Raw genomic sequence first — 71,034 nt, forward strand, 5'->3', positions numbered from 1 at the left:
CTGCTGGTCCAGGCTCTGAGGTTGAGGAGGCTGGCGGCAGGGAAGCGCAGCCCCACAGGGGGATCGCTGGCTGGTCTGGCCGTGGGGCTGAGTCTGGTCCAGGGTGTGATCGCAGGCGAGTGGCTGCTGCTGACGGTGGTACGCGAGGGTCACGCTGCCTGCGACTACCTGCCCCTGGACTTCACGCTGGCCTGCAGCTATGCACTGGGACTGCTTCTGATGGCTACAGGGATGTCTCTGGGCGTGGTGCTGTGTGGAGGGGGCCGGTCGGAGACGCTACGGCGCAGGTGGAGATGTAACGGAGTCTGGCTGTTCCTGTCCTGCCTGGCTTCTCTCATCCTCTGGGCGGCCTGGCTGGGCTTCTATCTCTACAGCGACCTGGTGGCCGAGTCAGCGCTGCACGACGGGCGACCCAACTGGGATGAGCCCGCACTGGCGGTTGCCTTAGTGACAGAAGGGTGGGCCCTGCTGCTGTTCCACGCCATCCCCGAGGCTCACCTGTGTCTGCGGCAGGAGGCTCAGTTTAGCATGGCGGCGCCGGACTTCTACGACCCCCCCAATCAGTCATCCTCTCAGCTCCAGGACCAAGGCTTTGAGGAGGATGAACGAGCCCAGGCACAAAGATCTACATTTGCAGACAACCAGGCCTTCACCATAGAGGAACACAGTGCAGGTACCTGTGGGTTGATTTCCACCCATTGAGTATCCTTGTGTAATCATAATACATTTAAATAATTTCTAATGTGTGTGTGTGTTCCCAGCTCTGAGATCCGGTGCTTACCATAATGGCCTGGCAGGGCCTCGGCAGGGCCTGCCGTTCCGTAGTCACGTGTACCAGCCCACAGAAATGGCTTTGCTGATGAACAGCGGAACCGTAAGGCCTGCACACTCCTGCACACGCATCCACTCTGTCACAACCACACAAACAAGCCCACCTACTGCAACATGCCCATAGACAGAGACACAAAAGTACATTTCAGGAGTTTATTATATAAATATACCTTTTATGGTCCTTTTATATTATGCCACATGCGTGGCACATTCCATTGACCATATGAGACGAGCCACGACGTGTGAGATAAAGTCGTTGTGTGAGATAAAGTCGTTGTGTGAGATAAAGTCGTTGTGTGAGATAAAGTCGTTGTGCGAGATAAAGTCATTGTGCAAGATAAAGTCGTTCTAATCCTCACCTTGTAATCCCTCTCTCCTTCTTGTCTCCCACATGCGCTGTGACAGATCCCAACCGCTCCTCCAAACTTCACAGGCAGGCAGCTATGGTGAGAGCAGAAGGAACTGGTTGGAGTGAAAAAGCCAGACACTCAGGATACTACTTTTCAGAAGGACAATCATTTTCAAAGGGACATATCAATATTGTTACTTCAGTGATGTAATGAATGGCTTTTTCTTTTTTTATGGGAGATTTTTTGTCATGTGTATTTGAATCTTGAAAAATTGCCCTCAGCAGCTACCTTTGTATCTACAACAGCAATTCAACATTCTTTTAAGTTTTACATAGATGTTGTGTAGAAGTGTTGTTTTTTAAAGCTTTTGTGATTTGAAGGTATTGCACAGATTTGAAAACTTTCCTATGAGGTATGTTGTGAATTGCACTTTATGATGAAACTGAACAATCCCCATGGCAACTCACACTGAATGTAAATAATGATTATTACTGAATGTATTTCTGCAACAGATTATAATGAATATATGAAATAACAAATCGACTTCAGGTGCATGATTTGTTCCATCAGTTTTGAATTTGGGTAAGTTCTCTTACCATGCAGTAGCCTACCAACACTCTCAGCAGAACTATAGGCTATATGAATTTCTTGGAGTCTAACATGGAGGGTTTCGGTTAATGGTGCACAGTGCAAGAGTAGGCTATTAGAAGACTATGTGTGTCCCACCCCTGACCCCAGCACAAAGGATACATACACAACGAACAGCTTGAAGTAAATAAACTTGAAATAAATTATGCTATATTAAACATTTTTGAAAGCCTATTATGTTCTGATAATAGACCAGGACATGCTCTGAAAAGTAAGCCATATCAGCACAGATTTAAACTACAGGTGTACACAGGGTCATGTTCATACCAACCTGAGCCTTTCCCTCAGAAATCAAATCAAAGATCTCAACCAAAAGTCAGTCTCCCCCCCAAAAAAAGACCATGCTCAACCTCTTACACCAGCATCCACACAGCGCTTAAACAGTGACGTCATGCTATCCATGAATACTACCATTGTATTTATTTTCTGTTTTATATAGGGCCTATGCTGCTACAGTGAACCTCCTACACTACTAGGCCTACTACTTTTTAATATTTAATAGGACCTACAGAGAAAAACTTTTTTGATTAGCTTATTGGGGGGACTTAATATGAAGCCTAATTGAGGTTGTGAACATGGTCATGGTCACTGTTTTTTCCCACAGTTCAGCAGCAAATAAGCCAAAGTTTAAATTTGTAGTGGAGTTGTAGGAGTTGTTAATGGGTGGGCACTCATCACAGTGACTTGAATACCAGTGCCAACGGGTCTGGTAAGTCCCTGAGAGCGGCGCTCCCATAGACATCATTTAGGTAGACGCCGCCTCCACTGCTTCTCGGCGAAACGCGTCGCCACCATATTGTTACAGGAGCTCTCTGACGTCAGAGGTCTGTCAAACGTGTCAAACAACCACAAGTTTCCAGGAGCTGCGGTTTATCTGGATACAAATCACGATAACCTTTTACATTTCGCAACCAATTTTATGGAGTATTCAAGGGTTTATGCTCTACGTGAAGTGTGTGAAAAAGATTTGCCTCTACATGAATTCCATACAAAAATTGAGGCTATCCACCAGCAATTGGAATGTTCAATTACTCAGCTGAAACAACCATGCTTGATGAACACTCTGGGATCTCACAACAATGAACTCTGTGAATTCAGTCTCCCTGCTGAAAGTACCATCTGTGGCCTCATAAAAAAGTGCAACTCCTCCACCTGTCAGCTGTACCCTCTTCCAACAAGCCTGGTTAAGAGCTGCCTGCCATCCATTGCTCCGTTGATTACATCAGTACTCACCACCTCTCTCCTCTCTGGCACTGTACCATCATCATTTAAAACTGCTATTGTCAGACCAATGCTGAAAAAACCTGGACTGGACTCTGACAACTTCAACAACTACAGGCCTATTTCCAACTTGCCTTTTCTCTCCAAAGTTCTTGAGAAGATAGTGGCAACTCAACTCCAGGATCACATGAAGGCCAATGATCTCTTTGAGCCATTCCAATCTGGATTCCGTCCTATGCATAGTACTGAAACGGCCATGATCAAGATTACTAATGATCTCCTCTGTGCAGCTGATGATGGACTTATCTCCATTCTGATTCTCCTTGATCTCAGTGCAGCCTTCGATACTATCTCTCACCATCTTCTGCTGGAACGTCTAGCTAATATCGGAGTGTGTGGCAGTGCTCACCAGTGGTTCACCTCCTATCTCTCTGGAAGGACACAGTACGTTCAAATGCTGAGTTGCAAGTCTGAGAGTACTGCTGTGACAAGAGGGGTGCCCCAGGGGTCTGTGTTAGGACCTCTGTTGTTCATCATCTACCTCCTCCCACTTGGCACTATCCTCAGGCAACATGGCGTTCAATTCCACTGTTATGCTGACGACACCCAGCTCTACCTTTCAACAAAGCCCACTGCTACTCTTCCGCCAGCTGTACTCACTGCCTGCCTCCATGACATCAAATTATGGATGACACAAAATTACCTGAAGCTTAATAGCAGTAAGACTGAGCTGCTAGTGGTTGGCTCCAAATCAGCTCTTGCTAAGATGGAACCTTTCACCATATGTGTAGATGGCAGCACCATCCCTTGCTCCAACCAGGTCAAGAGCCTTGGTGTCATACTGGACAATACACTTTCATTCAGTGCACACATAAACAGTATGTCAAGAAGTGCCTTTTACCATCTAAGGAACATTGCACGGCTTCGCCCAGCGCTCACCCAGCAGAGTGCAGAAGTCCTTGTGAATGCATATGTGACATCCCGCCTTGACTACTGTAATTCCATCTTGTCTGGAATCCCAAATAAGCTACTCCACCGGCTCCAACTCATCCAGAATTCTGGAGCAAGGATTGTAACACGCTCCAAATCCATCAGCCATGTAACACCATTGCTTATGCAACTGCACTGGCTTCCAGTATCCTACCGAATTGACTTTAAAGTCCTGCTCCTGGCCTACAAGTCCCTACACAACAGTACCCCCACCTACCTCTCTGACCTGAAGCTTACAATCCTGCCCGCTCACTGAGATCCTCCTCAGCAGGCCTACTGCATGTTCCTAAGGCGAACCTCAGCACCCTGGGAGAGAGGGCTTTCAGCTACATCGCCCCCAAGTTGTGGAATTCACTGCCAGACTACATCAGACACTGTGACTCAATTACTGACTTTAAAAGCAGACTTAAAACTCATTTCTTCAAGATAGCTTATGGACTGATTGACTGACTTTTATTTTTCTTATTTTTATTTATTTCTATGAGATGTTTTGTAATTCTCACAACCTGTTTGTGAAGTGACCTTGGGTGTCATGAAAGGCGCTTTAAATAAAATGTATTATTATTATTATTACATTACTTTGAATCTCGCTAGTTAAATCGCCAGTCATTCATGTGTATGGGTCTATGACAAACGCTCACCTTTCTTGCACAGCTTGTGCACTTTGAAAATACTGAGAAGATCTATAAACTATCGAAATAGTGCTTCTTTAGTTACTACGTATTGACCATCATTAAGAGAAAGAGCATACATCAAATAGTGAGAAACTGGCAGTCAGTGTGTTTTTCATAGTTTAATAGTTCCTTTTCAAGTATGTGCATTAAGAAACCTTGAACAGTGCAATTGGCAATACACAGTTATTTCACAAATCAACATTACAAAAAAAGCTATATATTTCTATATACACATCTCAATATATACATACACATCTCAATAGTTGAACTGTAATATAAATAACATAGCATATATATAATACAATATAATATAATGACTCAGTATAATGTGCAATGGAATAACATATGATATATAATAATATGTGATACAATATAATATAATGTAATATATTTTAAGTATAGGTATATATTCATATTATATAATATATATATATATATTTGTACATTTGTACAATTTGACATATACAATCATGCTCATAACATTTTCAGATCTATGCAGGGCAATTGACACAATATAGAATTTCACACAATATATGATATAATATAATAATTTAATCTAGGCTAGAACCCTTTAAAAAGTATCGTCTTGTTGAGCTTTTTTCGACTGTTGCCAGTCTGTAATTGCAGCGTGCTCAGTTTTGCAATGTGGTGCAGCCTGATTTTGTGGAATGTGAATATATACCTATACTTACTCACATTTTACTGAGTCATTCATTTCTTAATGCAGAGTCATTCATTTCTTAATGCACATACTTGAAAAGGAACTATTAAACTATGAAAAACACACTGACTGCCAGTATTTCACTATTTGATGTATGCTCTTTCTCTTAATGATGGTCAATACGTAGTAACTAAAGAAGCACTATTTCGATAGTTTATAGAGCTTCTCAGTATTTTCAAAGTGCACGAGTTGTACAAGAAAGGTGCGCGTTTATAGACCCATGCACATGAATGACTGGCGATTTAACTAGCGAGATTCAAAGTAATGTAGAGGCAAATCTTTTTCACACACTTCACGTAGAGCATAAACCCTTGAATACTCCATGAAATTGGCTGCGAAATGTAAAAGGTTATGTGATTTGTATCCAGATAAACCGCAGCTCCTGGCAACTTGCGGTTGTTTGACACGTTTGACAGACCTCTGGCGTCAGAGAGCTCCTGTAACAATATGGCGGCGACGCGTTTCGCCGAGGCAACGGGCTGAAGCAGTGGAGGCGGCGTCTACCTATACATGTCTATGGGCGCTCCGGTCTCGAGTAATTCACGAAGAGCGTCATCTGTCGTCAAGGAATATAGCACATTTCATTTCCGGGTTACAGAATCGTCCACGCGTGTTGTACTGCAAGAAGTCTTTCACGCGTGGTAACGAGGTTAGCTGATAATGTTATTTCTTACCAATCCATTCTGAAGTATAAAACAGACCTGACAGTTTCATAACATAACAATTATTTCGGAGTCGTCAGTGGTTAATAATAATATTTCCGTCACGTCATCGTAGTCATAGGATCTGTAAAGAATTAAGGTAAGTAGCCTGTGAGTAAAGTTTTGTAACGGCTGTTGTTTGTGCACATGATGTTAATAGCTTTGGACATTAAATAGTAGTTTATCACCATCAAAGTATGAGTTTGTGCATTTATTATTTGCAAATTACTGAAGTTAAGTCTAGGTCCGTCTTAAATCGTCTTTGTTGGAGTGAGTTACCACAGTCCATTAGTCCCCCTTCCCTCAGTTTACTGAAATCGCTTCCCTCGCACCTTTATGTTCCATGTGCTGGGAATGTTATGGTCTGTTTATGTCTGTTGTGCTGTTTTTCTTTGTTAAGGAGCTGCAAGATTGTATGGTGTTTATGACATAATAGTGTTGTATCAGTTATCTTGTGTATTGTTGTGATGTTACAGATGACAAAATCTAAGACTGCAGTCAAAGTCGAAGGCAAAAAACACAAGGACAAGGAAAAGGAGTGTAGCCTTGAAGAGGTGGCCATGGATGAGGTCACGAATAAGGAAGGGGGCCCCATTGTCACTAAAAGAAAGAAAAAGAAAAAAGAGGTAGTTGGAGAAGAAAATGAGAAAAGGCATATAGTTAAAGGCGAGTCAAAGATGGAAATGGGACAAAATAAGAAAAAGAAAAAAAAGAAAGGATCCAGTGACATTACTGTCTGTGATGATGACATTCTTGAAAAGGAGCAGCATGTAGTGAAGAAATTGGAAAAGAAAGTGGACATTAACTCTGAAGATGATGTACCACTAGGCCATAAAGGTGGAAAGAAAAACAAGACTGGGGAGTTATCATCAGAAAAAGATTGCATGGAAAAAACAAAAAAGAAGAAGAAAGGGAAAAAAGGAAAAGCCGATGAGAGTAACGGTGACAACAGAGAAAGTGGGGCTGAGGACACTGATGAAAAGATAGCAGACATGGAGGGAGGCGCCAGTGTTGAGAGAGAGGCCAAGAAGAGGAAGAGAAAGGAAGCTGCTTATTCTGAAAAGACATGTATGGAATTAGAAGACTCCACTCAAGAGAAGAAAGAAAAGAGGAAGAAAAAGAAACCAGATAGCATAGAGAAAGATGTAACAAGTAACATAAAACAAACAGAAAACAAAAAAGGGAAGAAGAAAAAGACAGGCTGCTATTATTCGAAGGATACGGCAAATACTGACACAGGATCCGACCTAGAAATAATAGAAGAGAAAACCGTGGACAGCATGACAAAAAAGGGCAAAAAGAAAACCAATATTTCTGTTAATACTGAAACGCCTGAGCTGAAAAGCCACGCGCATGGAGAAGAGAAAAAACAGAAAAAGAAAAAAGGAGTTTGTAAAGACGAACATGCACAACAACTTCTCGTTAAGGAGCTGGATGAAGGAGAAGCCAGTGAAACTGCTGTTGTAAATGGGAAGAAAAGAAAGAAGAGCAAAAAGGATTTAACTGAGACGAGTATAGTAGAGACGCCAACGCCGAAGAAGAAAAAGAAACTACCTGAAGAGAGCACTCCAGCAAAGGAAATCAAGAAGGAAAATGATATCAGGGCAGAGCCTCCCATGGAGGTGAGTGTGACCTCGTAGATTTCTGACCATGGCACATATTTAGACAACATGAGTGTCTCCATGTAAGGCCATCTCCCAACCATCCATGTTATTATTCAGTTTGACAAATGATAATGGTGACTTCACTGATGTAGGATTAGGCTGAACGCTGATCAGGAGGTCCATAGCCGTGGTGCTGGCTACTTTGTGGTCCGGTTTAGAGTGATTTTAGAATGGATTATTAGGTTACCGGTGACCTACAGACACCCTTGGTTTTTAAACAAACTGGGACATGAAATGGCATACTCATGTAAGCACTGAGGGAACTTTTACTGGGTTTAATCTATACATGTATTTTGTAATTTTCCCTGTGTTTACAGGTGACCGAAGTGGTCTTTTTGTCAGAGAGGCCTGGTAACAAGGATGAAATTTTGATTGACCAGGTATCTGCTAAGGGAGAGAATCTCGTTAGCCATTTGTGTCCATTCTGACTTGTTACACTCTGTGTGCTATTTTGAAAGTTCATTATATATATGTCGATTGGTCTGCATATTTATTTATTCTTATCATCGAACGAATGAATGAAACCACCCCAAACCAATGTAGGATAGAAACATAGACAAGTAATCCTATGTAGGATGTACTTTTGTCCCATTGTCAACAGTTCATAGTATGACGGTGGAACTTATTTGTATATCATCTTAGGAACGAAGATTGGCCCTTCAAAGAGACATTGACAAGGAATCACAGCCCAAACCGGTCAGTCCTTCAGTTAACTGCAACCATTAGTTTCTGATTTTCATTCACTGTTTCATTCAATGTTACTAATCCTACTCACTTTTCCCTTTTGTTAGGCTTTGGGGCAGTGGGGCACCGCCCAGTTTGACAGTTCCGACCAACAGCAGAAATTCTTGCGGCTGATGGGTGGCTTCAAGAAAGGCAATCAACTCGGCACATCAAGTGTTGGGGCGCAACCAAACATGGCACTCGGGAAAGAGGGGCAACAGAGCTTGCAGCAAAAACTCCTGGGACAATTTGAGTGTGCGCAAAATCGTAGAAAAGACTTTACAAACAGAGGGGCAGGACTTGGGTTCAGCGCACCAAGCACTAACAAGTTCTCTATTGATGTAAATGCCAGCCGCTCAATGAAATTTGACGACTGACCGTTCACATCCATTCAGTTGCATGGGACTTACGTGTAACACTAGGATGAACAGGCCTGATGTTTGCCTGGCCGATGGAAAAACAGGTCATCTCTCTTGAAGAGTAGGTTTTTGTATTGCCTGTCAACAAATAACGCCTTCCTGGCAGCCCAGTTGAGAAGGCCTTTACAAGCGTCTCAGGAATATATAATATTTCACCTAAATAAGCCTACTTTCTAATAGCCCTGCTACATTAAATGCACATTCCTGTTCGTGCAGTGGCAATAATGTCTGTGATGTTTATGTTAATTCTGTAATTTTCTGTGATGGATTATGTGAACTACAGTTCTATAAAATCAGTCAAATAACTAAGTTGAGAGGTTTACATGTTTCGCACAACATTTCATATAGTTTTTCCACACATCATCCAGGGAATAGACTCAACTTGGCTTTGTTGGGACATATCCATTTATTTGTTACCAAAGAGCTCATGACCTCTTAGGAAATACATAGAAAGGAGAAGCTCTGAAATAGTAAAAAAAAAAAGAGAGGAAAAAGTAAGAAGTGAAATGATAGAAAGAAATGTTCCCAATCTCTAGATCACGCTCAAGGCTTAAACAAGAAAACTTTGCCGCCATGTTGACCTTTCACTTGAAAAAGTCCTTTTTCCTTGTACTTCAAAATCCTGTTCTGGTTGCTGGTTCTGCCTTGGAAGTCTTCATGGTCTGTTTCATCATAGCAAAAGAACATTGTAGTCGTTTAGTTTCAAACGAGGTCTGATGCACAGAACCCTTTGGACGTGAGCCTCATGGTGTGCACTGTTGCGTTCCATTTGTGTTGTTTACGAGGGAAGCTGTGTGTTCCTGGCGAGCTGCAGGGCGTGCGGGCGGTGTTCACGCCTGGAGGTACTCGGGCTGCACCCGCGCCACCTTGCGGAACTCCTTTGCGTGGGTACGGGGACACTGCATCTCACACCAGCTGACTGGCACCATCTGGGCACCTGAGAAGAGGAGATCAGAGCACTGATGTGATATAAATAATTCATTTTCACTGGCCATAGACTAGCAGGATAGTACTTTTACACATGTGTAGCTGCACACTAAAGCAATGGAAGCATGTTATTGTTTTAATTTAGTTTCAAGGACAAGGATGTGGATTATAGACTAATGTAAATCCAGTTTTGTGGCTAGTCAAAATACGTGTCCATACACATTACCCAATGCTGCAGGCTTTAGTCTTTTCTGTGCCACACATACAGTGATTTAAAGTTGGTTGATAAGGCCTTAAAAGTAGTTCAACTCGTTATGACATAACTTGGCAGTGTGTTCTCACCTGCTTCACTGTGGGCCACCACAACACCGAGCTCATTTTCTGCCGTTGTCAAGAGATAATTGGACTGCACATCACCGAGGGAGATCTAATGCTATGGTCAAGGTTAAGAGCTGCAGCAAGATATGAGAATAGTATAATGGAGAAATGAATGTAATGCAAACTGCCTTAGTCCTCAGAGATCCTACTAAAACAGAAAAGCAGCACACACATTGATGTTATGCTGCAATAGAGCAACTTGTTTGAAGGATACCACTTTAGCAAGGACGATGTCACCAGGTCGAAAGGATTTATAGGTTTCAACCTGAAGCAGAATTAACTTGTTATTAAGAAAGTATTGTCATATATAATGCATTAAACCAAATATGCCAGCCCAGTATACATATGAAATGTATGTAGACATTCTTGCCTTGTCTTTTTCTGTTGCTCTTACATCTTCTTTCCTTAAAAGAAAAAGAAAAAGGTGTCTAAGTTACTGCATGAGGCGATAAAGCATCACAACAGAGCAGTGATTTGATGCATTTTGAGAGGGAAAACCAAAAGCCAACAATGCCTTTTACAACATTTGCAAAAGCATTATTTAAATATACACAGATACAAACATGTAAGAGAATCAAATCTGCAACCCCTCAGTACTAGCCCTCAATACATGTTCAAGTTACCTTATGGTTCCCCTGAACCGGTCCTTTAGTGGTGTGGAGCCAACATAGAGGATGTGAACCTTGGCAAACCTCGGGTTGATACTCGTCACCTATACAGAAAGCAGGAACGTCTTAAAAATAAACAATCTCCCAGTTTCTCCTATAGTTTTATAATATAGCGTTTGCAATCCAGTTTGACCTGAATTGACCAGGATTGCTGTATTCACAGCATAATGCGTCTTGAAAACAGGAGTAAAATAACACGCACAAACTAATTCATGTATTCTTACCTTGCAGGTTACTATAGCACCAACGTCAGGTAATAACTGCGTCTCCGTCTCCTTTACAACGGACATGACGGGTAGCTGAAAAGGGCAAATTCATTTTCAATGTCAACACAGTCATTCCATGCAGGTCAGACTCGTGCTACGACCTGAAAACTATGCAATCTTACTACTTTCCAAAGTATGCAAATGAAAACTTAATCCCTAACCTTTTCAGCTGAACCACTAATCCCTGTTTACGCAATATCTTAAAAAAAAATTCTCACACTGATTTAAGTAGTTCACACACCCACCTCCTCCCCTTCGTTTTTTCTCAGCACGTAGCCCGCAAGAGATGCGAAGATATAGCCATGTCGTAGGTACGTGCCCGTACCGGGTATGCAATCTTCAGTACTGCAAAGCCTTTCACCTGAAATATTAAATTATGTATTTCGATCAGAACAGCAGGATCAACAGCACGCAGGCAGAAAAATAAAGAAGGCATCTGCTTTTAGCTAACGAAAAGTAACCAGCATACAACTTTATGTTCACCTGATTGAATTGATCCATTATGCACCACTGTGTTAAATTACTATGAATTCGCTGCTTTCTCTGTTTACTGCAAAAATCGCCTGGAGTCCTTACCAAAAAGATTTGCCAAGGTGAATCAAAGCGTTCATGAAGGAATGTTTGGAACTATTTTGTTCACGCCCCAGGTGGTGGGCAGGACCCAACAAACTAGTTGGTTTGATACTAAGCTGAAAATGAGGAAAACACTATTTCCCGAAATCTCCTGTTAAATCATAAAATAACATCAAACAGAGAAAACTCCAGATACTCATAAAAAAAACTGTCAAATTTGTATCGTCATCATTGCCTACTCCATATTTCGAGAACGTGTGGTGCTACTGAAGCATGCTCAATTCACGTTCTGATACAAGGCAAAGCCGTATGCGCTGGAGGCCTTTCGACAACTCTAAAAACTTGCCAGGCACAAGTTAAAGCTATTACCGAGACATATTTGCGTTAACTTTCTCGAAATCACAGAAATTAATTCACGTTTGATTATTTTCAGCACACCTACCTGGAACACACAGCTTCATCGGCGACATGTTTTCAAGCAGAGACAAGTCATAGCCAATTGGATGAAAAAGGGGAACCGAGGTTTTCTGTAATTGGTCAGTCGATATGTGACGTTTCAGTAGTCCCTAACCGCCATATTTGTTGAGGCAAACTGTCAATTTGCATACCTCAGCACAAGAGTATAGTTATTTAGTACAGTCAACTATAAAAAAATGTATAAATGTATAAAGAATATATTTTGCAATTATTTCCTACATGATACATCGAAAACCTGCTTCAAACAACCACATTAGCAGAGGAGTAAATATTTACTGAAATATTGTAGATAATCAGTTAAATGGAAGTACATACACAACTTTTAAAGACAAAACAAGAATTGCAATATTCAAGGTAAAATCAAGTTTTTACTCATTTAAAATTGTACAGCATTTTGTCTTCTCATTAATGACAAATATTATGACACAAATCATAGTAACAGAATGGTATGCAGCATAGACTGGAATAAGATGACATTATAGACTGTATAATATTAATCTAGCTTTCTAGAATAATATAGAAGAGCTTACAAGAATATTCAAAGCAGAGTCCTTATTTCAGGACCCTTAAAATGCAGTCAGTCACATGAATACTTGGGATTGTATATGAAAGCAATATCAGAGAGGCCTGTATTATAGAATGAACAATTGTCAAAACATCAGTGCGAAAACCTCTAACATATGGATTTTTGGGAAGCATCATATCTATTTTAGCAGCAATTTATCCTGCCTGATTGAGTATTATGTTGACTAGCTATGGTTATTGTCACATAGAGATTTCCATGATACTGTTTCACATATTTGGGGTATCACTATTTCATTTTATTTCTCAACTTTACAAACTTTTATAGCTTTGGAACACATGGCAATTTGCAGCTATAAGCTTTTCTGGTTATAGGTTTACAATATATTATTTGAAATACCCACAAAATAATTTCATGCACCTCTTATCTAATTTGTATAGCTTCCGTGGTGAATTAAGTGACAGTGAATCAGCAGTATACAGACTATATTGGGATAATCTTGCATGAATAATTCAAGAGAGAATGTTGTTTCACCTTCACACTCCTAACATTATGCTACCCTCCATCGTGTTTCTTTGCCTCTATTTTTTGGCCTTGCCCTGCGCTGCCACAGCCTCCATGGCTTTGCGCACGGTCTCCTCATCCCCCAGGAACTGCATGGGTTTGACAGGCTTCAGGTTCTTGTCCAGTTCATACAGGATGGGGATACCCGTGGGCAAATTCAACTCCATAATTGCTTCATCTGACATACCTTGGAAAAGACACAGTAGATAGTATTAAATTCACATATTTTAAACAACACATACAGATTTGAATAAGTTTGATAAATCTTGTAATTGCACTAGTCCTGAGTGAGAAAACCTAACTGTCTGTGTAATTCTACATTACAGCTTCATCAGCAGTGTAGCGGTCCAGGAATCTTACCCTCAAGGTGCTTGACAATGCCCCTCAGACTGTTGCCATGGGCAGCAATCAGAACCCTTTTGCCCTCTTTGATCTGTGGGACAATTTCTTCATTCCAGAATGGCAATGCCCGTGCAATTGTGTCCTTCAGGCTCTCACAGGAAGGTAGTTGGTCCTCTGTTAGGTCGGCATAACGACGGTCCTGCAAGAACAGTGTTTACAGCTGTTATCACACAAATTGTGTTTCAAGGCAAGTTAAGACCATTTTGAACACAAAGTGTGTTTTAACACATTTTGTAACTTTAGGGTCCCTAAATTCATTGATGGACAACTGCTTACGAGCAAAGCCCACCGCTAAATTATTACCATAAAAGAGATCATAAGCACAAATATGGGTGGGTCAGCGCAATGCTCCCACACGCCACAAAACAGCATAACTTCACGTGTAACAGACTTTGCTTGTTGCCCGTCAATGAAATTGGGGCCCTAGGTCTATAGGCTTGTAATAAACCAGTACATATGGGGTAAGTTTAGCAGTAGGCCTATGTAAAGCTAAATTAATGCCCTCTGTTATGTGGTTCACCTTGCTGATGTTAGTGTAGAAGTCATGATCCTCTTCCATAGATGGTGGCGGGATGTCAAATGAACGTCTCCAGATCTTCACCTGGGCCTCCCCGTGCATAGCAGCCGTCTCAGCTTTGTTTAACCCAGTTAGACCACCATAGTGCCGTTCGTTCAGACGCCAGGTCCGGTGCACTGGGAGCCACATCTGGTCAATCTGTTCCAGAACTAACCACAGGGTTCTGATTGCTCGCTTGAGAACTGAAGTGTAGCATACATCAAATTCATAACCGGCGTCTATGGACACAGAGGATAAAAGGAATGTCACAGGTTATGGAATGTGTGTGCAGCACTTAGAAGTGCAGAACTGGTACAATGTACCCTTCTGCTGAGAATGACAGACTATGAGCGTGTCACTGGTCAGTATGAATGCTATAGACAAGCCTGCTCTTGCCAAAAAAACGAATCTAATGCAGTCCTCCCTAAACATCACCTTTCTGATCATGCTGCAACAATTACATTTAAAATGGCAATTCCTCCCAATGTAGTCGTTAGACCGTTTCATAATATAGGCCTATGAAACCGCAGTTGTACAGCTACCGGTTTTCCTCTTGCGTAACTAGATTCTCATCAAGACGGTGTGCTTAATCCAAAGCCATGGAATAGATCATGGATGCAGTTGTGAGAGAACATCACCTTGCAAGGCGACACCACCTCTCTTGGCCTCCTGGACTCCCGTGTCACTTAAGTCGGCATCGAACCAGCCGCAGAAGCGGTTTTCCTGATTCCAGCAGCTCTCACCATGACGAATCAACACCAGTTTGTAAGCGGCCATCCTTATAGGTTGTCTTGCTTCGCAATATTTCCGGAAACTGAAGGATACAACGTTCCTTTTTAAGTGTGCCGAAAATATGCGCAACGACCCCGTGCGAAACAGCCTTAACACGCTCGGATCAAGGTACAGGATGCTGACAGGGATATATTTGGGTTCGACAGAGATGTCCGAAGGCACGGCCTCAAACGGTCACGTTCGTAATGTCTGTCGCGAGAAGACGTTTCCTGCCTATGTAAACCAATCAGGATTCAAGTACAGGAAGAGGACAGTAGCAGCCATCGTGTATTTCTGCACGTCACAATCGATGACCATATGACCTTCGGTGACAAGAATCAGATCTAATGGCATTTTAGAAAAAAAATATATATACAGTACTGTGCAAAAGTTTTAGGCAGGTGTGAAAAAATGCTGTAAACTAAGAATGCTTTCAAAAATGGAAGTGTTAACAGTTTATTTTCATCAATTCTTCAAAAAATTAACAAAATGCAGTGAAGGAACAGAAGAAAATTCTAAATTAAATCAATATTTGGTGTGACCACCCTTTGCCTTCAAAATAGCATCAATTCTTCCAGATACACTTGCGCAGTTTTTGAAGGAACACGGCTGGTAAATTGTTCCAAACATCTTAGAGAACTAACCACAGATCTTCTGTGGATGTAGGCTTCCTAAAATTCTTCTGTCTCTTCATGTAAACCCAGACAGACTCGATGATGTAGAGATTAGGGCTCTGTGGGGGTCATACCATCACTTGCAGGACTTTCTGTTCTTCTTTAAGCTGAAGATAGTTGTTAATGACATTGGCTGTATGTTTGGGGTTATGTTCCTGCTGCAGAATACATTTGGTGCCAATCATACGCCTCCCTGATGGTATTGCATGATGGATTAGTATCTGCCTGTATTTCTCAGCATTGAGGACACCATTCATCCTGACCAAATCTCCAACTCCACTTGCAGAAATGCAGCCCCAAACTGGAAAGGAACCTCTACCATGCTTCACTGTTGCCTGCAGACTCTCATTATTTTACCTCTCTCCAGCCTCCAGCGAACAAACTGCCTTCTTCTACAGCCAAATATTTCTAATTTTGACTCATCAGTCCAGAGCACCTTCTGCCATGTTTCTGCACCCTAGTTTCTATGTTTACGTGCTTAGTTCAGTCACTTGGCCTTGTTTCCTTGTTGGGGTAGAGCTTTTTGGCTGCAACTCTTCCATGAAGACCACTTCTGGCCAGACTTCCCCGGACAGTAAATGTCTGTACCTGGGTACCACTGGTTTCTGCCAGTTCTGAGCTGATGCCACTGCTTGAAATCTTCCGATTTCGAAGGTAAATAAGCTTGATGTGTTTTTCATCAGCTGCATTAAGTTTCCTTGGCTGAACACTGCGTCTACGATCCTCAACGTCTTCTTCAAAAGAGCTGGAACTGCACATTTTGAAACCCCTGTCTGCTTTGAAATCTTTGTCTGGGAGAGACCCTGCTGATGCAGTATAACTACGTTGTGTCTTGTTGCTGTGCTCAGTCTTACCATGTAAATGGATAAAAAATAAACATTTATTGTTTACATTTTTCAAAGCATTCTTAGTTCATAGCATTTTTTCACACCTGCCTAAAACTTTTGCACAGTACTGTATATATATATATATATATATTATTGTTCTGATTTTATACTCTTTTCACATGGCACTTAAGAAAACACATGTTGACCATAAATGCTCTTTACATCCTTTATTTTGTGTCCACACTCAGGAACCTATTTAAAACTAACAAATGTTGGTTTAATCAGTCATTTATTTCAGGTGCTGTAGGTGCTTTCATGTGGCTTGAAGAGCAGTCTTTGACGTTGTCTAGCGGTTTTCCTCTTCTGTCTGAATCCTTTCAGTTGCTCCCTGAAGTCAAGATGACGCATTGGCACGTACCCCCTGGGCTCGCATAGGTCCTGTTGAATACAAAATAACTAGTCATTCTGTGGCCGCTGCTCATGATCAAACCCCCTGTTTGGGACATTAATAGCAGGAAATTACAGTGAGAACTGATGAAAGACAAAATAAGGAAATAAAGTGCTGTCTCAGTTGTGTGGTTATTCATCACGACATACCGGAAAGCCCAAGAAGAAGTGTTTGTAGCCCCCGTGTAGGAGATACACCTCGGGGTGGTAGAGATGGGGATAAACACCTGAATGGAGGTTCCGGTCCAGTCTTCTCAAGTATTTGCATCTAAGGCAGACGATAAACACTATGACCATTTACAATGGCCATGTTTTATAACATGTAATAAACAGATTTGAACTCAGTAGCAGAGACTGCTACTGAAAGCAATTGTATGTGTGTAGACATGCACAGGTGATGATGATGATGCTCTCACAGTCGTGGTCCCCTTTCTGAAGACAGTTCACAGTGAAATATCAGAAGCTTTCTTGCTGATTTGCTCTGCAGCGGTGGTAGAGGTACTGGCAGTGTCTGTGGAGAGCTGGAGCTCTGCTCCTCACTGGGTGACACACACAGCAAACCAAAGACAGAGCCCACGTGTGGGGACATGGACTCAGGCTCTCCTGAGGGGGAGAGGGGACCGAGGGCCAGACCGTGATGAAAAGCCTTTTGGACCTGAGCTTCTGTGTGGAGGTTCACCGCACCCTGCCAAACAGTGACAATGAAGATATGTTAGGATATATAAGATTCATGAAAAAAGAAATCAGTCTGTAGCGTTGTACTATTTGGAGTGACTACAGTTGGAATTCAAAATGTTTTGAGTCTGAATAACAATTGGCAATATTTGAAGCTGGTCACATTCAGCCGATAATTTTAAGACAAACTACTATACTTTACAATATATCTGTAATGGTGTTACTGAACATCATACAAATGGTAGGTCCTACATGTCGTGAGGTTGAATAACTTCACAAACTATGTCTACCTGCCCCTTGTGTATTTCAGATATACTACAGTACATTTGTACCTTAATGTGACCTCCAAGATATTCATAAGGGTAGCGGCAATCAATGACCAGGAAATCCTCCACTGTTGACCTAAACTCTCCATTCAACAATGAAGCCACCTAGTGGACAGAAAGACTTGTGAAAAACATTCATAGATGGGTGCAGAAATAAACATTGTATTGAAGCGTGCATTTTCCAGTAGTATAAGTATAATCTTCCCTTTTTATTTTAATCGACAACTTCAGACATTTCTGTTGTGTCTGCCAAAAGGAATAATCAAGATGTTCTGAACATTTTTAAGTGAATCCTTCTTCAATTTTTCAACTAAGTTGATTAGCTGCATTTATATCTTATAGTCTTTTAATGCTGTGAAGATACTGTAAGTACCATTTCATCTTAAATATTCCAAAAGAGGCTCACAAAAAGCTTCCTGATAATGTCCTGCAAACACAAATGAAGGTATACATATAAGCATGTCTGTGCTGCTCACCACAATACTAGATTGTCAACTCTGAAAATGGCAGGTAATTTACACTGTATATCTGATCATTCATACTGTATTGGCTGACACACAATAAAGATCTTGATCCACTTGTTTGATGGGAAGAACGTGCATCTGAGAAAAAAATACAGATCTTATTACTTCATGTGTAGAGAGACTGCATCATCATTTTTACTGAATCATTGTCATCATTTTGATCACATTTCTTGAATTCTGAGTTAACTACTCTGATGAATGGATCCCATTTTAAATATTCAAAACATTTAACTATGCCTTCGAGATTGATAGAAAGGAAATATTTATGTCTTTAAGATAAGATGAAGACCATTTGGGAAGCCTCCTGACCCACCTTGCTGAAGTCTCCTATGAGGTGGTTTTCTGCCCCTGGTTCTAGAATCTGAGTCTGGTTTGGATGGTATGTGGACCTGAGTCGGCTCAGGGAGAGCAAAGCCTGCAGGGTTCAAATTACCAGGTCATTAAGGACTGTTACCGCAAACCTGACTCAGTGTCAGAGAAAACAAAGCAACTTGATCCATAACGAGTACCTTCAGCTAATCAATGGGTCATCTCACCATGTCATCCTCTGTCGCCATCGTCTCTTCATTCTCTTGGGAGAGTGTGACCTCTGCTGGTGAAGTATGGCACTGTTCCTTGGCCAAAGAGACCCCTCGATTTACTGGGTTTGGAAAACGGGATGACAGCTTCACACGCACACACTTCTATTGGTACAAAGAGATGAATTAACTAGTTATGAAAAGGCATTTGAAATAAGTCATCCATCCAAAATGTCTGTATTTCATCATGAGATGAATTTAAAGGGCCTGAGTATAACTGCAACTAAGTCTTTGGACACAATTAAAGACACTGATTAATACAACGAGTATTCAGTCGGGTTGTTTAATTTAGGGTTTCAATCGAAGTCTGAATGATCTACTAAGGCACGAAAATATTGCTTACCAGTTTTGGAGCGAAGTATCTTGGTGACAACCTACCAGAGAGACAGAAATATAAACTCAAAGATTGTGGTAATGCTGTTGGAACATCCTTGGTTATAGATGGAGTCCATGTTCTTACCTCTCTCTGCTTGCTACATGTTTGATGGAATTCCTCACTGAAAAAAAAAGGCTTTTAAAAACTATACAGTATTTTTGAAAGGCACCATGTCTGAGAATCAAAAGGGTTCAACGTTTTAAAAGAATATCACTTATTATATACATGTCCATGACAGGGATAGCTCAGTGTGGGTTCTTCAAAGACTGCGGAATTCCACATGAAGATTCTCAAACTCAGTGACAGCCAAAGGCAACACACAGGAATACAGTGCAAAGCGGTCCTTTTGTCATTCTGTCAAGTTAATAATTGTAAGTCTCATTATTATTATTTTTGACAAAAAATGCATCTGGGATGGAAAGAGCTGAAATTGTATTTCATCTTTTTCTAAGGATCCGAATAGTTCTGTCAAACCTTTGCTGAACCTGTTTTTAAATGCACTTCTGTCATGTTTTAAGCCGAGTGCTTAATATAGCAGAGATGTGGTTAAATCCTCAGACGTGCCCAAACCTGTTGGCGTCTCTAACTGAGGCAGTCTTTTGTGTGTGCGCTGTGCTCCCGGGGGGGAATGTGACTCTGGCGTCTGCTTGAGATATCTCCATGGAGTATTCCTGGGAATGAAACAGATGACAGGATGTTTGTTAGGCTTCATTAGGCTAGTTTCTTCCTTCATTGACTTTATCAAAGTCCTATGCCGTCTCTGTATAGGTATCTAGCTTGGGTGCATGGTCTCTCACAAAGTAGCCCTGTTAACATCAACAATTATGACATAGGATATATTAAATGATATAATTATATAATACATAGGCTATATCACCAATTAATGACCTTGTTGTGGTAAAAGCTGTGAGAAGCATATTTTCCTCTTCTGTTTACATTGACTAAATAATGATGACTGGATTGGCATGAGATGAACACAGTGCAAATGTGCAGTCAAAATATTTAGAGGGCATGCAGGCTAAGGAGAATATCATAGAACAGGTACAACAGACAGAATGCTATTGACGAGACACCAGCCACTTTTCAAGGTGAAGTTGACACTGGTGCCATGGTCTCGTCCATTGTCAACGCTGACTCAACCTGGCGGCTCTTGCATATATCATATATGATAGTTGAGTTGATATGAGTTGTTCTGAAATGCAGAATAGGTCCACAACCTCATCATTGTCTCCAAGAAAAATGGTGACATCAGAATCTGATTAGACCCTACTTGATTGGGATCATCCCCTACAGGGCCTGGGAAGATGCTCAACACTTCTCAACACTAGATGCTAAGAGTGGATACTAGACCAAGATATTGAGCAAAGAGAGCCAGCTTCTCACAGCATTAACCACTCAATTCAAGAAGTACTGTTTGGTCAGTTTACCATTTGGGCTCCATATCGTCAGCGATATTTTGTAAACCAATGGATGGAGCCTTGGCTCACGGATGATGGTTAAAAAATTAGGGATAATGTAGTCCGCCGGGTAGTTTCGGAAAATAGGACTAACAGGTCTTGTTTCGTCCTGAGTGGATTTATTTTCCGATGGTGACCGACGAACTATTATATAGCCTACGAATACTTGCAAAAGGAATATATTCCGCCAAAATTCCACTTGTTAATGATTTTGTTCCGTTTCCTGACGTCCGCTCAGAATACAAACAATGTTCTTCACGCAAACAGTATTTTAAAGTGTCAGGTTTTGAACAGCAACCTACCACTTGCTAACTTCAAGTTATAGTGAAGTGAGCGGACTACTTGGAATGATATGAAATGCGTAATCAGACATGGTTGAAGTGCATCTAAACTAGCGAAATGCTAACTAACAGAGCAAAACTATGTTTAAATCCAGAAATATACCACCAAAATAAACCATGAGAGTACGATTTTGAAAGCGTATGTCTGCGAAGATTATAAACAAAACTCACGTTTCCTGGCAGTGAAGACTGTAGAACAGGAGAGTCAGATCAGAAACAGGTGAAGAGCATCCTGCAGGTGACAGGCTCAGTGGGGACATTTCACCATTCCAAACGTTTTTTTGCAGAGGGGTGTCCATCAATGCTCCTCAAACGCTGGAGAAGTTGAACTGAAAATGAATGTATTAGAGTACCAAATAGCAGCCAAATATCTGCTTTTCCTAAGTTTACTTCAGCAATATGGAACCAGCCCTGTGTTCACATCAATGGGCTAGTGAAAATCCCCTTCGTGTGAGAATACTTTCTACTCTCCCCATACTACTGTTGCTACAACAAACACGTGCAGCCACAACCTCCTCCCATTCCCCAGGGGCTCGGTCGACCCGCCTTTAGGACAGCTCTTGCCGCTTGTCACTATGGGTCTTTCTCACCTGGATACACCACGTTTACAATGTGGACACTGGAGGCCCAAAAATAATAACAGGTGTAAATCTAATCTGGTTAAAACATCTGGTAGGCGCTAGAGAACACTGTACACCAAAACCTCCAGACACAGGAACAGTTTCTTCCCCCATGCTTCTCACTAAAGAACAGTTGAGTTAACTACAAATTATTATATGTATTTATTTTATTCTAAACTGTTGTGTTATACTGTCTAATTCTGTGTAAGTATATTGAGAGCAACTAAACCTGGAGTCAAATACCTTGTATATGTAAACTCACTTGGCCAATAAACATGATTCTGATTCTGATTCTGATTAAAGCGACACTATGCAACAATTTGTCCCTTTTAGAGGAATGGTTTTATAGGCAACTAGTTTTAGTACAATCCTCAAACACATTTTGATAGCGTAGGACAAATTAACACCTGTGTCTTTCCCACTAACCATCCGGGATATGCCTTATGCAGTTCTGTGTTCCGGGCTGGAACACCCTGCAAAATGGAAGAGAAGCTTTCACAGCATGATATTACCAACTGTCCTGCCAAAAGACACCAGCTGCTGGTAAGCTTTTATCAGTGTCAACTGGGCTGTTGGTTAGGGGTGTGTTCAAAATATCGATACGGGGATACATCGTCGCGGGCCTCTTTACGATGCGTGTATCGATACGGAGGCGTCAGTATCGATACTTCACGTGCAAAAAAAAAAAAAAAAAAAAGCGTCTACTTGGTTCATGTGCCTGCCTGCATACTTTGCCCATCATCCAGTTGATGGTATAATTTGAAAGCAGAGTTTCTGTAGAATCCACATGAGGTGAGAAATATGTTATGATGTACTGTCAAGGAGTTACAGGCAATTTTTTTTTGTTATAAGCCTAAAATATCGGGATACGTATCGTATACGTACGTATCGCATGTATCGCGATACATATCGTATCGCGACCCCTGTATCGGGATGCGTATCGTATCGCGAGGTGGTTGGCGATACCCACCCCTACTGTTGGTGGTGTTTGCATGCCTTTTAGGTAGTTAGCTTGCTAGTTTTGGAACTGAAGTCCTTATTGCTGCTTTAAAATGACAAGAATAAACTGTTTATTGAAATGTGATTAAACTAAGATACCTGTATAAAATAAAGCAGACTATTCTTTATTGACCAAAGAAGCACAATTTTCTGTAATTTTACAAAAAAATACTTTTAAAATGCGTTGCATTGTCAAATGGTCCTGGGGTAGCTTACAAAATCATGCATCTACTTGTAGCTAATTTAAACATGCGTATCATGGTAGGCTACAGGCAAATGATGCAGCAAATAGCAAATCAGAGGTGTGAATATGCCCAGATCATGGGTCACCAGCATCAAGCTATACTATACATGACAGTGCAGGGGGGTGCTAAGTCAAAGACCAGAAGATCGAGAAAGAGAGGTAAAACACTAATTGTACAAACTGTCATTTCCTACAGCTTCTTTACTGTTAGTGACAATCAGACGCAGGTGTATCTCTGTTGGTATACTTTCAATGATGTCATACCCTTACAATAACACTTACAAGTCATTGGGTTGGCTTGGTTTGGTTGACTGTCTGTTTGTTTGTTTGTTTGTTTGTTTGTTTATCAGCAGGATTATGCAGGGCAGTGATATAGTGTTTGTAAAAGTTTTCATTTTTTCCTGTTTTTGGTTTGTTTGTTCTGAGGTTTTTTTTCCCCACCAATATTGGGTTGACAATCACTTCCACATTTTTTGGACGCAGACCAAATTTTGTGCATTTTGTCCAAATGTCAATATCTTATGGACAGCTTACGATAAATATTAGAGGGCACGGTGGCTCAGGTGCTTGCACTGCCGCCTCAAAGCAAGAAGGTCATGGTTTCAATTCCTGCATGTTCCTCCCCAGACCTTCTGTGCTCAGGTGGGCTATCTCCCAGGCCTTTCTGTGTGGAGTTTGCATGTTCACCCAGTGTTCACAAGGGGTTTCCTTCACTTAGAACCCCAACAGAAAAAACATGCAACAGATCACTCGTCGCGGTCCCTGACCAAGACAGTCTGGGATGGGATAAATGCAGTAGCTAAATTCACAAACGACCTCAGGCCTGCGTGTGCATGTGTGTGTGTCCTGGGTCGCCTCCATGTATTCACGTGTGCGGTGTATCGCTTGTGCGATTGAAGTCTGACAATTATTATAAAGTTTTGAAATTTGGTATGCAATTTGGCAACATTCTTGAATGCGTCTTTCTCTCTGCATCTTTCACATGCACATCCCATTAATATATATCAGGTAAAAACATAATTGGAAGGATAACACATTTGTATTCACACTCTGCCATAATGATAAAGTAACGGGTGTAGTGTATATAGTGTGGGAGTGACCGTCTTCATTTTGTATGAACATTTATCATGATTAGTTACAGTTTTGAAAAGAGAGAATGCATGGGTTTTTGGAAAATCTACAAGATAACACCCATGGCAGTTAAATAGCAGAGACCCCACCTTCGCACACCGATTATAGGAAACATGCCTTTCAACCCAAAAACCGTGGCAAAACGGTGCACACCGTTTTCACATTGAACGTGCCCCTGATGCTTCTGGCCAGAGGATCTGTTGATGTACACAAAAGTGTTGTGGTGTATCACGTGTACGAATAGGCGTTGCGACAACAGCCAATCCAAACATGTACATTCGGAATATATTCAGTAAACTATGCTGATTGGTCTAACCAGTAGGCAATCATTGTAGTTTCCGGAAACTGACTATCATGTGACTTGTTTGGTTAAGATTTGCTCTTGCACATAAAGCAGCATCATTGTGGGGTTAAAAAAAAGACCAGCTCTGCTTGCGTTCCCCTCTTCCCTTTCTGTCGATAGCTTTCCGTTTATCTTCCCTACTCTGCAATGGACGAGACTAGCCCACTGGTGTCCCCTTTACGGGACTCAACTGATTTTAGCTACTGTCCCATCGAGCCTACAAGTCCCCGGGGCGGATTTGGAGGAACACCAGGCTCAGTCGTGCGCATTCCGGCCGGGAGTCCGGGAAGGAGCCGTGAACGACAACCACTTTTGGATAGAGACCGAGGAGGTACTCCACGCGATCCGCATAGAAATGATTTCCCCGAAGATCCAGAATTCAGGGAGATAATTCGGAAAGCAGAGCGTGCTATTGAGGAGGGAATCTACCCGGAAAGGATCTATCAAGGATCCAGTGGCAGTTACTTCGTAAAAGATTCACATGGGGTAAGTAAGTCATTTCAGCGAAAAGAACACCTCCATTAGGTATTATACACCCCCAATGTTTCGTATTTGTGAATAGTTCAGTTAATTTCCATGGCGCAACATTGCACTTTTGTTGCAACTAACGTCCAGCTGTTTGCCAACATTAACCTTAGCTTACTTGGCTAAGCTAACGTTTGTTCGCCAGGGAAGTTTGACGTTACTGTTAAGTCACATGATGTTGGCCTTTCAACTAGTATCACCTGCACTCTTCAACATAATTGACGTAATACGTTATCAAACATTAACTTTAACGTGAAATATTATTATTTTGCAGTTCAATTGCATTGTACCTCTTCCAGCTTAAAACGCAGCAAGTTAACTCAGCTCGTCAAGCTGTGTCATCGCAGAAAATATTTCGTCTAGCATTTGAGATCCATTTTTCAAATTGTATTTGTTCATGCAACTTGCAAGTGAAATGTTTGATATAGATTTGAGTAAACCAACTCTTCACCGGCGTGTGTCAACTGTTAACGTTACTTACCGCTCTTTCCTTCTTTTAAAGGCACCCAGTGCAACTTTATGTAAACATTCAATGAAAAATAAACATTACATTTCCAGTCTTTTTTACACGTAGTAAGTTTCAATAACTCCATACCATTACATATCGACATTCAAGGAGCAAAGATGAGACGTCGTTGTGTGGTGAGAACTGATAGAAAATCGTAAACAACAACAATCGCCGGTGGGGAGAGGCCATTTTTCCATTGACTGGAATCCTGCTTTATTTATTGTAGGTAACAAAAAATAAAGAAAATGGCGGCGATTGTTGTTGTTATCGATTTTCTATCAGTTCTCACCACACAACGACGTCTCATCTTTGCTCCTTGAATGTCGATATGTAATGGTATGGAGTTATTGAAACTTACTACGTGTAAAAAAGACTAGAAATTGAATGTTTATTTTTAAGCCTCGAAAGTTGCACTGGGTGCCTTTTAATATTCTAATCAAGCATCAACATCAAACAAACTTGAAATATGATTGATCAAATGATGATTGATTGAGTGAGAGAGTCTGATAGACCCAAGGTAAAAAAGTGAAGCAAACTATTAGGCTATTTCAGAAACCTTGGGTGACATATTCTTGACTGAAATCCATGCAAATAAAGCTTCCCTTCCCCCAAAAAGGAAAAGAAGGAGAGATAGGCCTAGATCTTAACCATCGACAAAATCAACTGACAGGCCCCATTTGTTCTCCTCCCCTTTGCATCTTTTTATTTTTATTTTTTACCTATTATGCCTTTTCACCCCGACCTCTGCCCTGTGTTGCGGGTTGACTCTGTTTGTCCATGATTTACTCAAACTAAAGTATGTTTATTGATGAATGCAGACATTTCAGTATGTTTTTCTCTCTTAATTTATTTTTTTCTGGTATTGTTTGCTGAAATGAGTTGGCCAAAAAGTGAAAATATTTCCACAATAACATTAAAAAACGGGTTGGTTGAAAAGAGGATGAGTGTGTTTTTAGAAAGCAATTACTAATACATCCGACACCCTGTGTGTGCTTGATGTCTTCACTTTCTGCCCTTGTATTTCCAGTTCTTCATTGCTTCATTTTTTTTATCCAGATCTACATACAATTGTGGAGCAACAATCAAGCTGTTTTGATGCAAAAATGTGTGTGTATGTGTTTATTTGATAGTGAAGTGACTCATTTCTATTAAATCATTAAGTTTTAGGGTTAAGTTAATTTGAGTAGCTCAACATGAATGTGTGAGTATGAATTAAGCAACAGCACACTCATTCTTGTAGGAATAGGAATAGTCACTCACACAATAACGGAGTGGTCATGTGCCAGCTCACTGTGTTGTAATGGCACTTTAAGAAGTAGTTCAGCTGAGAAAGTAGGCCAAAGCCATTTGGACAAATAGAAACTGTACTGCAGCAAGTGGCTGTGAATACTTCCTCATGTACTGTCCCTTTTACACCTATTTGTCAAGGTAAATTGTAAGTGTTGCATTCTGTTTTAGCTCCTAGAATTGCGTAGCGAACAGCATAGCTCAGCTGTAAACTGCTCTCTTCTTTCCCCTATGTTTTACTAGTTTGCATCTAGGAATCAAATATTCTTTGGCATCCTTATGTAGCTACCTAAAGTAGAATTGATGCCTGTGTCAATGTTGCAGTTCCTTGTTTCCTTGTTTTCATATAAGATTGCTTTCCATGGCAATGTTTTAATCATGGTCGAATGCAAATTTTCCAAGCTTTGACCCTGTCTGAAAACCTAGCTGACAGTTAGTTTTGCATAGGCAAATTTCTGACTGTTGTTATCTTTAAAGACTCATCTTATATCTGCCTCTTTCCAACCTTTGTAGAAGATCATTGGAGTGTTCAAACCTAAGAATGAGGAGCCGTATGGCCAGCTCAACCCCAAATGGACCAAGTGGCTGCAGAAGCTGTGCTGTCCCTGCTGCTTTGGCCGAGACTGTCTGGTGCTCAACCAGGGCTACCTCTCAGAGGCCGGAGCCAGCCTCATGGACCAGAAACTGGAGCTTAACATCGTCCCCCGCACCAAAGTACGTGGAGCCAGGGATGTGGGAGGGTAGAATGAGCCAGGCAGTTAGATCTTGAAGGTTTCTATGGTATTCAGCTCCCTCAAAGGTAGCTATTTGTGGAAAGTAAGATCGGGGCTTTGATGGAATTGAATTTGTTTTGACAGCTAAGGATTAAATAGATGTGCAGGGCAGCGGGTTCTGCCCCAAAATAAGCTTCAAGCTAAAATTGAATTATGAAGCTGGCAGGCAAGCTTGTTTGTTAGAGCAGTATGCTGCTTATGATTCGATAAACCTGTCCCGTGTGTGCTTTGATGGTTAAAAGGGTTTGGATTATTGGTTATATGCTATTAATGGGAGCTGCCTAAGTGGGTACCTATTGCTTTGGAAACCTCTTCACTTACTGATGATCCTAGCATCCCCTGAAGCACAAGTGATGCACTAAAAACGCCCTTTAGCACATCAGAGCAAAAGTATGCTCAAGACAGTGCACGCTTAAAGATCTAGGTGATAAAGTTGCATTCAATGGCAGATATGGGTGGTTAGACTCTCTGGCCCATAGTGTGTAGTGGCAATTTGAAAAGATGCTTTAACCACATGACCTGATTTGACATGCTTACATCAGTTCAAGAGTTTTGGACTGTGTAATCTGAATGGGTCAGTATCATTTTATTTCCACCCCTTAGGTTGTCTACTTGTCTAGTGAAACATTCAACTATAATGCCATAGACCGAGTGAAGTCACGAGGAAAACGCCTTGCCCTCGAGAAAGTCCCTAAAGTGGGCCAGCGCTTCCACCGGATTGGCTTGCCTCCAAAGGTGAGATGAGATTGACCAGATATGGTGTTGCCCTCAATTGTGTGCTAATATTTGTGTCTGTAAACTACTTAATGATACCCATATCTTTATGTTGAATAATAAGGTTGTACTGATAAAATGTAGTGTACAATGCTCCCCATACTGTAGGAATGTGGTTGTGGTTTTGGAAGTGAAACCATGAATCTACCTGTAAAGAAAGCTGAACTGTTCCTCCTTCTAGCACCTGGGGACCAATTACATTCCTGCAGAGGGAAATGTGATGGTCAGATTGGGTTACACTTGGGTTTCACTGTTTCATTTTTTGTTTCTATAAAATGTGAAGACAGTATTGGAATGTGCATGCAATGCTGCATGGAACTTTATACCCGGGGACAAAGCATTGGACAGAATTGATTGAGTAAGAGTCAAATGGTGTATGATCAATCCAGACTTCCTTAGAGTCCCTCTGAGCTCATCTTTTAAATAGTGTAGGCTCTATCAATGATAACTCTTTCATAGCCAGCAGTCTGTAGACTTCTGCTCAGTTGAGAGTGTCTCAGCATTGTTTCTCTGGTGCAGGTTGGCTCTTTCCAGCTCTTTGTGGACGGTTTTAAAGATGCCGATTTCTGGTTGCGGCGCTTTGAAGCTGACCCTCTGCCAGAGAACACCAACCGCCAGCTGCAGCTTCAGTTTGAGAGGCTGGTGGTCCTCGATTACATCATCAGGAACACTGGTAATCACGGCAACATGATCAACATTCCAAGCTTTGAGAAGGAGTATTTTCTTTCTTGACTAAAGTGCTGTGGTTCTCAACAGATAGAGGAAATGACAACTGGCTGATCAAATATGATTGCCCCATGGACACCTCAGGCAACAGGGTAAGGACTAACACTCGTGCTGTAATGTGCCTTTTTTTGTCTTTGATTTGTGGTGACTGTGCCAGTTCCCCTTTTCTGGATCTGTATTTGTTCTTGTATTTTGTGGAGGTTCTCCTAATCTTTTAAACTCTTATATTGTTACAGGACACTGATTGGGTTTTAGTTAAGGATCCTGTAATTAGTTTGGCAGCCATAGACAATGGCCTTGCTTTCCCTTTGAAACACCCAGACTCCTGGCGAGCCTGTAAGTCAAACACACACATTTATTTTACAATGTCAACATGGCTTTTCTCCATGCAAGTAATACAAGCAGACTGGGACTAACACTGGTGTGAATTACTTCTTTTTTTTTTTTTCATAATCACAGATCCATTTTACTGGGCGTGGTTGGCTCAGGCTAAAGTGCCCTTCTCTCAAGAAATTAGAGATCTCGTTCTGCCTAAACTGGCTGACCCAAACTTCATCAAGGACCTGGAAGAGGATCTATACGAGCTATTTAAGGTGAGTTGAAATATCAAACCAACATTACGGTTTGTGTTCAAAGGTGTAATGTGTTTTCTTTTGGATTCTTTAGAAAGACCCAGGTTTTGACCGAGGACAGTTCCATAAGCAAATATCTGTAATGAGAGGACAGGTGAGTGCCTGAAGAAGAACCAGCCCTTCAAATGGACCTCAGCATTGGCTTTTGAGTTCACATGGAGTAGACTGACCATTCTGTTCCTCTCTGATTTTCCTCAGATTCTGAACCTGAGCCAGGCTCTGAAGGATGCCAAAACGCCGCTGCAGCTGGTTCAGATGCCGCCGGTGATCGTGGAGACGGCCCGTGCCCCCCAGCGTGCCAACAGCGAGTCCTACACACAGAGCTTCCAGAGCAGACGGCCCTTTTTCACTTGGTGGTGATCTCTGTATGGCGTGTGTACAGGGCAAAGAAGCGAGGCAACACAGTATACCTCTGCGATCATCTTCTCGCGAGGGAAGAGACTTAACAGAGGAGACGTGGAGCAGGAGGGGGTGATCAGGAGAGGGAAGAGAGAAAGTGAGAGAAAGGTGGCCTGTGTCAGTCTCACTTTTGTTCCGTTTCTTCCTTTTTTTGTTGTCTGTTCATCCTGCTGTACGGAAGTTTGCCTTGGGAAAAAAACATAATGTAACCGTCAGTGGTCCTTGGACTAATCCACACTAAACCTCTAGAGACTGGAACCTGGCCCAACTTAACCACGACAGAAGTTCCTTCCTGTTGTTATTCAGACAAGCTGAAATGGACCCGCATGACTTCCTGTCACTTGTTTGTGCTTTATTGATCACTGTATGTGTGCTGGGGTGGAACTGCTGCGTTTACGTTTTGCACCAGCTGTCTGAATAGATGCATGCTCATCATGCTGGGTCTCCATGCTTACCCTTGGCCTGTTTGTCGAAAGGAAAACTGGGTTCTAGGGACACTGCTGATGTGCGCACACACACACACACTCTGTTTTCATGATTTTATTTTTTCTACTCACATAACACATTTGATCATCTGCTAAAGACTACCTACACCAGGAGGAGGTACCGACTGGCCCCTGACATTCCAAGTGGTTGTCTTTTGTAGGGTACTGGTCTATTGCAAAGGAGATAACGTGCTGTCATGAAAACTTTTATTACTGTCACCTGAAACTGACCCACATGTATTGTGACAAACATACTGTATAATTTGTATGTAGTGTATTTAATGTAAGATTATATGACTATAACAAACAATACTTGATGAGTTGCTTGGTTTTGTTTTCAAGTTAGTGTTTTAATGGACCACTTGCATTATTAGCCTTTAAGATTCATTCAGTACCTAATCATATAATCATGTATTCTTGCATGCATTACATATTGCTTAGTGTTATGGGTTAAACAGACCCAGTCATGTTAGCCATGTGGTTCTCAGGACATAGCACCTTCACAGAGCAGCTCCTCACCCAACACCCAGCAGCAGCAGGAACCCTCCACTGACATACCAGTGGGGGTTTCACAAAGCTTATAGGGGCCATAAGTGTGTGTGTGTGTGTGTGTGTGTGTGTGTGTGTGTGTTTCAAGTTTAACTGATCAATTGTAGTATAAGGTATGCAAGTGTAAGTTCTGTGGTAAGGAATGAGGCTAAATGTGTGTCTCTGTGTGTAAGTAAACAAACCCCGTCCCGCTCCTCCAAAGTCTTCAATGTCAGCATTCCTCTCAGAGTCCCACTGGATACTGATTGGCTAGTGTCTCAAAGATAAAGGATAAATAGTGTGGTCCAGGCTGATGCAGGTCATTTAATGGAGATGGGCTTCGATCCCATTTTCCAAACTTGTGTATCCCATGTCAGTGTCGGATCCTGTGAAGGTGGCGCTCTGGATCCTTCTCTCTGGCACCACTCCGATTGGATGTGATGTCTACCATGTCCTTGTCACTCAGTGCAATGGCCGCCCCCTCAATGGTGCTGGCCTCTTCCGGTTCTCCACAGAATTCCTCCTTAGAGTTTACATCTGGGTCGGCCACAGGCTGCTCTGATGATGCATCACCGCTCCTGAAAGCAGATTCATAAATAAATCAGTCATTAAATGAACATGTGACCTTTTTCATAAAGAAGTGATAGCAGTGTCTCATATGCAAAGATAATTCTAAAAATAAAAAAACATGCAGAATAACGGTAGAATAACTCTCACCGGTGTTGTGTTGAGGGTCGAACCCTTCTGTTTCCATCCCGGTGTCTGTCTGCTCTCATTCCGCTTCTGGTGCGCGAACGGACCCTGAGCCCCACCAGCGCCTGTGCTAACCCAATTTCCACCTCGGCGCTCACTTCCTCCTCCTCCTCCTCCTCCTTATCCCCCTGGGCTGTACTGCGGCCTCCTCTCCACACCATCCTGGCTCGTTGGTCAGCATCCTGGTCTCCTGCAGCCTGAAACAGGCGCCGCAGCTGCCTCAGGTTCACTCCCTGGAAGATGTCATGTGTCCCTGTTTTCCGGATCTTCCGCTCCGAGGGATTCCAGCATGGAACATGAGAGGGTCCTGGTAGGACAGCGGGAGAAGCCAAGTCCTCCATGATGCCCAGATGTCACAGGGGGCAAAGGCTATTGTGATGGTATAACCAATGGCAGTTGTTCAATGCCAGAAAGGCTTCACTAGGGAAGGAAAATAAGATGGAAGACAGGCCATTAATCTACCATATTGTTCACAATTTTCTTGTGAATGTTTGTTTTAAAGACTCTCCTGATAGATAATAGTCTCGCAAGGTTATTTTTCAGGAAATAAATTCTAATGCGTGACGGAACCTTGGCTTAGTTGAACATAGATATAGCTTCTCTTAAATTGCTAAGACAAAGGCTCCTAACGACATGTAAATTCATAACAAAGGTTCATTTTGTAATTGATAAAACTGTAATTTCCCTAAAGTTATTTTACACTGCCTAATGGCTCTACATGGGCAAACCAAATAGCAACAGTGACAAGTTGTCGGTTACGTTTGAAAACGAATGGTACGCGAGCAGCAGGCTAAATCCTAAGAATGCTATCTCGTAAATCTCGTAGGTTTAATCTACTTTGGCTTTAACTAATACACAGATGTTAAACAGGCCTGGGTCTCGTGCCCAAGCGGGCTGCACTCTTTCAACGCGCATACAATGACGCACGCAAGCTACGTCATTATTTTTTCTACCCCTTTCTCTGCTGTGAAATAAAAGAAACGTTGGTTGAGTTTGCCAGTTTAACTCTTGAACACAGTGGCAAATATCCTATTGTACTTTACAGTGTGGCGTAGACCAAATAGACTCGCTTACAATCGTTCTTCGGGAACGTAGCCTACAAAGAGTAGCGCATTGCATGAACAGCCCAACTAGAACTATGGTGGTTTCAGGGAAAACAATGTACCAGGCTACTCACATATTGGCATTCCATGACTCTAGCTTCCAGTTTGGATGAACACGTCGGTGACAAGTTTGACCTAACCTTGTTATTTGGCATGCTATGGGTTAGACCGGCTGCAACACTTCCTGTTCGGCATATTTGTGTAGCATTGTCTTAACCATAAGTCTGAACGGGTTTGGGTTTGTAGCACCCGAAGAGCTCCGCCCACGAAACAGGGGGAACAGATTTTGACCAATTGCAATCCGCTCAAGGGGACGACCTTGCGACGCCGTACACGAGGTTTGTTTAGAAGTCCATGGGCTTAATCTTGAATTGACGTCAGTGACTGTGTCACTGTTCATTTATCCAGCAGAAGTGTGTCCAATAGCCTAGTTCCTGATAAAATTATAGTTATAGTCGTTGAAGTAACACTGCAACAATTTGTCCCTTTTTGAGGTATGGTTTTACACGCAACTAGTTTTGGTACCATCCTCAAATTCATTTTGATAGCATATGGTCATGTGAAGGACAGATAAACACATGTGTCTTCCCCACTAACCATCCAGGATATGCCCTATGAAGTTCTGTGTACCGGGCTGTAACACCCTGCAAAAAGGGAAGAAAAGCTTTCACAGCATGACATTACCAGCTATACTGCCAAAAGACACCAGTTAGTGTGTTGGCAAGCTTCTATCACTGTCAGCTGGGCTGTTGGTGGTGTTTGCAATGTGTTTGCATGCCTTTTATGTAGTTAGCTTGCTAATTTTGCAACAGAACTCCTAATAGCTGCTTTAAGGGATTAAGAGGACGCCTTTGTCCAAAGCATTTGGATGACCCCTAGTGTAATGCTCACAAAGGTAACTTTGTTGTTGTTGTTGTATCCTGAAGCTCAGGTTCTATGGTTGGGCAATCATGTATGTATCACCTTGTAGGCTTACAGAGAGAGCGCCTGTTGCAGCTGCCACCAATCACCTTTGCGTTGTTGTATCCAACTGTTATTGGTTACGTTAGATTGCTGGGTATGAGCAAGCTACTTGCATGTGACAGTGAGAAGATTGGTCCCTGTGGGAAGTCCTCAACTAATAGCACAATGAATTTAACATTGTTTCCTGTATATGGGTACAAAAAATACCCATACGCTATTCTTCTCAAACAGGAAAATGCTGTAGGTTTTATATTTGTTTCCATAAGACTTTATCATAGGCCCAGATGAAGTCACTTAATGCCACTATAGGCCTCCATTACTTTAGTCTATTGTCGTCAGTGGTGTAGTGGTCCCTGGAGAAGTGGTATACTCTTATTTTTATTAAGCAGCCCATACAGCACAGGCTAAACAACCTGTTTTGAGAAGTGGGTATACTCAAAGCTGACTGAAAAAAAAGTGGGTATACTCTGTATACCTGCGTATACCCTGGACTACACCACTGATTGTCGTCAAGTGTCCAACCCATATCACAAATACCATTTATTGAAAGTGCGGTACTGAAGCACCCTCAGACATTCGTTATCTATACAACTCATCCTCTTTTCTTCCTTTTCATTAAAAAGCACCTAAACCTTTTCCATGTCCCCCCCTCACCTTGTTTCTTACTCCCACCTATAGGGTTGCAAAGGAGCGGAAAGTTTCTGGTAAATTTCCAGAAACTTTCCATGGGAAGTCAAGCTTGGAATTTTGGAAATAGAAAAATTGCAAAAGTTAGCCCATAACGATAAATATCAGTCGTAAATCGGCCAGATTGGAGTGCGCCCATGTTCTATAGGGCCTAATTTGTTAGAAATAATTGGTGATTGCGTTCACATCCATTCTACTTATTAAAATTAGGTCTGCCTGCGTTTACTCTTTCTACCCTTTTTTACCCTTTCTTCATTCCCTGTTTCACCTCTCATCTGCTATTCCATAGAGGCCACTGAGGAACATGATTAGGCTTAAACTTGATGTGGCCCAGGCGGGATCCTTTAATATGAAACTCCTCTATCATCGATCCCTCGGGGCATTCAGCACAGGGGGGTTTAACAGACAGCACGGTAGGGTTTTAACTGATAGCCCAGTACAGACAGCGCCGTAGGGTTTTAACTGACAGTACAGCAGGGTTTTAACTGACACCACAGTAGGGTTTTAACTGACAGCACGGTACAGACAGCGCCGTAGGGTTTTAACTGACAGTACAGCAGGGTTTTAACTGACAGCACAGTAGGGTTTTAACTGACAGCACGGTACAGACAGCACAGTAGGGTTTTAACAGACAGCGCCGTAGGGTTTTAACAGACACCACAGTAGGGTTTTAACTGACAGCACTGTAGGGTTTTAACTGACAGCACGGTACAGACAGCACAGTAGGGTTTTAACAGACAGCACAGTAGGGTTTTAACTGACAGCACGGTACAGACAGTACAGTAGGGTTATAACAGACAGCACAGTAGGGTTTTAACTGATAGCACAGTACAGGTTTTAACAGACAGCCCAGTAAAGACAGCGCGGTAGGGTTTTAACTGAAAGCACAGTAGGGTTTTAACAGAGACCTCAGTAGGGTTTTAACTGACAGCACAGTAGGGTTTTAACAGACACACCACAGTAGGGTTTTAACTGACAGCACAGTAGGGTTTTAACTGACAGCACGGTACAGACAGCACAGTAGGGTTTTAACAGACAGCCCAGTACAGACAGCGCGGTAGGGTTTTAACTGACAGCACAGTAGGGTTTTAACAGACACCACAGTATAGGGTTTTAACTGACAGCACAGTAGGGTTTTAACAGACACACCACAGTAGGGTTTTAACTGACAGCACAGTAGGGTTTTAACTGACAGTATGGTACAGACAGCACAGTAGGGTTTTAACAGACAGCACAGTAGGGTTTTAACAGACAGCACTGTAGGGTTTTAACTGACAGCACTGTAGGGTTTTAACTGACAGCACGGTAGAGACAGCACAGTAGGGTTTTAACAGACAGCACAGTAGGGTTTTAACTGACAGCACAGTAGGGTTTTAACAGACAGCAAGTTAGGGTTTTAACAGACAGCACAGTAGAGTTTTAACAGACAGCATGGTAACTGACACCACGGTAGGGTTTTGTGTTTCGGGAGCTGTTGAGAAGAGTGTTTTCTTTATTAGGATTTCAATTCCAAGCTGTGTTTAGGCTTATACTGATTGATTGAGTGACAAAAGGCAGTTTAAGATAGGGCTCTGAACCCAATGATTTGCTAAGAAACGTGCTGGCATACTTAATGAAAGATTCCTCTACAAAAAGAACTTTTTCTCAAATGCTTACACACATTTTTCTAAAGCATACCTATTTTTTTTAAACTCTGAAAAAATCCCAAACTACACACACAAAATGCAAATCCCTACATATCTAATGCAAAATGCTACTTTGCCTTCAAAACAATGTTATGTCTCCTTTACATGGTATTTTGTGTTCAAATAACACAGAGAGACCATCATATGAGTAGACATTTCTAAGCAATCATTGCATTCTGATGTGCTTAATGGAAAACATTATTATGAATGGGAAAACACCAGTTTGAAGGCCTTATCAGGAGCATTATGTCTTTTCATGTTCAGTGTTACTGTAAGCTTACTCCTGTTGTAAAATATAACTGTACAATGTATTTACTCAAATATAAAACAACACACAAATATAAAGTAACAACTAAAATATTTCTTTATTTTTTTTTAATTAAAATTCTAAAAGTGCCGTAGCCTTTACATCACAGCAAACACAGACTTTTTAACCCGCTGTCTTCTGGAAGGTGATACCGTAGCATCCTGTCTCGTACACGCAGACTGGAGAACAGTTTCTTCAAGAGGGCCATCAGGCTGCTAATTGGACATTGACACCACTTTTGCACCAAGACACTCTCCTTCCCCCATGCCAGGGTAATCTTTCAGTTCTGCAAAATATACAAATACTAAATAAAATACTCTAAATACAGAATACTATGCTCTTGATAAGGCATTCAAACTAGTGTTTTCCTGTCATAGTAGTGTGTCTTACCTTTTATTTCTTCTGAATGTCTGGAGAATGGCCAGCCTCCTGCATGGTCAAACCATGGTGGACCACATGGTCGACCACAGTGGCCCAATTCTCATCAGAGATAATGGCTCTCCTTCTTGCTCTTCCTCTTCCTCCTTCTCCTCCTAACTCTCTGATCACCTTCCACTTCTGTCTGAACACAAGTATATTTGGCATTGATGAAGTGTGCTGATAAAGCTGATAATTGTGTTTATAGTTGGCACATAAGTTACAGGTTGTGGTCAGTACATGTAGTTAGTACAAGTCAGTACATGTAGGCCGGGAAGTAGCAACTCATATAGTAGTTAATCTCTACAGTTCAAATACAAAGTTCAATGTGCCCAAATGAAAATGGAGACAGTTGGTCATATAGTTATTGTAACCCTATAAGCTCAATTATATTTTGCAGAACCCTTATAACTGGCCATATCTGAGAATTATTGATTATGAAGAACACTGAGGTTAGCAATGAAGAATCTGCTTTCAAGGAAGGTATAGTTGAACGTTTCTTAGATGTTATCTTTATTAATACAGATTCTACAGAGTCAATGGGATGACAAACACGCATTACATAGCACAGAACAGAATAGAGGCCCTCTGACATGAGTTACAATGAGCCACACCTTCAATAGTAGATGCACCATGTATGTATCATACAGTACTTCTCTCCTGGGGTATGTTAGAAATGAAGGAAGCTTCTTTGTTTTTCATGCAGCAATCTTTATTCCAGTAAAGTGCAGTAGCGAAACACGTGGAACATACTCCGGATTCAGCGGTGTAGGTCTCAACCACAAGCACCTCCAATTCTAGCCACTGTTCTAAGACAACTCCTAGGCTTCTAATGTAAATAAGCTAGGCTTCAAATGCAAATAGGTCTGGCAATCTTTTGTTCTTCTGTATGATAATCAAGTTTCTCTGATCGTGATGGTTCTCAATGGCCTCCCCCATTCCCATACTCTGATTAATTGCAGTCACTCACACCTCAGTTTGCTTCCTGACCCCAGGTGTCTGAGCAAATCCAGTGTGTGGACCTTTCCTTTGTTACCATGATAAGATACCATTTTGGATAGCAGCTGCTGATCATGAATCTCATGTTCACTCACAGGATATAATGTAATTTGTTACAGGTAGAATAGGATGCATTGTGTTGTGCGATCTCATCGATCAAATTGCATATTTATCATTTTGTTTTTTAGACTTCTGTGATGACAGTGGTAGGTGTTGGTCAGGAGAAGTTATGAGGTCATGAAAAGTAAAAAAAACAAATAATGATTAAATATTAAGATTTCTCTACCTATCTGTGCTATAAATGTATGTATGATTTCTGTATGATTCCATCATTTAGAGCATTTTTATAACCAAAATCCCAGGGGCACATGAGTTCAGGGGGGCCCTAAGCCAGAGCCTTGTTGTGAAGTCGCTGTTATTAACTTTGCATTTCTTGTTTTATAGTCTGTGATGTGACATGGAGCGCCGTGGCGGAGCCGGTGTATATTAGGCTTAAGTCATTCATGTCAATAACAGAGCCCCAAAAGTCCTACTGAAAAACTGAAGGAATAGTCAAACATTTACTTTGAAGATGTCACAAGAAAGAGATCAGAATGATACCTTTTTAAATGTTTATCCCCTCAGTTTATCTATGAACTTTAGAGGGGCTGATTACTCCATGCAATATGGGACCTTCAACTCTGTAGGGAGAAATCCAAAAAAGCAAGTGCAAAACAATAGCATAAGAATGCTGTCCAAGTGCCCCTCCCCTCCCCCAATACACACACACAATATCACACACACACAATATCACACGCACACACACACACACACACAAATGCGCTGTTTATGGGGCATTTCTGTAAAGGTTCAGTAAGACCCCATTATGTTGTTATCCACCCCTGATCTGTCTGTATGGAGCCCCTCAATCATACAACACTTCACATATGTTCACAAAATATGTTTTACAAGTAGTCTTTAACTGGGACGAGCGAGATTCCTTGCATGAAGACAAAAAAACTATTTTTAACAGTTCACAGAGGCCCACCTCGTGCATAGGCAATGCCTTATTTATTGAAGATATAATATGGTTCTTTACATTTTCAAGAAAGAGAGAGGGTTGTTGGACCTGAAATAAAAACCTGTACTTGTCAGGAATAACAGCCAATTGCTGGGTCAATTTAACAGTGTTGTTATGATGCGCAACACACAATTGTTTGTACACGTCCAGGCCAAGGTGCCCGTGGTTTCATATTCCGTCCATGGTAGAACCTATTTAGTCTCGCTGAGCTTACATAAAACCAGTTTTGAAAAAGCAAAGGGGAGGCAACCAGTATCTCTGCCTCAAAAGGGGGCGTGCGAGAGCCCACAGGTCGGCTTATATGCTTGCTCTGCCATTTCTTCTTCTACACTTCTCTTCTTCTGACGTGCTCTTCGACCGTAAACATGGAAGATTCTATAGCTAAGCTTACACATTTCTCAAAACTGGACTTTCAATCGAAACGTGAAGTGATAATTAATGGGAGACCAATGCCGGAGCTAAAAGGTTTGTTTCAAACAGTGGGACAGAAGATAACGCGCTCTTTTCAAACGGAGTGGTACACCCGAAAAGACTGGCTGTGTGGTTGTGCGACAAAAAACCGCCTTTACTGCTTTCCCTGTCTTTTGTTCTCACCGTGTGACAAAACTGTCTGGACTAAATCAGGATTTTGTGACCTGAAAAATCTACCAAGAAGCCTCAGCTCACATGAAAGATCTTCTTCTCACATTCAAAGCCAAATTGCTTTGAAAACTTTTGCAGCCTCAACAATACATTTGGCTTTGGACGAACAGCGCAGACTGAATGTTAGCATCCACAATGCTAAGGTAAAGGAAAACCGAGCGATTTTAAAAGACCTCATTGATGTAACATGCTTCCTAGCCAAACAGGAACTTGCTTTTCGTGGTAACGATGAGGGTTCAAGCGCTTCTAATCGTGGCACCTATGTAGAACTGCTACATGCCTTTGCTGAGAAAGATGAAAGACTAGCTAGACATTTGGAGACCTCCTCTGTGTTTTCTGGCTTGTCAAACAAAATACAGAACGATTTAATTGAAGCAGTCGCTGAGGTGATTAGAAATGATATCAAAAAGGAGATTAATCAAGCCTCATTTGTTGCCGTAGAAGTAGACGAAACAACGGATCTCTCAAACAAAGCCCAGAACTCTGTCATTTTGCGCTATGTGGCTAAAAGTGAGATGTCCTGTGAAGTGAGGGAGGCGTTTTTGGGATTTGATGATGTGAGTGATGACAGACGAGCCCCTGCTATAGCCGAGTATGTCTTGGGAGTGTTGGAAAAGTATAAGTGTGTCGAAAAGCTGGTAGCGCAGACTTATGACGGAGCAGCTGTGATGTCATCAGAGCTTGACGGGGTGCAGGCCATGCTTAAAGAACAGGTGCCTGTGGCCATGTTAACTCACTGTTACGCACACAACTTGAACCTGGTGCTATCTCATTCAGCAAAGTGCATGCCTGAGTGTAGAACTTTTTTTAAAACGGTTGAGGGACTAGCAACATTTTTCAGTAAGTCAACGAAGCGCACGGAGTTATTGGATGATGTTGTGAAGCGACGTTTACCAAGAGCAGCACCCACGAAATGGAGCTCAAATTCAATAATGTTGCAGACAATAAGCATGTACCAGTCTGATCTGCTCGCTGTGTTCCGCATTATGATGAAAAATCCAGATGGTTGGGATAATGACACCCTAATGATGGCCGCTGGATATGAGCGGTGGCTGTCAAAAGGATCAACATGCTTTCTCATTATGGCACATGAGGGCATTTTCAGTGAAACCGATGCACTCTTTAGAATGCTACAAGACAAAGTAATGGACATTGGGTTTTGTTGTGCCCAAATCCGCGACACAATTGGATTTGTTGAACGCCAGAGACATGAGTTTAACAGCTTCTACGAGCGATTCGAGCAGAAATGCGTCACGCTCGGAACGACAGATAGTGTCCTAAGTCCAAAGTCAGTCAGAGATGAGAGAAAACGAATGTTTTATAACATTCTTGACAATATCAGTGTTCAACTGAAAGCCAGATTTGATCATTTTGGTGAGCTAGCGTTCTTTGGTTTGGTCGATTGTACACAATTTGATGAAATGTCACTACATTTTGATGAGGCCAAACTGCAGAGCCTGTCAAAGTATACCAGGTTTTTTGACATTGATAGACTAAAGGCTGATCTCATCGGACTGTACAGCTCACGAACAGTGAGGGATGAATGTAAATCCCCTGGACAGCTTCTCAGCTTTTTGGCCCACAATAATCTGATGCAGACTGTTCCTGAGGCGACAAAGTTACTCAAGCTGGTGCTCACTATACCGGCTACAGCATTGTCCGGGGAAAGGTCATCTGCTTTGAAAAGACTCAAAACATACAGTCGGAATCGGACTACCGGTAACCAAGGACAGCTTTCATCCCTGGCATTCATCTCCATTGAGATGGAGAGACTTTTAAGACTAAAAGAAAATAAGGAGGACTTTTACAACAAAGTCACAGAGATTTATGTGCAGAATGATGTAAGAATGGACTTCACTTATGAAGGATATGTAATATATAATAAATAATAGTGTTCATCCCGGCGGGGCAGGTCGGGAAACGGACTATCTTACATTGAACACCTTTTAATCAGCACACACATCTTACCTGCCTGTCACCTGTTGATGAACTTAGAAACTTAATTTTGTTTTGTCACAGAGGGAAAGCTGAGTGTCATCTCTCATCACCCCTTCCTCTTTATTCATCTGCATTCAGCCCCTGCTATTTCTAACTTCTGTTATAGCTTCACCTCTGTCTAATACCACATATGAAAAAAATGTGTGTGAAATTCCTATAATTTTTTTTTCAGTCTTGCTGATTATATATGTTGCACAAATGTGCATTGTTATATAACATACAATAACTTGCGTGATACGATGTAATATTGACCCCTTTCATATACAGTAACATAGAACAAATGAATGTTCACATATAGTAGACATCTCTTTTTATTCCGTGCCTTATATAGTGAATAGACATGAAAGCCAGATGAGCCAGAGGAACTCCATAACATCACTGTAAAAATGTATGTATGTGAATAAAAATATATTTTGTTTAAAAATGTACAGTTTTTGTATTCCTCCTTAAATAAGACTGACTCTAAAAATAACGAAGGTCTCTTTATACAGTATAAAAACGTTTCCCTCTTTGATATGTGGCTAACCATGCATGTTGAAGGGAATTATACCTTTTTAAAAATGAAATTGGCAAGCTTTTAACCACATATTTATCAGGCAAGTATTGCATTACAAGTGTGATTTCTATATGTTGAGTTGTAAAGCTATAAATAAATGCAAGTGAAAGTCACTGAATCACCCAATAAGTATACCTTAAAGCTCTGGCAAGCGATTACATGACACGTGTGATTCCTACTTGTTTTTTCAGACCTTTGGCATATGGGACACTAGATGACACACAAGAATCAGGAGTATACAGTTTCTGGTCTCCCACCAGATCTCAACCTCCTGTCTTAACTCTTTCTAACTGACCCCCTTTATGTTCTATTCTACTCTAACATAGGTCACAGTTTGATTCTTAGTATGTTACAGAGTAGGGTCTACATGGGACGTCTGGGTTGGACATTAAATACAGAAGACTAACTGTTTGTCTGGGTTTTCACTGGATTTTTCTCTTAGTAAGCAAGTGTTACAGAGCGAACACAAATAATGGGAATTTCCATTTCTCTCAGCTTCTCCCCTGACCAACACTATCTTCAGAGACGGTCAGATCTGGTTATCAGCCATCTGCCTGCAGATAAGGTGGACAGAAGACTGACACCGAGCCAGACAATCAGGCAATTCATGATGTGTGTGTACAGGCTCAGTGCTGGGGATGTGTTTTTGTTTCATTTCACAACTTATTTACTGTATAATCAACGGTAGCAGATGCCCGCTTGTAAACATTCCACATTTGATTTGAATTGACGCGGCCAAGATCTGGTTTTGTCACTGCCATGTACTGTGAGATAACGCAGTTTACCCCCCATGGATAGAGAATTCGGGCTTTGGCCGAATTCGGAGTTATGCCATCATGTAACCGCACTGACTGTGTCCTTGATCAGCTCTGGAAACAGAGTCAGCATGTGATTTCAGCTGTGATGATCAAATGGGAATGTTGACCTCTTTTGTGAACTGTGACGCCATGATCATAATCAATGTCAAAAGAGAAGTAGGCTACCACTTTGTTATTCTTCGGTCACTGTATGAAGCACATACATTCCCAATATGTTGAAATATGGTATATTTGTAATGACTTTGTGGATGTAATATTTAGTGGATTCGCTAGTCCAGAGCTGCCTGTTACTCTCCAGATGAGAGAAGGTGATTTCTGCTAAGACATAGCTAAGAAATAGCTATAAGACATAGCTTTAAGACATAGCTATAAAACATAGCTATAAGACATAGCTATAAGACATAGCTTTAAGACATAGCTATAAGACATAGCTTTAAGACATAGCTATAAGAAATAGCTTTAAGACATAGCTATAAGACATAGCTTGCCCACACATGTAGATGTCTGCTGTCAAAGACAGACGATGGGTGGATGGGGAGAATTGTATTGGAACAACAATTGTACCCCTAAACATAAAAACAGTATTCTGTCTCTGTGGACTTAATAAAACAAAAACACATTCATTTATTCACCTCCTTTCAAATATACCTTGCAAATGATATAATGAACATAGCCTTTATACATGTAATGCAAGTCTAGATTGATTGTTACATACATAGTTGAGTTTTTCTAACTAACAAATTTGTTGCAAAAAAGTTATTTGAGGTTCCTCTTGTCTGAAGACTCCCCTGCAGCCACACAACCCCAGGGAGCGAGAGACTTTAAGATGTACTTGTCCAAAGAGGATAATTCCCAAAAGTCTTTTAAGCACTGATATACTTCTTGATTAGTGAAAAATTGAGTTCCAGAAGGAGGTTTGGCAGATTTCTGGTTGATTCAGTGCACACCAGCTCTTAAATTCAGCTGACTGTATATCATTATTCAGCACTGAAAGTAGAGTAGGAGTCATAACATGTTTTAGTATATGTCATCATGTATGTCTTGCCCTTTACAAAACGAACCAAAGAGACATAAGATAAACATTTGTAATAGACTGTCCAACTGGTCTGGTCGTTTCTAAGACATCATTGCTATAGTAACTCTCCACTCTCCCTAGACTTCTAGCTCTACATTTCACCCTGTATCAGAGCTCTTCAATTAGAGCATAGCTGCGTAATAATATGGTCGAAACACTTATTCTGCATGCAGTTGACCACACACAGATTTAATCAAATGTACTGTATGTGCTTGTTTCTTTTTCAGTGATTTACTATTCATACCTGCCGTGGATACAGTATTTGATAGCCATGGCATGGAACACTGTGACGGAAAATGGTAATGCAATCAGATTTCAGCAGAGCACCAACAACAATGGCGATCAGGTGATCTGTATCTGCAGCAGGACAGCAGAACTAATTATGTGAACACTGACTGAAGTTCATTTGAGATTTATGACTTGAAAGTCTGCTTGTTTCAAACAGTGGCAGCAAACAGTGCCAGCTGAGGGTCCTCCATCCAGAAGGAGGCCGATGGCTAGTCCTGGTGGGGTTGCCGCAAGCTGTAAGAAAGGAAGGAAGGAGGTGTTTTAGCGTACTGATCCAGAAATAAGTGAAGTGTTTGGAATAAACTAGAGGAGGCTGTGTGTTCAGAGTTCTTATCCTGGGTGAATAATGGAGCCTCAGTAATGGTATTTTGGCGAACTGAGAATAATATGATTCAATATCTCCTTGGCATTGTCTTGTCGTGTTGCATTGTGCACAGAGCATTGTTATTGCGCTTCAGCAGTCTCTGAAATTATAACTGATTTCTTCACTTCAAGTAAAGAGATTTTTTTTTGTTGCAATATTTCACTTCCAGGCCATTTTTTTAAAAGGCTAATTCCATTAGGTTGCCAGTATTGAAGATCAAGCAGGTTTGAAGGGATGATGTTATGCTGATGCTGGACCAAGTAAAGCTCTACTGATATTTTTAATGCATTTACTCATTTCATAATGGCTGCATCTCAACATCAATAAGTCAACAAAATTTGCTGAAATGAAACTCCCAACATGAGGACATGAAGTAATGCAATGGTCTACTAAGCGAGCACACTTTGGTATTGAATATTGTTCATTGTTGTTATTACTCTATTTTTTCTAATGTTTTGTTAGTGAAGAGGCAGATGACCACTGTGGATGAGGTGAGGTGAGTAAGCAAGGCTGAGGTGTAATCCATCTGAATAAAGCAAGGGAGAGGGATTAAAGGGTTGAATGAGTAGCCTACTAATGGGTGTGTGTGTGCGTGTGTGTGTGTGTGTGTGTGTGTGTGTGTGTGTGTGTGTGTGTGTGTGTGTGTGTGTGTGTGTGTGTGTGTGTGTGTGTGTGTGTGTGTGTGTGTGTGTGTGTGTGTGTGTGTGTGTGTGTGTGTGTGTGTGTGTGTGTGTGGTGGGCTCAAACTGTGGATAAATTGGACTAAAATTACAATTTAAAATGCAGCACAATGAAAAAGGTACTGTGGACACATGTTTGTATAAAGATACTCTGTGTATCTATAATAACTTTTGCAAAACACAAAATAAAATCTAGGAGTAAGATATTCTTGTTTAATAGTTTAAGACCTGGTCTGATGCCAGGTGGACCTCTGACTCATTAGGGTAATTGGCATAGTTGGAGTGAAAAGCAGAATTCTTTCTCCTGCCTTCAGCTTGGGAAAACTGCAGCATTCTGGGACTGGAATATTGCTGTTGCCATGGTGCCTGTCTTAAGATAATGCATGTGATGTTAGGCATCTTATAGCACACAGAATGTTAAGTTTGAAATACCAACACATCAAGGACGAACAAACTTTTTTGTTCTGATAAATGTACTGATCATTCTACTCCACTCTGGGTTCTCATTGAGCTCATCCACAGTCCTTGGTCTGTAAATGTAAAACCAAGTGGCTTGGAATTAGGCCCACACTACTCCAGCCAATCAGAATGAGGCACACACTACTCCAGCCAAACAGAATGAGGCACACACTACTCCAGCCAATCAGAATGAGGCACACACTACTTCAGCCAATCAATACATTTCTTCAGGGGCATGAAAGGGAAGGGTCTAATTTGATTGGCTAGAAAGCTCAACTATCAACAACCGTTTACCAGAATCCTAGATTGAACCTTTGAGTATTGGATTTATGCTTAAAAGGTTGGCACTGTCGTTTGCCTGTAGGAACTGGTGCCTCATAGTAGCAGTCCAATGATCCAGTTCCTTCTGCTGATCCACTTCCCGTTAGAAGACATGTGTCTCTACCTACACCTAATGGACAACCATGGGCTTCTCATGAAGACAGATCACGGCCAGGACCTGCTGACTGTGGGCTGACGTGGTTAAACACCAAAGTACAGAGGTTTATGCCTAAATAGTCCATAATCATTTAATCATTTACACAATGACTACTTACTAACTGCTACTGACTAATGACTACTGACTATCTGCTACTTAATAATGACTTCTGACTAACTGCTACTGAATAATGACTCCTGATAAACTGCTAGTGAATAATGACTACTGATTAACTGCTAGTGAATAATGACTAGTGAATAATGACTACTGACGAATGACTCATGACTAACTGCTACTAAATAACTGACTAACTGCTACTGACTAATGACTTAACTGCTACTGACTAATGACTACTGAATAACGGATACTTACTTGTTCTGGTGTTTCGACCCTTGCAGGTGGGCATAATATTGCTCGATGGAATTCAGAGTCACAGCACACACATAACAGGTATACGTGCTTTGAAGGCCTACAAACACACACACACACACACACACACACACACACACACACACACACACACAGTCAATGATCACCTCCAAACTTCAACACTCAATATTGCCCCCCTTGGGTTGCCAGATATCTGTACTCCTGAAATCCTCCACAGTGGATGGCCCAATGTTAACATCTCCATGATCAAAATGACACATATGTTTTAAAAGAATATTCCCTATTAGTGAGTAATAATCAGGGCCTCGTTTCCCGATAACGATGTATCTTAACGGCCTACGTGGATTTTCGCGACATCGTACACTAAGTAGCACTTTGTATTTACGTGCGTTTCCCAACCATCAACTTAAAGTCAGGTGCACGAGCGCAACGTGCACGAGTTCTTAAGTAGCTCTTAGGAGCTGTTTACGTCAGGTTAACCTGTTTACGTTAATTGCTGTGAAATTAGCTAGCCTATGCGTGCATCGAACGTGCAATGTGCACTAAATTCGGGGCGGGGATAGTAACGCCATCTCCAGCAGAGAAGCCTATTTAAACTGTGTTCCCATTGTAAGGACATTTATTACGATCTGTCTGAGAGTGGGCTGTCAAAGCTAGCATCATCAAAGTCATACAGTACAGTAGGCTACATACATTCAATAAAATTAACCTACATTTGAGTCCAACTACATGACCATTCTTGCCCTACACTTACCCTTACAATAAAGAAGTGATCCTATTTCAACCATAACTTCATTTTAAATAATGTCTTTCTTTATGACATTTAGTTTATAGTTTAGACAGCAACGTTGACATCTACAGTATATTCAACTGCATCCACTACATAATCTCAAACTTTATTTGTTGGTAACTCTCCAAAAAGGCTACCATTAACACATTTCTTAATGAAAAGGAAACATGCATCACAATAATACTTCAGTGTAACCTGTACCTATGTGGAGTGCAAATATGTCTTGCCATTACACTACCCAACAGCCCTACGTCTGCTAACACTACAGAATGCATAATTCCTACGGGCAATGCACTAGTTTTGTATAGCCTAATCTTTATTTTCAAATACTCAATATTCTTTATTTCTATTTTGATGGGAATAGGCAGGTGAAACAATGACATTCTCATGATGTGCTATACACAGAAACATCGTTTGGATTTCTTCTACATAATATACAACCATCTAGCTAGAAGCTACCATATAAGCCAATGGAGTGGTGGCATAAGCGCTAAATGTGCCATCAAACTACTGTTTGAAAGCTTCAGTCAAGACCTAAATACTCTGCATTGGTCGCGTAGCACATTTCCGATCAAACCGAGTCATTATAAACATATAAAAAGTTGTGTAGATAGCTTTATTCATGTAAAATATTCCTCGCTTCAAGTAGCCATGTTTTTTTTTTTTTAATTCCCGTTTCTTCCGAACGGCGGTCGAACGACGCCCCTGGTGGATTACATCGCTAAGTGTGAAGTTACTACTGGTCCTGACCACACGTAGAATTCCTCTCAATGAAAGATACACTTAAGCTAAGTGTGGCGTTGGGAAACCCGTCTGCAACGTAGGAATCCTCTTACGAGCGATTTCAAGTGCTTTTTAGGCTAAGTGAGCGTTCGGGAAACGAGGCCCAGATCAACTAGTCCTTCAGAGAAACACATTTGACTATTTTACTAGGTGTACAGAATACTGAGTATGTTTTTTCAGAGCAGATAATGAATTGATGCTGCCTGTCTGCACAAAAAAGTCAGCAGCAGTGATTTTCTTTCTTCCGAAATAAATCAAATAGTTTGCAACATGCCAATCACCAATCAGTAGGCCCTAATACATGTGCCAATGTGATCAGAACAGTTTATCGTATCGTATTCGCGTGTAGGTGTGAACATTTTCAAGGGAAACGGCTCTTGTCGTTACGTGTTTACATGTGCAAAATGTGAAGCGTTTACATTGCCTCGGGCATGCGCAAAGACCACGGACATCAACATGGATCTGCATCGTGCACAGGCAGTGTAGTGGCTTAAAGTTCCCTTCTTTCTATCAGCATATAGTTCTTAATATTTTCTTTGAATAACCACTCCCAGATGGAAAGAAAACGAGCCTACGCGTGGATGTGTTTCAACAACGGTAGAAAACTGTGTTTGCTCCGTCTTTTACTGAACTCATAATTATTTGACAGTGGTATTAGTTACAGTTGAGACACCCGAAATAACTTGCATGCGCAGCAATCCTGAGACGTGATTTTTAGTTTGCACATGAATACTAACGTCTTCTTTGATCCCAGGAAATTTGAGCACACAACCCATCTCCCTTACGGAGATATTGGCGAAAGTTGTTTTACCTAGGCTACTTCATTGCAAACGTCTAGTTTTGCAAACGTGTCTAGTTTTTGTGCAGTAGTGAATAGAGTCTCAGTCTACTACACCATACATAGCATATCATGTTTGTAGAAAATTATTAAGGTGAAACAAATGGCAATAAGCATATTTAAATTAAATGATTCACATTGCAAGTAAAATGGTGCGGCTGGAGCAGATACAGGGAGGGACAACGGTGCAACGGTGCGGAGCATTTTGCTCCCTTGCATTCTCTCTACAAACTTCCATATAGACGCGGGATCAGCAGGAAAATCTACTTTCCTTTTGGGAGAAACAAGGCCAGTCGTTCCCACGACTACAGCACCTTGCAAAACGAATTATATGCGTTCCAGCAACAAGTGCTGCGAGTGAGCGCTCCTTCAGTGCAGCAGGGCGCGTTATAAAAGCCAGGCGCTCTCGCCTGAATCCTGACACTGTAGATGCTATTTTATTCCTGCATAGTGCTAAGACAAATTCTAAATAGAACGAAGGTTAGGCATATCAGCAGAGGTATATTTTGGTTACATTAGGATGGCTACGTTTATAGCTTGCGTTTTGGGCGCACCACAATGCCAAGAAGTTTGTCGCGACTGTAATGGCATATTTCATTGTGGGGTTGATAGATAGCTTAAGGCTTACGAGACACGGTGTTTTCCGATGTTTTACTGAGTCCTCTCTGTCTCTATCACACACACACACACACACACACACACACTAACGGAAGCAAAAAAGGCTTAAATTAAGTGACGATCCCTCAAATGTCGCGTCTCCCGCAAACCTGCAAGCTATGAGTCAGCATTGGAAGAAGCCTTAACGTCTCGAAGATGAAACTGCCTGGGTTATTTTGTTTCGTTAGGCTATTAGTTATATTTTAAAACAGCCAGTCATTGTGGCCTACCACTCGTGGAATAAGGAATTTCAAAGAGATGATGGAGTGATTTGACTCAGAAGTGACATTGGGCATTGGCAGCGCGAGATTTTCAGAACAAGTTCAACTTTTAGTTCAGTAACATCAACAGCTAAGAAAGAAGGTAAGAAAAATAGTCGGAAAACTTTGATTTGCAAGGGAAGCAGGCAAGTGTTGGGGTTGTTCCAGTATATAGCCTACAATGTGGTGAAATTTCAGAATTAATAGGCTCCAGTGGCGTTTCCTAAATATGCTTTCTTTCATTTTGCAAAAAACAGTAGGCTATATTACCATATTAAAATGGTGTACCAAATTGCGTTTTATTACTGATAAAAAATTGTAGGCCTACTAGCCTATTGGATCAGTCTCCTTTCAACAACAGGCAAGAACTTTCTAGCCTCTAACTTTCTAGCCTCCTGTCACCGTCTCCCCCCAGTCACGCACCGACTCCCCCATGACACATCGGCCTGATTTGACACGATTGTAAACCACCTCTCTCGAAAGGCTCAGACGATCGGCGGAAAAACAAACAGTTTACATCTAGACCCCTTATACATGAGGCAATTGTAACACGTTTGCGAGTTTCTATCGGTGCAGACGCGATGTAACAGCTTTACATTAACGCATGTATAAGGGGCTACTGTAGGTCAAAGTAAAGCTATGGCGTAAGGTATTTGTTTCATCACATCGCCACTGTTTGAAATGATTTGGGAGGGAAAACATGAGTTCCCCCTAACAGTAAGTTACTGCCTGTATTAAGTGCAATATCTAAACGTGGATGTCATCACCTCCACAAGTTTGCAGTATCCTGAGACAGCCTGTTAATATAGGTCAGTATAGTAGGGATAATAGCAGCAGGTAGCTAACAAAACTGAGGACTAAATCACTGCATGAGGCTCATAGCACGTATGTTACCCCTGGATCTGACCTGGGGTCTGCATGGTGTCCAGGCCTCCTATCAGCTGCTCCATGAGATGTGCTCTGCCAGCGTTCTTCTTGTGTTTCTTCCCTCCATAGTGCTGCTGGGCCATCAGTGGGTTATTAAACCACGCTCTGCACAGGCAGCAGAATCGACCCACCTCTCTGTTTCCATTGGCCAGTGACCAAAACGTATCTCTGCTACCATTGGCCATTGACCAAGACGTCTCTCTGCTACCATTGGCCAGTGACCAAGACGTCTGTCTGTTACCATTGGCCAGTGACCAAGACGTCTCTCTGTTTCCATTGGCCAGTGACCAAGGAGTCGGGGAGGCCTGGGGCATGGCTGGGGGACGTGAGCTGAAAGGAGAGACTGTGAGGCAGACAGGGTTGTGTTAAGGATACAGCATGTGCCAAGCGAGTAACAAATAAACACACTTCCACAAACTCAACATACATAACATACAACAAAACATACATTCTCGTTGAAGAATCCGGTAGAATAAAGGAGTGACCTAGATTAATTTGATCATTTCTGCATCAAACAGACACATACATCCTTTCATTGACACACACATTTAATTCATTCAGGATACCTATCTCAGGGCCAACAATTAGCTACAGCATATGAATCATTCATGTGTTGTGTTAACTGGACTGCTTTTACATATTCATTCAAAACAGCCCTTACATTTGTTAAAACTTACCTGCTGTGCTTACTTTAACCCCTCCCTGTCTTTTCCAGTGAGTGTGCATCATCTAAAGCTCTCCTGCCTTCCTCCAGCAGAGAGCCACATGCTGACAGGTCTTCAGATGTAACCCTCAGATGGCATGCACTAGTATGAGTGAGTAACTGGGCTGTTGTGACTGTGTATCCTGTTCTGTTTGTGTAAGTGGTGGTGTGTGCTGTGCCAAATGAATTACCCGCAGATGGCAGAAGTTGAGGCTCTCCCAGTACTAGCCGAATCCTTTTAGCGTGAGTCTTACCCTGGTAGTGAGACTGTGCCACGATGGTGGAGGTGAAGAACATGTTACACAGAGTGCAACATTTATTCCTGTCCACCTCAGTCTCAGCACAGTCCTGAAAAACGAAAACATAGAGTTGGAGAAACACAATTGGAGTTAAAATACTGCACAGCTGTATGGAGGACAGGTAGTGTTTGGTATGTGTGAGTGTGTCAAACCAAATAAATGTACTTCAATGGCTAGGTTATCTAAGGGTTCAGGGAGGCTCCCCATGTTGCCATCAGAGATGAGAGAGACACAAGGCTAAGATGAAGAGCTCTATTCAATCACCAGAATGGGGTGTACGTAAGGAATTTTGGGGGTAAAATGTAAATGCACACACTCACAAAACCACAGACCGTGTAGAATAATCGCAAACTTGCATGCTGACTATGTTATAAGCAATTGGGAATGTGACCCCTTAGGAGAATGCATGAATTCATCTGAAGGAAGGCTGTTAAAAGGAATGTGTTTGAGCGCATGCTTGAAAAAACACAAACTTAAACAATGTATTTGTTTATATCTACTACTATCAGTCTATTTGGAATAATCTGATGATCATCTGTGTGGTAATTTGATGAAGGTCGTGATGAATTACTTGTAAAGGGAATAACATTCAAACCACTTGCACTTATATTTCTGGATGCTGACAATTTAGTTGTGAAGAAATGATGCATAATGAGTCATGTTCTCTGAATTATCTGAATAGAACCCCTGTAACACCATGAGCACTCTCAAAATGAGTCCGTAGAGGTTTTATTAAGCCCCTGTTCCTGATATAAAAATATGCCCTCATCAATATGCAAGATATATGAACACACACACAATCAGGTCACTAGCCCTCTCTACCAAGGATGGAACTACTTGCACGTTCATGTCTGTTGACACCCCACCAATGGTTCTCTAGTTTCCATAAACAACCAGTTAGATACAAATCAAAAAAACAACACCACTGCCCCAAACAAAGATGATAACACATATCATAGCTACTATTTAAGGCCCAGTAACACAATACCATGGACAGACAGACGGACAGATGAACACACATATTATATCTACTATTAAAGGACCAGTAACACAATACTATGGACAGACAGACAGACAGACAGACAGACAGACAGACAGACAGACAGACAGACAGATTAACACACATATCATAGCTACTATCAAAGGCCCAGTAACACAATACTATGGACAGACAGACAGATGGACACACATATCATAGCTACTATCAAAGGCCCAGTAACACAATACTATGGACAGACAGATAGATATAAATGGGAAACATAGATCACATAAGACAGAACAAGGATGATCAGTGCTGATGGAGATGAGCTAATTGTACAGTATATATATCTTTATAGGCAGCACTCTCTGGGACTGAGAGGGGAGAGAGTGAGAGCACGTGAGAGAAGACAGGGATGGAGAGAGAGACCCAGAGATGGATTCACACACGTATGCAGAGACACCTACAGGGTTATCAGGTCTCAGTCTCTTAGAGGGCGGGCCTCCATCTTCTGGGTGGAGCATGTAGAAGAGACGCACTTTGTTTGCATGCTTCTTACTCTGACAGAAAGAAGTAAGAAGAAAACAATATTATTGGTATAGACATTGGCGATAGTGGTTCAGGAATTAGAGAAGTCAAAGTGTCCTTGAGCATGACACTCAACCCCCAACCGTTCCTGATGTGCAGACACGCACGCACGTACACACACACACACACACACACACACACACACACACACAGACACACACACAATCACACATACACACACACACACACACACACACACACACACACACACACACACACACACACACACACACACACACACACACACACACACACACACACACACACACACACACACACACACACACACACACACACACACACTCACAAGCAGATCTGTGTATGAACCTTACCTCGTAGTGTGCCGTGCGTTGTGACTCTGAGATCAGCTGGGCATTACAAATGTTGCAGTAGCTCTCTGTGAAGAGACGGCCACCGCAGACCTCTGCAGTCTTCATCTGCCAGCGTACACACAGCAGCCAGTGGTCAGAGAGCATCAAAAACATACATGTCTATTCAAAGCCAGATGGAATCACTATAATGTGGATATACCCATTGGAAGGCATAATGAAGGGATATAACTAATATCACACATTGCCCAGCAGACACATGCCCTGATATTAAAAGGCCTGAAATATGCATTCTAAAAATGTGTGCATTTATCAATATATTTTCCATGTCTTGTATAGAAAGTTACAAATCTATTGCATTATGATGTATAAGAATATATGCATAAAAGAATGAATCTCTCAAATATTGTCCTTGTTTTGCCGTAATTTGTTTTCTAAGGGACAAGCTGAGCAGCTGGAGAAGTGCACTGGTTTGTGTTAGTATCCACTGGAGGCTCTACTCATGGGGCCATCTCTAGATCTACATCTACATCTTTAGATCACAAAGGATTCTGGAGCAGACACAGCTAGGGAGACGAGAAGAGAGGGAGAGGACCAAAACAACACAAACACAGAGGGAGGGGGGGGGGGGGTGCTTGTACCTCCTTCTTCCTCAGTCATGTCTCCCCGCAGATAATCTACAGTGACACTAATAGCTAAGTGACAAATACAAAAAAGCCAAATCCTTTTCAGCAAAAAAGGATTATTGATTCTTCTGGCTGCCCGTGGCATTTAGGTCTGATGTTGTGCTCTGACTGGACTGAGTCCTGCTACTGATGAGGGACCAAGACATAGAGGACAGAACTGTAGCATATTGTGAAAGCGGAAGAATTGTTTTTCTTAGGTACAGATTTTACATTCAAGGTCAAGTGTAGAGTTTTGCTGAGACCCAGATACATAATAAGATGCAAATGGTTAAAGTTGATAAAAGCAGGTATGAAATGGCATTTGAATAAGCAATTATCATTTACTCCCTGTGGTTCAAAATCACCATCGTCTGTCAGACTGATTTGGATCTTTAAGAAAAAGGATCTGCATGTCAAACTCCCTAAACTCATTCCTCAGATGAGCAGATGCTCTTCAGTTGTATAGTTTAAAGAGGGCCGATAGGAGTAAACGTAGCACCACAAATCAGCTCTCCAAGGAAAACCTTCACCTTCACAGGGGAATCCCCAGAGACAGAGAACGTGGATCTAGTTTGTTTCACATCACTGGTTCATCACTGAATCCTTGTAAGTCTTATCCTATCTTGAGTGTCTCACACTCAGTATGTACCACCATGAAGACCAATGCACTCCTCCTGCTAACACTAGATGTTGGAGCCTACAAGTGTCTCTCCCAAGAGATAGGAAACACCTGTCTTCATTTCCACCACTACCTACCTCCAAAGATGGAGCAGTATATACAGTATGATTTTTTTCGGTCAATAAAATTGCAGTTATTGCAATTATCTCTTTAACAACATTTTATCTTCCATGCTAGTACTGCTAAAAGCAAACTAAAAAATTAGACTAGGCATTTTTCTCCACGTTGTTACATCCTTACTACATTGTGCCGAAAACCATTTCTCTGGAAAGACACAGAATTGCCACACTTCTTTTAGCATTTAGCTGACCTCAGAGAAAACTGTGAGGCTTCCTTTTTGTAAAGATATGTTTGCATTTGCATTTTTGCAACTATTAGGCGGTAATGCAAAACTATTGCGAGGGAAAGACACCAATAGCGTCTCCACAGCGTCATCTGGTGGTGGGGCCAGGCCCAACTGGCTTCTGATGTAGAGACGCCCCTGGAGGGAACGCAAAACTACTGCGAAGAAACGCCACCATGACCCTCCGGGAGCTCAGTAGAAAACTGCACCTTTAAAATTATTATTATAATTTCTTTTTATGGAAATTATGAAAAGGCAAGACTGTCAAAAGGTTAGAGTATTTTTCATTTAGGTCAGTTTTTCAATCCCAACGATTCCAAAAGATCCCTTTCAGAGTGATCCTTTTATGGTGCTAATTGATCAGTGGTGGGTGATTTTTTTTTTCAAGTTTAGGGCACGGTAAACGCCAACTGACATTGATAGAGAAAACAACAAGGCTATATATCTTTTCACCATAACCATATTTAAAGATATAGCCTATATTAGATCTTGTTTAGCGCAAGATTGACACCAAACTTGGTTGTATTAGATGCATTCCAATGTAAAGTGTCTATCATGGCACTAAATCGTTAACGGGATAGTTAGCCTACTTGACCCATATAAAAACATAGCACGAACCGATCAACTCTGAAAAAAAAAACACAAATTGTGCAGCTATTTACTGAAACCCGTCAAACCATGACCAAGCAAGGTGAGAGTATACTCACTGTAACACAAAATCACATCTTAGAGCTAGCAAAGAGAACCGCCTGTGGCATTGACGGGTGTTGCAATAATTCCTAACGATCATGTCCCACATTCTATAGTAACCATATATAATTTACATACTGAGAAAGTCAGAAAGAGAGAAAAAAAGATGTCTAGTGTCTATCTTTATGAAATCAATCACATAGAGTACAGACATAATCTGCTCCATTCACGCAGACAGGGATGCAGCATTTCTATACAAAGTCTGTTTTACGTGTCAAGACCTAGCCTATCTGAAATCGGAACTTCAATTGTCGTTATTGAGGGAATACAACCCACCTTTGAGCATTGCACGAGAATACACCTTGTTTCCTCTGTGTCCAAATGTGAAATTGAAACAACAGAAGTAGAAGTTCTTGCGCTTTAACTCCTTCAACCTTCAGACGGTGTAGTGCGATACATGTTTGCAGCAGTGAATAACCAACAGCGCAACAGTGCTGTTTCAGCCCGTTCCAAAACAATCAGCACGGATACGGCGTGAACCATTTCTCGTGGCACTCTTCAGACGCTGTTAATCCAACCCCCCTTAGCAGTGCCCGGAGTACGGGCAGACCGAACAGACCGTTTTTCCGTCGCCGCTTTCGATATTTCACAGCGTGAGAGCACTTGCTTATTTGCAAATAAGCTGCGCTACAGCATGAATGATGCGGAGAAGAGGAGGATGACGAGGAAGAACTTATGAAACGCTCCAGTAGTCACGCACTAGTCTCCAGTGATGCTGTTTTTCACCGCTTGCATTTTTGAACCTGCACTGTAAATACTGAACTGAACTTTTAAAAAATGTAAGCAATCTGCTGCATGTATATTTTAACGTTGGTTTGACTTGTATTTTTTTTTTATGTATAATGGAAATACATACCATATTGGATACATCATTTTATTAAAGTAGGGCAAATAGAAACTAACATGGTAGTTGAACTTAATTTCTCTTTGTTTAAAAAAAACACCCAGAATATTCAAGTTTATGCAACTAGTTTATTTGAGTTGGTTAATCTAGTTTTATTTAGTATTACCAATTGAGACAACTATCATAATAAGCATTGAAACAACTTTTATATGTTTTATAACGTTTATATGTTTTTTAAGTGTAATAAGCAAACATTTTAGCATTTCAGAATTCTACAAAATAACAGATTAACCACATGTTTATTAAATAAACACTGTTAACCAAAACAAAGAATGACATTTTCTTTACCATGCCAGTAGCACTAGTGGCACATGGTTTGTTGAGCAATTAATTGGTTTATACTAAACACCAAGCCTTATGCACCAAACCATGCATGAATACATGGATATGCCAATATATGAACACACATGTAGCTCTGTAAGTAACGTTACTCAAATGTTTTTGTGAATGTAGTTTTAAGTGTGTGGGTAGGTGTGTAGAAGAGTTTGGGGATTGTGTGTGTTAGTAGCACTAGTCGACTTCCCAAACAAACAATGTATGTTGGGCTATAAAGGCATGAAAAAATAAACTAGGTTATACCTTCCCAAGACTTGCAAGTTAAAAATTACATAAGACCATCTTAATTACAATATTTTCCTCCCTAAACAGTCCAAAACCTCAACCTCCCATCCATTTTTACATGAACATGCCAACATGCATATATGAAGCTGAAGTGTGAGTCAAGTCTGTGGCACCATAGACATAGGCCCAATCCCATTTCTAATCTCCACCCCTACCCTTACCCCTACCCCTTTGCCCTCGCTTTTTCAAATGGAGCCATAACGTAGGGGTAGTCGAAGGGGTTTAAACTCTAGCCCTACGAATTGGGATAGCCCTTCAACACTTACGTACGTCATCAGTACGCTGCGTCAGCTGTTACGTTACCGGAGAGCGACAGCTGTCACTCACCAGACATAAACAAACATGGCGCCTGCAGCTGTTATTAACACAATGCAACATTTCATCAAACAAGTTTTAAAACCATGAATTACAAAGAAAATACTTTCATTTGTGTGATGCTTTTCCTGCTGTTTCCGACATTTTTAAAGGGACTCGTGGGATGTTTCTTCTTTAATGATCACGGGTTCGCAATGCATTGGGGGAAATCGGTCTCACCCCTTCGTTTGAAGTGTGCCCTCGGAAAATCTCCGTTTGGAGGGGTGGAAAGCCCTTCCCCTCGCCCCTACCCCTCTGTCCTAACGTGAATTGGGATAGCACTACCCCTCCACGTGAACGCGCAAAACGGAGGGGAAGGGGAAAGACGAAGGGGTAGGGGGTGAAATGGGATTCAGCCATAGAATACATACATTCATTCTATGTGTATGTGTGGCACACTGATGATGTCTCAGAGCACTTCTTCCCCCTCAATGACAATGGCGATGTTCCCTGGAGGTTCGTCCTCTTGGACACTTTCTTTGTGCATCACAAAAACAGTCATGACACTCTTGGAGAGGTCCAAACCCACATCCACATCCAAATATGACCATCTTTCAGTTTCAGTACGTAACAAATGGGGATAACTAGGATTATCCTTTGTGAAAAGACACATCCACTTAATTTCAATCACCTATGTTTTACTACCTATGTTTATGCTGAACATAAACAATACTCACATCAGAAGAGTATTGACTGGACAGTTTCATGGTATCTATCAATACAGGGTAAAGGAACACTTACAATGATATCAGGTGAGGATAGTGTTCCCCCATCATTGTATTGGCAGGGCAGTCAATCCTACCAGGGTCACATGCCAACCTCCCAAAACATGGACATTTGTTTGACACAAACATATCAGCAGGCATTCAAAATACCCTAAAATGAACTCACCTTGCCAAAACAGTGGAGACAAGGAAAGCACTGATACTTATGGAGGTAACAAAAAACAAATGGAGCTTACCAGTAGTCACAAATGAGGTCACCTTCCCCAGAGTACTCATTCAAACATCGGAAGGCAACCTCTCGTTTTTTATCAACAGATGCATGACCTACATGTATTGGTGTGATAAGTTTAAACTCCTCCAAAGTGAATGTTTAATAGCAATGTGTCTAAGAGGGCACTTATCTGATGCCTCCCTGACGTACCTGATGTTTTTCCTAAATGGTCCGAAGCCTTCTTCCTGTGGCCCCTCCCCTTTTTGTTAAATATGGACAGCAGTCGTGGCGTGTATTTGTTAAGGAGTAACATACATTTTGACTTCAGATGTCCTCTGTCAGTAATCCTTTGAAACTCCTCTCGCACCATAGAGACACAAGTATAACAAGAGCACTTAGAAAGCACAATACAAGAGGGTAAACTGGGGAAATAACTTATGAGAACATCAATTCCACTTACGGTTTACTTTATATGAGAAAGTCATGTACACACCTGGGAAAAGCTGAACAAGGCTGGCCATCTCTCTTTCCCCTCTGCTACCAGTGGGTACTGGCACACCACTTCTATTCTTGTCGTCTTTGTCTTTGTCATTTGTCATTTTTCCACTAATGATTTTGGCTTCTTCTTTGACTCATCAATCAACAGAATGTGTTCTTGTTCCAGACGTTCCTGTGTTTCTCCAGTTGGATATGGAGGGAGATACGTAATTCAGTTCTTCCTTTTTTGGCTTTTTTACATTTCTGGCCATTTGTTAAGGTTCCTCTAGTTTTACAGAGTTGACTGTGACCTCTGGAGTTGACCGTGACCTCTGGACATTCAAGGCTTTTGAGTTTTGTTCTATAATTCTCCATTTTGTACTTTAAACTTGACAGCCAACCAGAGACCGGGCCTGGTTCTTTTCAGATGAGAACCTCTGCCACAGCTCAAAGTTGAACACCAGATGGATATGCTGTGCGCTGGAAAATCGTTTCTGCCAACCTGTCAAGAATATCTTAAAACTTGGTGAATTGAGAAGGCTGCCATCCCTGAGAAAAGCTTTCATGTGCTCTGTCCAACACAAGCTCTGTGTTATAGGCTAACCTTGGAAGTGGAAACTCAGATGGCCAGGGGATGGATCTTCAAGTTTATTTCAAGTTTCAAGTTTATTTTTTTCATACATACATACATACATACATACATGCATGCATGCATGAATGGGTCCCCCAAAATAAGCTATTGAAAGCTTTTGGGCGGGGGCCCAAGGTTAATGAAAGCAATATCAATCAATTTAGCGATGCACAATGTGGTACCATGCAAGAAAACATAACTAGTGCAGACAATCAAGCATACAAATACATACAATCAATCATACAGTACATTTAACTTAACAGTGCCGACATTCAAACATACAAATACATGCAATCAATCATACAGTAATCCCAATACATCCATCATATTGCTAGGGTACCTTATAAATAGGTAGCCAGTAAATATGCTTTTAGGTTTTTTTTTTAAAGCGGACAGAGAGCACAGCGTCTTCAGATCCTCATCAAGTCTGTTCCAGATCTGTGGCCCCTTGCAGGCAACACTCATACCCGTACAATATAGACGCAGTTGTTTACCCGTTATCAGGTGTTTGTTCCTGGTTCGGTGTTGGTGCTGGGGGTGGCAGATAGGGAGCAGGCCGGTCAGTCTGGGATTTAGGCCATTTATGACTTCAAACATTAGGCAAGCATTATGAAAGAGACCAACATATTTTGATAATTTTTTTTGTCAGATGATCAATGTGATATTTGAAGTTGACAAATTCATCAATGTGGACCCCCAGGAATCTTCTGGAGCCTACCCTTATGATCTCCTGATTGTCGATATTGATATGTACCAATTCAGTATTGATTTTCTTTCTGTTTGAGCAAAATAACATATAATTAGTTTTATTAACATAGTTTTGTCTTTCCACACATGGATCACGTGGCAACAAAACTGTGTCTGCAGAGGAGCAAAATTATGTTAAGGAACTACAGGAGGATGAAGAGGTGCCCTTATTTAGGGAGATGCTCTCAACTGTATCCACTGGTGACAAACATGCTGGTGGTACAATGTGAATGACTTTGTGATAGGTGAAAATTCACCCTAGTTACGTCAGGACTCCGGAGCTGCATATAAGTATATATATTAGACAAACAACAACAATTGCAATCGGGCTCCCCTCCCAGCACAAGGCTGAAAGTGAAGCAATGATAAATCCATTGCACAAGGTTTATATAGTCAGAAGTTTAGCTTTCAGCAGGGATAACCTCGTGATGGATTTCTCACGTCCACGGCTCCCTGTCTTGCAAGGTCGGAAGAAGCACAGTTCCCTTCTTATCACCTCTGGTCTAAACATGCTCTTGTACATATGCAGACTAAGTGGCACCTCATAATCTTAGTTACACACGTAGAAACACAGAAAAGCCATGTTCCTGCTTACTACACAAGTACATGATTCATAGTCATTAACAATGTTTGGAAATAATCTCCATCACTTTGAGAGAGTATTTATCTTCAATTAGATCAGTTGAAGTAACAGTGAAACTGGTCTCTGAAATCTCTGTCTAGGTACTGAAGGGTAAACTCGACTTGTATATCAAATGTACTGTATATATATATTTTTACACCAGCATTGAGATCTTCTACAGTCAGTGGTATTCCAGATAGTAAAGTTTACATCAGCATTGAGATCTTCTACAGTCAGTGGTATTCCAGATAGTAAAGTTTACATCAGCATTGAGATCTTTTACAGTCAGTAGTTTTCCAGATAGTAAAGTTTACATCAGCATTGAGATCTTCTACAGTCAGTGGTATTCCAGATAGTAAAGTTTACATCAGCATTGAGATCTTTTACAGTCAGTAGTATTCCAGATAGTAAAGTTTACATCAGCATTGAGATCTTCTACAGTCAGTGGTATTCCAGATAGTAAAGTTTACATCAGCATTGAGATCTTTTACAGTCAGTAGTATTCCAGATAGTAAAGTTTACATCAGCATTGAGATCTTTTACAGTCAGTAGTATTCCAGATAGAAGAGTTTACATCAGCATTGAGATCTTCTACAGTCAGTGGTATTCCAGATAGTAAAGTTTACATCAGCATTGAGATCTTCTACAGTCAGTGGTATTCCAGATAGTAAAGTTTACATCAGCATTGAGATCTTTTACAGTCAGTAGTATTCCAGATAGAAGAGTTTACATCAGCATTGAGATCTTCTACAGTCAGTAGTATTCCAGATTAGCCTGGATACCAGCCCAAACCCCGCCCACAAAAAATTTTGTCAGGGAGATTTGGTCTGGCTCTGGGTTAATTGGGAGAGAGTTTCATCGGTAGGATCAAACCGGACCAATCAAATTGGCAGGGCGGGCTTTATACGTTGATGGACAGATACCAACGCTTGAGTTGAATTAACCTGTAGATTCGAACTCCGACCAAGATGGCCGCGTCTCGGGTGCTTAGTGGGGAATATTTTATGTGAATTAAGCTATCTACACGACTTTTTAATGTCTACATTGACTCGGTTAGTTGTGCATGTGCAACACGAATGTTACAGAGTATTGTTTGTCTTAACTAAAGTTCTCTAGACCATTATTGTTATATCATTGCTAACGTGTACACAAAAAACCCATCGAAATAAACTGTAGCTTGTAGCCTTAATGCTAATTAAATAACGTGAGCAGGCATATCTCAACAGACATTGACAGCGCATTCATTTTGAAAGAGGAACAGAGAAACGCGATTAAGGCATTTGTCATTGGAAAGATGTTTTTGCCGTCCTTCCTAGGGATCAGGTAAAAGTTTAATCTATCAGATGGTAATAGGCTACTACGTTGCTCTGATTGGTTCTAGGTAGCCTATCCAATTCAGCGAATAGGCATTTTCTTTCCTGGTTCGTTGAAACACGCCCCATAATCACAGCCCAAAGGTCCGGTATCAGACTCATATTCTGACTAGAATCATGAGTATGACATCGTCAGGCTAATTCCAGATAGAAGAGTTTACATCAGCATTGTGATCTTCTACAGTCAGTGGTTTTCCAGATAGTAAAGTTTACATCAGCATTGGGATCTTCTAGTCAGTGGTATTCCAGATAGTAAAATCAGTTTTCGTATGTCATGTTGTTCCAGACTCACTTGAAGCATTACAAGCAAAGCCATTGTGCCTGGTGGCGAGCATGGGAAGAGTAAAAAGATACAATGATTAATTTGCCTGGCTTTGAGGTGATTAGCATTATTCATCTTTAGTTTATGATTTTTTTTAAAAACAGTAACTACAGTGACTCTGAATGAAATATACTAAGACCAATCATAGCATAATTTCTTAAATAACTTGAAGAACAAGCACTGTGAATAACGCTCCTAGTATATTTGTGTTGCCTACAATGACAAGCAAATGTGTCTCCTCAGATTAACCATGCACTTTCCTCCTTTTTTGTTAATTTGCCAAGGGATAGGCACCATCAAGCTGTTGTTGATCAAGATTATGTACATTTACTGTATCCTCTGATATGACCTAAAGTGTTCATTGTACCATGCACTAAAAGGCTTCATAATGAAACTGACACTGTTCTTAATGACTATAATGTTAAGAATAAAAAAAGAAATTAGGCAATCCTCCAGTTGAGCCAAACACAAATCATTCCAACAGCATAACTAATTCCATGACAACATACCATGTTCGACAACAGCACATTTCTTAGGCTTGGGTGCTTCTTTCGTATTGTTTCCTGTATGTTTCCATGCCACACATCTATGGGGACTGATTACACCTTTGAGACACTCACCACTGGTTTCTGTGAAGGAGCACTATGTGGTATGACAGCATCATCTGAATAGAATAGAATATATTTATTTGTCATTGCACAAGTACAACAAAATAAAGGTAGCAGCTCTCAGACACAACAACAATAAAAATATAGATTGAACATATATATATATTTACACTATAAAAACACAAGACATATAACACAACAGAGAGACAAATACAGGTCAGTTTTTTGCATTGCTAAGTGTCTGTTTTGGCTTTGAAGGTCCTTAAGCGTCTCCCTGAGGGCAATAATTAAAATAGGTGGTGACCAGGGTGTGTATAGTCTCTGTCCTCAACAGGTGGAAGAGAGCAGCCAATGACTTTTTGTGCTGTGTTAATTACCCTCTGGACTACCTTTCTTTCTGCTGCTGTGCAGCTGGCAAACCTCAGCGAGATGCCATAGCTCAACACTGACTCCACAGAGCAGCGGTAAAAGGACACTAACAGTTTCTTTTTTAATTTGTTCTTCCTCCCACTGGTGTTTCAAAGAAAGGAAGATATCACATTCTTGAAATTGTGTGTATGCCTTATAACCCTTTTCTTGGTGTCAGTGTTTTGCTTATTGGATTGCCAATGCACAATTCTTTAACTAATTGAAGGACACCTAACTTCACACAGCTGTGGCCTACTGGTTATGGTTTTGGGCTGGTAACCGGAGGGTGGCCGGTTTGATCCCTGACCAGCAGGAAAAATGTGGGCGGGGCACTGCTCTCCCATGCCCACATCCACGGCTGAGGTGCCCTTGAGCAAGGCACCTATCCCCGATCACTGCTCCCCAGGCGCCGCCAAAGGCAGGTCACTGCTCCGGGTTAGTGTGCTTCACTGTGTGTATCACTACCCTGGATGGGTAAAATGCAGAGATAAAATTCAGGGTGTGTGTGTGTCACTATCTCTGCCGTTAAACAGTCATTAGTCACTAGGGCTCCATTTCCATTCCATTTCCAACTTCACACAGGTGTCATATTGTGTCTAATATAAGAGCCTTTGACAACATACTAATAGCGCATAAAACATATTTTCAATGTAAAGCAACAGCTATGAGTTTCCATCTAAAACTAGAAACTTGCAGGGTAAAGAAACTAAAAAACGACAGACATGCCTTCGGATATAAACAACAGTTAATTTAGCAGCTAACTGATTTATTTTGGCGATATAAAGTTGTTCTTACAGTTTGATCGTGCCAGGTCACAAAAATGCACTGTGAATTGCCTGGGTGGATAGTAGGGACGACAGCTGGGTTCTTCACATGACCACATCCCATTCAAATTCATTTGAGGATGTAAACCAGTTACATGCCTAAAAACTGTTTTAAAAAAGAATCCATAACACACATTTGAAACACCCTGTGACTTGAAAAGACCTTCAGCAATGGCAGACAATCATGACCTCTGCTTACTCAGTCAGACCACCTATTGATCCATTCAATGCCACTTCTATATTCTATGCCACTGCTGGAGACACTGTGCTAACTAAACTGTTCTGAGATCAGGGTAGTTCTGACTGAGGTGAAGAGACATGTGTCATATCCAGGGCTTATCTCTCACTCCTTGTGGGCTTGTCATAATCAGCTGGTGCTTATTATATTTACATTTAGCAGCCGCATTTTGTCCAATAACATGAAAATAACTAGGTCAATAGATAGAAAATGACTAGTAGTAGTAGTAGTAGGCTAGGAGTAGTAGTATCCTATTGTTGTCATCAGTGGCCTCGCTACATCTGATCACTCTGGGCTTTAGGCCGAGTATTTTGCACTGAAAACCAAGATGTTTATAACAAAACAACAGAAAGATTGTGTAACAGAGGGGCTTTTACACATGCCATTCAAATGTGTTTTGGGCGATCGGCTTGCAATCAGATAGTGCTTGACCACATGAAGGTACATGTGTAAATGCAATCTGGTTAAGTGTCCACACTCAATGGTATCCCAAGGCAAACTCACATTGATCAAGATTATTGGATTACAAAAGCAGGAAAAAATACACTAGAAAGCACAATTAAGGCACAATTAAGGCCTGTAAAACAGAATACCCCACACTTCGATTTGAACAAAGCTTTATAATGCTGTTGATGCACAAGTAAAGGTATTTTGCGGACACATGTAGTCTGCCTTTTCAACATACATCCATCTGCCACATTGACAACAATTAGGAAACGGTATCCGGGATAGTTTAAGAAATTGGCTGACTATACAGAACGCAGCTTGGTTACGATTGGGAGTTGGGAGACATTCCAATGTTGGTCATTTGCAACTGACCAATGCCCTTTGCAAAGTTGCAAAGAGAAACAGGCTCTCCACTCCTGCAGATCAAAGAGGAGATGGGCAAAGTTATGAAAATATTTAAGGTCTTATATTTGATTGTTCTGTAAAAAGATCACATCTCATAGGCATCTCTTTTTTCTTTCCAAAGATAAAAATGAGATTTCAGTAGGATTTTCCTGCCAAGATCATGATACTCAATAAGTGATGCGGATATTGCTAACACGTCATCAAGTATAGGAGAATCGCATAATAAATTATTATTGCAGTGACCTCCTCCAATATGTTCCAAATATTGCTAAGCCATCAGATTCAGTTTCTACAGGTCTAAGTTTGTCACAGTAACAAAATGTATCCTGATATCCTCAATGGGGATTATGTGTCCGAAAATTCTTCAGCACGCAGTACAAGTGGGAAGATTCGTGCACTGAAAAAAAGGGAGAAGAGGGGTTGTTGAATTTGTATGTTTCTATTAAGTATATAAAACATGACAGATTTATGTTCCGTCACTAAACATGTAAAAATCATGTTAAACTAATGTATTCTTGGGGGATGTACAGTCTTTGAGATTAAGTCATGTTTAGAAGACATGAAATAGTTATGTTTGGTTTGAATCTCCGATTCTCCGCCCATTTTTAAACTGCCAACTGCCATCTTTCCGTTTGCCTCTGGTGCTGGATTGAAGAGTTGATGTGCTCAAGGTGAGGATTTGAAGACTTGTTTAAAAGGTAGGTAAAATGGTTAAATTTCCTGACATTGCACAGAGTTAGAGGGAATCAATTTAGATCGGTTGCTTCAGTAGCTAATATCGATAATAGGTTAAGCTCGTGGTAATAGGCAGGCTAGCTAAAGTTCACCAATGTTACCTTTGCTAACTAATGATAACGTTGGCATCATTGCCAAAGAGCATATCATGTTATGTGTCTTATGAAATAAATGCACTTCACTTCATTTGTCTAAATTATATGTGCTTGTATGTATCGTGTCAATTTACTGAAAACACGCTTGGAGAGTTGTACTCTGAAGTTAGCTCATGTTAATTAGCCTTTTTGCAAGAAGGTAGTGCTGGCTTGTTTTGCTAAGTCAAGTTCGTTGCCGTTATTCACTGTGGCTAGCCTAATGCAGGTGAATTGCCAGTTAAAATTCATGTCAGACAGATAGGTAAGGTATTGAGATGTGTGCATTCAACATGTGTTTTACACCATGAAAATCTAGCGCACATTTCGACTGTTTAAAGTTTTTAAGTCCAGTGAAAATTGAACCCATGGTCTGTTCCATTGCTTGTCTGATACATACATCCTGTATCGAAGTTTTTCTTGTATCAGTCCTTCATGAATATTCTATCTCAGTTTAGGATCAGGGAGAAGATGGATACCCCTCTTCCTGCATTGGCCTGCTCCAGTTTCAGCTCTGCATCATAGGCAAACAGAGGAACACAAAAGATGCTGGGCCAAATGGACCTTGAACCAGATGCGGGAGCAAGTCATGAATGTCGGCCCCGGACTCAGGAGGGGGGCATTTCCACTAGTTACTGATTTTTTTTTTTTTAATTATGTTTTTTTTTTTTACATATATTTTAAGAGATAATAAAAAAAACATTATTGAACTCTGACACCCTTGCATTCTTTCTCAAAATGTAAATCTAGTTGATGCTTTGGTAAGTATCAATTGGAAATGCCTACTAACATAAATATATAATATAATGATGGAATTATAAGTAAATCAATCAAAAAAAACTATAAATAAATCATGTTGGTTAATCATGAAGTAATTATATATACTAAACATAAAATAAATACGGTAGATTAACATGAAAGAATCATGTTTGTATTGCAGAGCAGAATCATGTTTGTCTGACATGAAAAAAATATTTTTGGAAAACATGATATTAACTTGTGCAACCGATGTACAAGTTTTTTTCATGTAAGTCTGAAAGAGTTTTTTTTTCAGTGTGTGAGGGTTCATTCATTTAAATTGCCTTATGCTCTGATAGGGTCAGGTGGGAGATTTCTCAGATAGAAACATTAACCGGCCAGATGGCCGTATCAGAGCTAAGTTCCGGTATTCAATAAGAGGAGTAGCGCACGATGCGAGTCGCCTCACCTGGTGAATGAGACACGCATTGCGAGTCGCTCGAGGCGCATGGCCTATAGGCTACTATAAACGTGGTTGAGACGGCGCATAGCCTACTATAAACGTGGTTGAGACTCTTATTAAAGCTCTTACTCATTCTCGTGGTTGAAAGTCGGTAACAAGTCACGATAAACGTTGTTGAGACACTTATTAAAGATCTTACTCTACTCATTCTCGTGGTTGAAAGTCGGTAAACAAACAGAGTCGGTAACAAAACAGACAAATAGCTACACGGTCAAGCAATGTAATTTATTTCTTAAAAGTTATTGATAGAAATAGAAAATACACACTCACCCTGTCCATTGTCTTTGAGGTTTGTCCCTGGCCATTGTCTGGCCATTGTCTTTACACCTTTGACTGAGGTGCCCCAATGTGTTTACACCTCTCTCATCAATATGCATAGTGAAGAATAGTGTCACTTTCTGAGTTACTTATTATTAGTATAGAAACCACAAACAGTTTCTGAATGCTAAACTCACCTATGTGGACCAACACCTCTGTTTACAAGGTTCAGAGTAAAAAAGAAAACTTCCAAAATATGTACAATGTCTGAGCACCTCTAAAACAAGATTCAATTTTAGTGTCTTTAGATTTAATTTTAATAAAACCCTTTTTAATAAATTCCTTTTACTGCCATTGTATTATTGCTGAGGTGTTCTAGACTAGAGTATTCATTCATTCATTTTAATAAAACACTTTTTTACTACATTCCTTTTACTGCCATTGTATTATTGCTGAGTTGTTCTGGTGTATTCATATCTATATCTGCTTATTTAAAATTGTTGTCCCTATTCATTGTATTCATATCATGCCTCTTATCATATTCATTGTATATCATATCATGCCTCTTACCTCATATTCATTGTATATATCATATCATGCCTCTTACCTCATATTCATTGTATATATCATATCATGCCTCTTACCTCATATTCATTGTACTTATATCTTATTATGCCTCTTACCTCATTCATATCTTCTATTGCTATCTTCACATGTACTCCTGCATCAGCACTTTGCATATCATATCTGCAATAATGACCAACTATTGCTGCCAATGTTTTTGTTAAACGGTGAGTACTTTGGTAGATTAAAGTGTAAACTTTGAATACAAATACAACTTATTATCTATAGCCTACCTGAGTGTGCAGTGGTAATGTAAGTTTGATTCGTTTTCGTTTTTTTCGTGGAAATAAATGACATTGCTTGACTGTGTAGCTATTTGTTTTGTTTCTTTAAAGAAATAAATAACATTGCTTTACCGTGTAGCTATTTGTTTTGTCTCTGTGAGAATGAGTAAGCGCTTTAATAAGAGTCAATCCAATGCGCGCAATGCGCGTCCGCGTCTTATTCACCAGGTGAGGCGACTCGCATCGAGCGCTACTCCTCTTATTGAATACTAGTTCTTACCACCTGCGTATCAACAAGGCAAAACGTCCATCTTATCACCGCTCATCCTACAGAGCCCCAAAAGGGTTAAGGTGGGAATTTTCTTTGCAATCCCTTGCAATACTTTTGCGATGCCTCCTTGCATCCTGCAGATCACTGCAATGTTTTATTCTGGTGAACCCCTTTCATTCGAAGCATTTGGTTAAGATTACTTTCGCTGATTACATATTTTATCATATAAAACTATATCCGCGTAATTAATTTACTAAAAGTAAAATCCCACGAACTGATCCATGTCATTGTGTCGAAGTGGCAAACGGAGTAAGAGTACTGGGATCTCAAAAGTATTGTGATGTAATGCAAAATGTAGTCTATTGCGCGAAAAACGTATTGCCAGGGAATGCAAACGTATTGCGTGGGAACGCAAAGCTCTTGCGAGGGAATGCGAAATGATGAGAAGGATGCAAACGTTTTGAAAGGGAACGCAAAGGTACCTCAAAAATATTTCACCATAACGTTGAAGGAAAGTATGAGAACATCATAATAAAAACTATTTTCTGTAGGCTAACTCTATTTTATATGGAGACAAACAAATAACAGAAGCTTTTTTGAAACGTCTGTGAGTTTATATCGACTCTTTCGGTGATCTGTTGTTGCCCAGGTTTCTCATCACACGCTCCTAGATGTACACTTATGCCTGAAACAAAGCGGAAGTATTATCAATTGAGGAAGACTGACGGCTTGAACTTGTCCTGTTGAGCAGGAAAACAATACAACAGCTATTACTTATAATCAGTTAGTAGTTTTTTTGTTACAAGGAGGGTGACGAACAGTATTGGACCTGTAAGTAAATGTGCTCCATTAAGCGTGTTAATGTAACGTTAGCAGTGTTGGTTAGGATGCGGGCAACTGTCCAACGTTAGCAGTAGATAGCAAAACACGTTTAAAAGCTAAATTATGTAAGAATTATTCCAAAATGGAAGGAGAAAAACTAACCCTAGAGTGAAAATGCAGACCGTATTTGCTGAATGCTAATGCGAGTTATTAATGTCAACTCGCCGAAAGTT

The 71,034-nt window shown here is 41.0% G+C and overlaps 8 protein-coding genes across 12 annotated transcripts in view; 4 read left to right on the plus strand and 4 right to left on the minus strand.

The window, feature by feature from the left end:
• The window catches only part of gprc5bb (G protein-coupled receptor, class C, group 5, member Bb), a gene marked incomplete at both ends in the record, with an annotated part of 1,674 nt that extends 393 nt beyond the window's left edge, over positions 1–1,281 (plus strand). The window contains 3 exons of the mRNA XM_080840200.1: positions 1–673; positions 762–874; positions 1,237–1,281. The exon at positions 1–673 is cut by the window's left edge and continues 393 nt beyond it. Of these exons, the coding sequence (XP_080696326.1) occupies positions 1–673; positions 762–874; positions 1,237–1,281 (831 nt within the window). The remainder of the gene's footprint in view (positions 674–761; positions 875–1,236) is intronic.
• Positions 1,282–6,048: 4,767 nt separating this feature from the next.
• knop1 (lysine-rich nucleolar protein 1) lies at positions 6,049–9,233 on the plus strand. 3 transcript variants are annotated; one of them, XM_080837022.1, is made up of 5 exons: positions 6,049–6,247; positions 6,613–7,758; positions 8,118–8,180; positions 8,443–8,496; positions 8,592–9,233. In XM_080837022.1, exons 2-5 carry the CDS (start codon positions 6,613–6,615, stop codon positions 8,898–8,900), a joined length of 1,572 nt encoding a protein of 523 aa, XP_080693148.1. In that variant the 5' UTR covers positions 6,049–6,247; the 3' UTR covers positions 8,901–9,233. The 3 variants fall into 3 exon arrangements, with proteins under 3 accessions (XP_080693148.1, XP_080693147.1, XP_080693149.1); XM_080837021.1 differs by having other exon boundaries at positions 6,049–6,236; XM_080837023.1 differs by lacking the exon at positions 8,118–8,180 and having other exon boundaries at positions 6,049–6,236.
• A 96-nt stretch (positions 9,234–9,329) lies between these two features.
• On the minus strand, positions 9,330–12,224 carry exosc1 (exosome component 1; the record flags this gene model as incomplete). The annotated part of the gene is made up of 8 exons (XM_080832500.1): positions 9,330–9,879; positions 10,212–10,296; positions 10,462–10,512; positions 10,618–10,651; positions 10,871–10,959; positions 11,140–11,214; positions 11,427–11,542; positions 12,197–12,224. The coding sequence occupies 8 exons, from the start codon at positions 12,222–12,224 to the stop codon at positions 9,773–9,775; spliced, it is 585 nt and encodes a 194-aa protein (XP_080688626.1). The 3' UTR covers positions 9,330–9,772.
• Positions 12,225–12,787: 563 nt separating this feature from the next.
• pgam1b (phosphoglycerate mutase 1b) lies at positions 12,788–15,198 on the minus strand. Its single transcript, XM_080853019.1, has 4 exons — positions 14,915–15,198; positions 14,241–14,515; positions 13,679–13,859; positions 12,788–13,505 (listed from the first exon to the last, which is right to left on the minus strand). Exons 1-4 carry the CDS (start codon positions 15,051–15,053, stop codon positions 13,336–13,338), a joined length of 765 nt encoding a protein of 254 aa, XP_080709145.1. The 5' UTR covers positions 15,054–15,198; the 3' UTR covers positions 12,788–13,335.
• Positions 15,199–24,646: 9,448 nt separating this feature from the next.
• pi4k2a (phosphatidylinositol 4-kinase type 2 alpha) lies at positions 24,647–31,005 on the plus strand. The gene is made up of 9 exons (XM_080846649.1): positions 24,647–25,095; positions 27,443–27,643; positions 28,306–28,437; positions 28,996–29,149; positions 29,233–29,294; positions 29,439–29,538; positions 29,662–29,795; positions 29,869–29,928; positions 30,033–31,005. Exons 1-9 carry the CDS (start codon positions 24,757–24,759, stop codon positions 30,192–30,194), a joined length of 1,344 nt encoding a protein of 447 aa, XP_080702775.1. The 5' UTR covers positions 24,647–24,756; the 3' UTR covers positions 30,195–31,005.
• Positions 31,006–31,191: 186 nt separating this feature from the next.
• avpi1 (arginine vasopressin induced 1) lies at positions 31,192–33,319 on the minus strand. Its single transcript, XM_080847812.1, has 3 exons — positions 33,177–33,319; positions 31,964–32,419; positions 31,192–31,824 (listed from the first exon to the last, which is right to left on the minus strand). Exons 2-3 carry the CDS (start codon positions 32,338–32,340, stop codon positions 31,620–31,622), a joined length of 582 nt encoding a protein of 193 aa, XP_080703938.1. The 5' UTR covers positions 32,341–32,419; positions 33,177–33,319; the 3' UTR covers positions 31,192–31,619.
• A 13,627-nt stretch (positions 33,320–46,946) lies between these two features.
• On the minus strand, positions 46,947–54,229 carry LOC308369840 (zinc finger matrin-type protein 4-like; the record flags this gene model as incomplete). Its single annotated transcript, XM_080844385.1, has 5 exons — positions 46,947–47,047; positions 51,204–51,566; positions 52,118–52,274; positions 53,672–53,764; positions 54,125–54,229. 5 exons carry the CDS (start codon positions 54,227–54,229, stop codon positions 46,947–46,949), a joined length of 819 nt encoding a protein of 272 aa, XP_080700511.1.
• Positions 54,230–70,700: 16,471 nt separating this feature from the next.
• zfyve27 (zinc finger, FYVE domain containing 27) overlaps positions 70,701–71,034 on the plus strand; it is an 11,851-nt gene continuing 11,517 nt past the window's right edge. For all 3 annotated transcript variants that reach the window (XM_080835889.1, XM_080835890.1, XM_080835891.1), the window contains exon 1: positions 70,701–70,810. The gene's annotated coding sequence lies outside the window, so the exon portion shown is untranslated. The remainder of the gene's footprint in view (positions 70,811–71,034) is intronic.

This window comes from Sprattus sprattus (genome assembly GCF_963457725.1).
Source record: "Sprattus sprattus genome assembly, chromosome: 1".
NCBI classification, from domain to species: domain Eukaryota; kingdom Metazoa; phylum Chordata; class Actinopteri; order Clupeiformes; family Clupeidae; genus Sprattus; species Sprattus sprattus.

Bases quoted from the DNA above. Each gene is read 5' to 3' on its own strand.
- pi4k2a (XM_080846649.1), top strand. From the start codon at position 24,757: ATGGACGAGACTAGCCCACTGGTGTCCCCTTTACGGGACTCAACTGAT. The intron at 28,438-28,995 runs GTGAGATGAGAT...TCTCTGGTGCAG, and splicing joins GGATTGGCTTGCCTCCAAAG to GTTGGCTCTTTCCAGCTCTT. The intron at 29,295-29,438 runs GTAAGGACTAAC...ATATTGTTACAG, and splicing joins TGGACACCTCAGGCAACAGG to GACACTGATTGGGTTTTAGT.
- knop1 (XM_080837022.1), top strand. From the start codon at position 6,613: ATGACAAAATCTAAGACTGCAGTCAAAGTCGAAGGCAAAAAACACAAG. The intron at 7,759-8,117 runs GTGAGTGTGACC...CTGTGTTTACAG, and splicing joins GGGCAGAGCCTCCCATGGAG to GTGACCGAAGTGGTCTTTTT. The intron at 8,181-8,442 runs GTATCTGCTAAG...ATATCATCTTAG, and splicing joins ATGAAATTTTGATTGACCAG to GAACGAAGATTGGCCCTTCA.
- pgam1b (XM_080853019.1), bottom strand. From the start codon at position 15,053: ATGGCCGCTTACAAACTGGTGTTGATTCGTCATGGTGAGAGCTGCTGG. The intron at 13,860-14,240 runs GTGAACCACATA...CTGTTCTTGCAG, and splicing joins TCTACACTAACATCAGCAAG to GACCGTCGTTATGCCGACCT. The intron at 13,506-13,678 runs GTAAGATTCCTG...GTCTTTTCCAAG, and splicing joins CATTGTCAAGCACCTTGAGG to GTATGTCAGATGAAGCAATT.
- avpi1 (XM_080847812.1), bottom strand. From the start codon at position 32,340: ATGGAGGACTTGGCTTCTCCCGCTGTCCTACCAGGACCCTCTCATGTT. The intron at 31,825-31,963 runs GTGAGAGTTATT...ATCTGCTTTCAG, and splicing joins CGACCCTCAACACAACACCG to GAGCGGTGATGCATCATCAG.